This window comes from Pempheris klunzingeri, chromosome 4, assembly GCF_042242105.1.
Source record: "Pempheris klunzingeri isolate RE-2024b chromosome 4, fPemKlu1.hap1, whole genome shotgun sequence".
In the NCBI taxonomy this organism is placed as follows: domain Eukaryota; kingdom Metazoa; phylum Chordata; class Actinopteri; order Acropomatiformes; family Pempheridae; genus Pempheris; species Pempheris klunzingeri.
The window spans coordinates 27,167,618-27,218,700 of NC_092015.1; the positions used below are offsets into that span (position 1 = coordinate 27,167,618).

The 51,083-nt window shown below is 42.7% G+C and overlaps 3 protein-coding genes across 3 annotated transcripts; 2 read left to right on the top strand and 1 right to left on the bottom strand.

Annotated features, from left to right (window-relative positions):
• Positions 1–11,343: 11,343 nt before the first annotated feature.
• Positions 11,344–13,301, top strand: LOC139199947 (retinol-binding protein 2-like). Its single transcript, XM_070829156.1, has 4 exons — positions 11,344–11,478; positions 12,505–12,683; positions 12,834–12,935; positions 13,216–13,301. The coding sequence occupies exons 1-4, from the start codon at positions 11,406–11,408 to the stop codon at positions 13,264–13,266; spliced, it is 405 nt and encodes a 134-aa protein (XP_070685257.1). The 5' UTR covers positions 11,344–11,405; the 3' UTR covers positions 13,267–13,301.
• Positions 13,302–14,889: 1,588 nt separating this feature from the next.
• LOC139199900 (coatomer subunit beta'-like) lies at positions 14,890–26,620 on the top strand. The gene is made up of 22 exons (XM_070829097.1): positions 14,890–14,930; positions 15,630–15,767; positions 15,918–16,004; positions 16,106–16,232; positions 16,355–16,503; positions 17,600–17,746; positions 18,147–18,246; positions 18,367–18,509; positions 19,150–19,349; positions 19,642–19,752; positions 19,904–19,992; positions 20,108–20,214; positions 20,296–20,439; positions 20,670–20,800; positions 21,077–21,284; positions 21,611–21,721; positions 22,192–22,406; positions 22,523–22,615; positions 22,894–23,074; positions 23,324–23,395; positions 24,367–25,419; positions 25,533–26,620. Exons 1-22 carry the CDS (start codon positions 14,928–14,930, stop codon positions 25,620–25,622), a joined length of 3,699 nt encoding a protein of 1,232 aa, XP_070685198.1. The 5' UTR covers positions 14,890–14,927; the 3' UTR covers positions 25,623–26,620.
• A 52-nt stretch (positions 26,621–26,672) lies between these two features.
• Positions 26,673–31,079, bottom strand: mrps22 (mitochondrial ribosomal protein S22). Its single transcript, XM_070829098.1, has 8 exons — positions 30,953–31,079; positions 30,246–30,403; positions 29,980–30,144; positions 28,810–28,953; positions 28,331–28,414; positions 27,930–28,075; positions 27,655–27,763; positions 26,673–27,072 (listed from the first exon to the last, which is right to left on the bottom strand). The coding sequence occupies exons 1-8, from the start codon at positions 31,077–31,079 to the stop codon at positions 26,980–26,982; spliced, it is 1,026 nt and encodes a 341-aa protein (XP_070685199.1). The 3' UTR covers positions 26,673–26,979.
• Positions 31,080–51,083: the final 20,004 nt, after the last annotated feature.

The following is a 51,083-nucleotide window of genomic DNA, read 5'->3' on the forward strand; positions in this document are numbered from 1 at the left end:
TTCAATTATAACATCAGTGTTAGTGAGTCGGATGACAGCATTCACTGCTTTCTTCCTTCTTTTTCAGTTAAACAACAAGATGTGATGTCTGTCTTATAGTGGCCCTGATGGTCCAAACACAGTAACATTTCACAAAACACAACAACATTTCAGATAACGGAAAAGGTGGAACAGCATTCCACTTGTGATTCCAACACAACTCCCTCGCAGTTCATTGTCATTTCCTATTTCTATCATGGACTACTCTCAGCGGTGGACTTGCAGGAATTTCAAAGTGAGTTTGAAAGGATGGAAGAGCAGATTGAAATCACAAGGGAATATTTTAACAGAGGATATTCATATGATGTAAGATGATGAGGGCCTAATTTATGTTTCCTCACTATGTTGATAGTAATGAAACATCATCCAGGGCCATTACATTTCCTCAAAAATGTATTTGCTCTAGCAAATTAGGAATGTAATTTTCAGGAGACAGCGCTGGAATCTTCTTGCCAACAATTTGTCTGACTGCCCTGTAAACACAAGTATACACAAGTTGCTCTTCTTCTGAGTACAAACTCAAGGACTCCTCCGTGATACGCCCTATTTTACATGGAGCTCTGGGACTGCATTAAATAAAATGCACTTGCTGATTACCATTCCACAAATGTTGCCAAATCAACCAGGACTGAAAAAGGTTACAACTTATGAATATGCTCTTTAATGGTTAAACAAGAACAGGCAGTGATAAAGCCAGATGGAGTAGTCTGAGAATGCCTGATTTCAGTCTGGTAGAATTGTCTTGATTTTGAGGGATCTATTTGTCTCACTCATGTTGATTGAATGAAAGAAATTAATTTTAATATTGAAATCCCCATTTCAGAAACAGACTCAAAAGCAGACGATCATTAAACAGTGGACTATTTCCTCTCGCATGCCGTGGACGTGCACAGCTCTCTACATGCTGAGGGTAACTTTGTTTTATACTTATACATGTTAGCAGTTTGAGCTAGTTAACAGTGATGTTGGCCACCATTAGCCATGCTAACATTAGCCCTTAAAGACATTTTAAAACTTTATCTGGTAATGTTCATGTTTCACTAAGTGCCTGTGAGGTTGTGGCCTGTTGACTTTATTTGTTTCATTCTGGATATATTCTGGGTTGCTGTTTTCAGTTGGATGCATTATATTGTCCGTTGTCTGTCATCACCACAAACACGTGTAGTACTACATGAATGTAGTATTTCATTTGCTCAAAGTAACGTCGGCTATGAACATATTTCAGGCAGTAACCACGTATGTCAGCAAAACATGATTAGTCATTTACAGTCATTTAGAGATGGGTTAGGTGTTTGTTTCAGGTTACAGCAGAGGAGAGCAGCTGTCAATACAAAATGTTGTTGCAAAAGATTATACTTTTTCCACTGTTAATATCTGTTTGTTTTCTTTTTGGGAGGGGGGGGGGGGTTACATTGGTATCTTGATGACTTCTTTTTTGCTTTGGATGATGTTCCAAAGTCATCATGGTATTCACAGTGAATTGGAGATGTGTGTGGACAATTTTGTATTTCATTTGATTTACGCTCTAACATCTGCGTGGTTGTGGTGCTTAATAATTGTATTTTTTAACATGTCTGTGTAGATGGTTGAATTAGCACTTGATTTAACCAACGTAACCAACCTCTTGAACTCAGGCACACCTTTAAAACTTGAAACAGGGACTGAAAAAAAGTGTTGTGAGCCTGAAATGTTATCAAGGAGGAAACATGGACTATGTGTTGAATAAAATAGTATATGAATTTAAAACTGTTCTATGCCTAGTGCCTGAGGAATTGAGGAAAGCAACACCCTCTTCAGATTGAGCATCAGGGAGCTGATGCAATATGCTTATTGCCATATTTGCTTTAAGAAATGTACAGTAGTAAATGTTGTGCTCAAAAGAAATTAGAAATCAGATGTTAAAGATGATCAAGTGGAACTGATAAATAAAACATGCCAAGCTTTGTAACTCAGTGGCATGAGAACTACTTGAAGAGATTATTTAATTGAACACGAGAACATTGCATGTATAATACATAAAGAAGTCATGTTAGTTTAACACATCGAATATACTGAACATAATAAAAGTTGACAAATAAGCATTCAGTATATCTTTTTAGTAAACACAATACTAACATGTGCAATCTTTTTTTTTCATGGTGCAGCTACCAGAGGTGGGTAGTAACACGTTACATGAGTTTAAAGTACAACTAAGGAACAAGTACTTTTAATGTTCTTTTTTCAACTCTAGTTCTACTCTTTATTCAAGTATAGTTTTGAGCCAATAATCCACTTTTTCCGTTTATATTTGCCATTTATACCTTTGTCACAGCTAGTCTGCTGTAAATACAGGGATTGATGCTGAGATTGTGAGATGCAGCTTTGTTCCATTGCTATTCAGCATCATATTTAGAAGTGGCCAATTTAGTATAATTGCTTAGATTTTGTGTATGTGGTCTTTTTTTCCTTGATTTTGTGCTTCTAGATAGATAGATACATAGATTAGCCTTTATTTATCCCACAGTGGGGAAATTCACAGTCAGCAGCAGTTCACACATACACAAATATTGGATAAAAGTATAAATATATAGAAATATAACAAATAAGATGTAAAAAAAGGAGGAAATATATATATATATATATATATATATATACAGTATATACAAAAACAGTGTAATTTGTATGATGAATGAGAGGGAAAAAAGGCTATTGCACATGATTAGGTTATAACAATATAAAAAATATATATGAAATATTGCACTTTTTGTTTTTTCTTTATGTTGGTCTGCTGGGAGCAGGCTTGGTTGTAAAGTCTGATAGCAGCAGGGAGGAAGGACCTGCGATGCCTTTCTTTGGCGCATCATGGGTGACGAAGCCTGTCGCTGATGGAACTTTCCAGGGCTCTCACAGTCTCATATAGGGGGTGGGAGACATTGTCCGTGATCGATGACAGCTTCGCACCACCTCCACAGGATCGAGGCTGTAGCCCAGGACAGAGCTGGCTTTTTCCACCAGTTTATTTAGTCTCTTCCTCTCTGCTGCCGTGATGCTGCTGCTCCAGAAGACCACACCGTAGAAGATGGCTGACGCCACCACAGTGTCGTAGAACGTCCTCAGGAGGCCTTCCCCCACTCCGAAAGATCTCAGTCTAGGCAGCAGGTGGAGTCTGCTTTGGCCAGCACCAACACCCAGGTACTTGTAAGAGTCCACAATCTCTATATCTGTTCCCTGGATGTTCACCGGAGAGGGAGGGTCTTTGTGCCGGCGTAAGTCCACTACCAGCTCTTTGGTTTTTCCGGCATTAATCCGGAGGCAGTTCTGCTGGCACTAGTCCACAAAGTTTTGATTCAGCTCTCTGTACTCCCTCTCGTCTCCGTTGTTAATGAGACCGACGATGGCTGAGTCGTCTGAGAATTTTTGAAGGTGGCACTTTGTTGTGTAGTGTGTGAAGTCCGCTGTGTATAGAGTGAAGAGGAGAGGAGCCAAAACAGTCCCCTGTGGTGCCCCCGTACTGCAGACCACCGTATCAGACACACAGCCTTTTGTCCTCACAAACTGTGGCCAGCTGGTCAGGAAGTCCACTAGCCATTCTGTAAGTTGGTGGTACACTCCTGCGTTGTCCAGTTTGTCCCTCAGGAGTTCTGGCTGAATGGTGTTGAAAGCACTGGAGAAATCATAAAACATGATCCTCACAGTGCTTCCGGATCCCTCCAGGTGAGACAGTGATCTCTGCATGAGGAAGATGACAGCGTCCTCAACCCCAATGCTTGGCTGGTACGCAAACTGCAGCGGGTCCGCAGATGAGCTCACCAGGGGGCGCAGGTGGTGGAGGACCAGCCTCTCTAAGGTCTTTGCCAGGTGAGATGTCAGGGCCACTGGACGGCAGTGATTGAAGTTCTACCATGGGTAAGCAGGCTATGACGTCTGTTTGACTGTACTTATTGTTAATCGTACTTTGTTGTGCTGTAGCTTACAGACAAAATGTTTTTCTGTATATATATACACATACACACACACACATACCACTAACTAACTCTGCATGAGTCACAGCTCATCTATTAAATAATGCTATTCTTGCAGTGTATCACCCAGTCTCATGTGTGAGTATGCAGCAGTGATGACAGAATACTAGTTTGATTTTGAAATCTTTACTTAAAACCTCCATAAAAAGTCCCTTGTATATCCATTCTGGCGCACAGACACAAGCCTGAGGCGTGAATTATCACACAGAGGCAGTTCTGGTGATAATTGACTGAAGGAATGCCAGGCACTTACTGATGAACATGGAAACACTCCACTGTGCATCTCCAAATGGCTTTAGCGAGCTAATGGTGGTGTGGGAAAAATGAGCTCACATAAGGCAGGGGAGGTAATGTAGCTTCCAGTTCAGCTCATTTTCTCCAAACGAAAGAGATAATCTGGACCCCCTGAAGGCCTCAGAGATTGAAAGCTTCACAAGCGGAAAGGCCAAATAACTAAGAGAAATTAGATGTGAACCTGGGCCAAAGTTTTCTCATTCCACTCTCACATCAGAGGCAGTGACGATTCTACCAAGCCTTACGATGAGGAATACATGAGAAGTAACACCATCTTTTCCTTTATTTCTCCTTTGATCCCTCCTCTTTCTTTCTCTCTTTCTTACATTGCCTTACATTATGTCTTCGCTTTTCATGAATTCCTGTCTTCTTCCTTTTTTACTTCCCACTTTGTCCGTGCACCAATGACTACATTTACTTTCCAAAAATATACATGTATTCAAGTTTTGGCCCTTATTTCGAGAAAGACAACGTTCCTTCTGAACTGTTAACATGGCAAACGAAAATCAATATTCCACTAATATGTTTACACGCTGCCGTGCAATTAACGTTAAACACCCCATTAAGGTACCTCCTACGGCTTTTGGCCTTTATGGTCTTTCTAAATGTCTAAGATTAGGTGTGTTTCTCCATTCTCCTTTGTGTTGGCTAATTGGTTTGTTTACAATGCACAGAGCTAACCATAATCAGGTAAGATGCCATGTGTCACAAACTGCAGGGTATACATGTTCAAAGCATGTTCCTAAATCCCAAATAATAGCAGCATATCCCACATCTCTTAATTAGACATTGTTACATTATGAACATGACCGTGTTTACTTGATCATCCTCAAACTCAGAACAGTGTCATATTCGGAATGATAGTGAAATATTAGTATGCATGTAAACATAGTCAGCGTTTGTTGTAGAAGGCACAGATAGAAATGCACAATGTTTGTGACACCTGGAGCATTTACCATCCTACCCACACGGACTGGCAACTAACTCTTCTCGCCTCACTGAAACCTACACAACCCATGAAGGCAAGAACAAAGATACCAGTTGATACTAGTTAGTACTAGTAAAATAAATAGAACTGCATTACATCAATTAGCTTTCTCCAAGCTGAGATAACCCTGAAAACATTTCAAGCCTTAAATTCTCAGACACTACACAACTGTTTTCACAGGGTCTCTTGACTGTTAAAGTGATACTACACACTTGTTTAAAGTAGCAAGCCATGCAACCAGCAGCACAGTAAAAGTGGCACAAATTGGTCAAATATAGATAACATATCGGTCTCCAGACTGGGGTGCGTCCTGCAGGGTGGGTCGGCTGTTGCTCCGACTCCTTTTCTGCTTCACACCATCACACAAGGCTGCTTGTGTTGCCAGTGTTGCTTCTGAATGAAACACTACATTATTCTAAAAGTAACTATATCACCTAAAATCTCCTTTAGCGTCCCTGCATGTAGCATTGCTACTAACCAGCATTGACGTTCCAAAAGGTAAGTGGGTCTTTGAGCTTAAATTATTTTGTCACATGATTTGTGGTGGGGAGCCATGAATGTGTTTGTGAAGTCCATGTAAACATAAACACTCCACGTATAAAATCACCCACTCATGACTGGTAAAAATGACTCAATACAACTTCCTTTAATGCACATTTTCAATTTGTGCATCAACAAAACAGAGAGGAAACAATAGAAACTGAAAAAAAAATAAAAGCATAATGCAACAACGTGGAAACAGATACATGAAGCATGTGGTTTAAATATCCACTTAAGAATCTGCTCAAATGGAGAGATGAACAAAAGCATCAGTTCTTTGTGAAGAGATGAGGAAAATGTAACCTTCCTCAAATTAAGCCATGAAAGAAACCAAAATGCCATATTTCCAGAATGATGTCTCTTTGAATATGCTGCAAAAATTAGACAAAATAAGAAATATGGATTCTGTTCTGCACTGTTTGCCTCGTATTCCTAATTCATAAAAATACCAGAACAAGTTACAGGAGCATTACAGCTAGTAAATTCTATGACTAACACAAAAACACAGGAGTGAGTACAGAGCACAGTAATCTTTTTCCTCCATCTCCTGTCTTTGACGTGCCCGGCCCAGAGCAGAATGTGAATCTGGACACCCTTTCCCTGGCTGATCCCTCAGGACCCACAGCCCTTCCAGCTCCACATTGGAAGCCGTATGCATTATGCATCACCATCCAGGCCTATTTCGGAGCAGAGAGGCAAAAAATAGAGAGAAACACAGAGCTTCCCGGGCTCCTGCAATCAGTCCCACAGTTGCTTATGTTTCTGTGGAAAACGAGGTCTCATTCCAACTATACGGAATTACCAAGAGGAAAACATGAAATATTTAACATTGTCATCCCCGTCTTCCCCTCTCTTTTTTCCAGCTCAAACTTCCTGAGGGAAAAAAAGTTATAAAAAAAAAAAAGTAATAAAGGGCAGAGAGCTCACAGTATGTTTTCATCCTCTGGATGCCCCTCTCTCAGGGTGGATGGGTGAGGAAACACCACATGGGATGGTGGAGGTCAGGATCGCACGATTTCCCCCCAGGGGACAGGATGACACACGCAGAGGTGGAACATGGGATTTGATTTATGCTCCTTGGAAGTGGTGAGGAGAAAAGGCTTGGGTGCAGGCCGGTATAGGTCGGATCAAAGCATGCGTGCAGGAGAGTGATGATGGTCCGGCACAGCGAGGCATTTAGCATGCATAAATGGACAAACATCCACAGGCAAGTGCGCACAATACATGCATACATTCATGACAGGGTACAAATTTGCTGGACACAGAGCTCTTTCATCCTGGACATATGTGTGAAGCAGCACACACCTACGCACAGAGTGACCTTGACACACAATATGCCTGCACAGGTACCTTTCTCTGAAAATGTGTCTGTGGCCCATGAAAGGGCTTCATCTATTGACATCAAGGCTGTCCAACCTGCAGGCCTATTATTTTCTGTGCTCCTAAGGGCTGCACACTGTTTGTGAGTGTGTAGACACAATAAAAATGGACTGGCAATCACCCATCTGTTGTCCTCTGTCTGAAATTGAAAAGATTTCTGAGTATGGCTGTCATTTTCCATGTGCGTGTGTGTGTGTCTGTGTGTGTGTCTGTGTGTGTGTGTGTTTGTGCCTGTGACTAAGTATGCATTCCCTCTGCATGTGCAATCTCTTCCAACATGGATACTTTTCATCTTGTACTGACACATGTAACACCACTGCTGAGCTTTTTTTCAGAAAGGCATCCATAAGGAGGATAAAAGCAAAAATCATTCAATTGTGTGGGAACACAGGGGCCCTTTCAATTCTCTCTGGGACATCAAAGCACACAGCAAGACGCTGCACTATTAGGGTCCATGGGTGGGATGGAAATATATTACAAATATATCTACTCTCTGCTGAAATCCATGAGGAGGGTTTCATAACAAAGAGCAGACTTCTCTTAGCCATTTGTCTCCTCTGAGGATTGTGATTAATCTAACCTTTGATGTTCTGAAACAACAGGGAGGAGGAAGAGATGGGAGATATGAGGGGGTCGCTGGGGGAGCTGAGCGGGGATGTAAAGACTTAGTAATATGCTGCTTTGAATGCCGCGCTAATGAAGCAAATTGAATTGAATCACACAGGATATTGGAACTGTATTGCGAAGAGTGACACAGCATGCAAGCACAATGCATCTTACTGTTAAAAGATTAGGCTGGGGTAGAGGGATAAGAAGGAAGAGGAGAGAAATGAACAGTCGTGGGATATATAGAAGCGCTGGATCACTTCACAGCCCGTCAACTGCTACATAAGATGTGTGTTTAGAAAGAGATGCTGTGCATATCAGCATCCACATCTGCTGTACATGTACTGGGAGGTGTGGATCACAGCCAAGTTGTGCACAAGTGTGAAACACACATAAACAGACAAACATCTATGGTCTTACAGACGAAATGTCAGTGCAGAGAGAGTGTGTGTGTGTGTGTGTGTGTGTGTGTGTGTGTGTGTATGGCTCCAAGGTTATAGGGCGCAGGAAGTGCCATTAGGTGTGAATTAGGCAGAATTAAAAATGAATCTGCTGTCATGCATTATTAAAACTACCCTAATTGCATTTGCATAAGTTTATGAGATCCTACGTACGCCTGTGAATGAGCAAGCATGATTTCATGTGCAAGTGGATGCAATCCCTCCTTACAGGAATACTTGTCATTTTCGAAATCGTCAAAGTGCATTTTCAAATTCAGATTCTGTTTTTGTCATCTTGATGTTTGCTGTAAACCCGTTACTGCATCTCTTTAACCTGCTCCTACAACTTACAAATTCCTTCCAATTCACCTGACGAAAGCAACAACAGATTTCCTGCGAGCCGGCCCTTGGCTACCATATGGCTCTGTGTCATCTCAACTTTGATCACAGTGGAACATGTGGTACTATTTTGAACAGAGCACAGGATATTGCGCCTCTTTTCATGAGGAGCCTTGACTCACACTTGTATGTAGCAACATTGCCCCTGTGTGGGGAAGTGAGTAAAATGCTCAACCAACCCTGAAGGTGAATTGAGGTGAATCTTAAGTAAATCAATCAGGATATGAAGATTTATATTTAGAGGTATTAATCAAATCTTATCTAACACCAAAGTATTTCTCTACAACGTGACTGAATAAGCAGCTCTCAAAGTTCAGGAAAAAAGACGACTTGAAGTGTTGATTTTAACTTTTTAAGGCTCAGCTTATCAGCTTCATCAGGACTGGGAGTGTGGTTTGATCAGATCTGATTGGCAGTGGCCTAGCAGCATAAGCAAACAACTCCCCAACTGATTCAATACATGACTGGTCTTTTTCCAAATGAGCCCTGCTTACTTCAAACCAGCGAAAGTGCAAAGAAAAAGACAAATACAGCAATGTGTGAAAGTAATCAACATAATCCCAACTTGAAATAAAATAGCACATTCATTATTATTCCCCCTTCTGCTTAAAGCAGGAAGCTAATGAAGACAAGAAGTGTTCAGAGCCCTTCAGCCCTTTCTCTCTCTGCTGCACAATATGAAAATGCTCCCTGTCTGTATGACCCAGCCCTCACAGTGACATTTAACCAAAATCACTGAGGATCACCTCACTCAGCTTGGAATATTATCAATTGTTGCTTCGACTAATAGGAGAATGTTTATGAATTTTGATGTCAGCATTTCACATTCAACCTTTACACTGCATTATTTGATTTGTTGGCCTGTGACAATTGTTATGGAAGTGTTAGCAAACAGGTACTTATGTACACATCCAGCAGAGGTGCATTAGCATTTAGCTAATTTCTATAAACAGCTATATGTATATGAATGCTGACAAGATTTTTGCATTTGGAAGCATCCTGGTTTCTGTTTGCTGTATTGACCAATCACGTTTGAGCAGGCTTTGTCAGGTAGGTAAACAGTCCGTGTGAAGAGCAGAAGAGGCAGAACACACTGGCTGAAATGCAACCTTGAAACCAATTAGCCATCATCTGGAGACAGTTTAGCATTTTATTGACTTTTTAATTTTAATTAATTCATCTGCATTTATACAGTATGGGTTAAACAATGAAATAGAAATCTTTGCCATATGTTTTATCCAGATATCGGCTGGCAACACGGAAGGTCTAAATTTTGGCCCTTGCCCCCAGAGGCTAAATCATCATCAGATGATAGCTGATGGGTTCCAAGATTGCCAGCTAACGAACTAGCTAATTAACTAGCTGTTTTGGTCTCTAACAACCCCTGAAGGAAATATCCTGCTCTTTATCTGCTTAATGCTCCACTATGTTCACCAACTAGTAACTTCGCCTGTCTTCCGTTCGTTGCTGAGCAGGTCATGCACAGTTGCTTTATCATTGCCTTTTTGCTGAAACCATCAACTTTCTGGTGCTGAAAATTAAATTGATGCAAGAGGAGAGAGTGAACCAAAACAGTAAAGTTGCAGGCTATGAAACCAAAACAATGAGCTGAAGGATGGCAAAAATGCACTGCAGAGCTGAGGGGAACTATATCATGATTGTAGACAATATTTTGATCATTGCCATTCCACAAAGAAAATAAGGTAAAATGAAGTAAAGGTGGATTTGACGCTGCATTCTGGCGATTACCCGTGGATAGATAAGAGATACTGCGCATCCAAGCATTTTATCAGCTCTGATAAACTCTGACACACACTGCCAGCCTCACCTTTGACCCTCCACATACAGCCCCACCATCACAAGCCTGAGTCACTTTCATAGTCAGATAGAGCAATAGAGCACTGTAGTGTTGCAGTTGTGAAACCATATCAGCATCTGCAGCATTATGAAATCACCTCAGCTCCTCTGCCACTGATCCACTGAACAAACTGTATTGATTATGGCAGCTGTTAAGAGACAGTCCCTGTTGATGTCTGAGATAAAGAACAGAAAGAGGTATTAGATGGCAAGTTCAATTTCATATTTGTTAAACATAAATAATGACCTGTGGTACAGTGTTAAAGAGTGCAAACCTCAATATAAACCAGCCAGCAACATTTAACACACAGAAACATTGGCAGGCTCTAAATATGTGCACGCATGCATGCTCTGACGCTCGTGCTGATCCAAGCACAGGTGTGTTATCTTGAGCTGATTCTCAAAGACAGCTTGAAGTCAAAAATCTTGAGAGACATTTCTGCAAAATAGTCGTGAACTTGGGTCTGCTAAAAGATGGAGTAGCATCTGTGTCAACAAAATGTCTTCCCTTGAACTTTGTTCCTTGATGTAAAACCAAAAAGGAATCTTTTAACTGCAGGCCTCAAAAAAGACTCAGGAAATGAACTCAGGACATGGATGTTGAAAAAAAATGCAGAAGACTCTGTAAGTGCATCCAAGTCAGTGTGCACTGTCCTGAGGGAATTATCAGGTGGACCCTGTCCTTTGGTCGACACAGAAACGCAAACACACACACACACACACACACACACACACACACACACACACACACACACACACACACTCTGTTTATAAAAAGGGTTGGGCCCTTCAGCTGGCTCTCTCAGTGTGACAAACAAGCCTCAGGGTAAACTGTAGCCCCCATTCACACACCAGTCAAAAATGCCTGCAGACTACAATGGACGTTGGGAGATGGTGAGCAATGAGAACTTTGAGGATGTCATGAAGGCCCTCGGTAAGTCACCCTCTTCCTGCTACTTAATGCATAATGGCATAGGAAAGGGAGGCTGTGGCTTGTAACCCTCAATTAGAATAGTGCATTTAAAGATGCAGCCAAGTAGGGAGGAGGTCCTGATCAGAAAACCTGGAACGAGTGTGACAGAAAGAGCGAGAGAGCAGCAGTTTTAGGGTAAGAGAGAGAGAGGGGGGAAAAGAGGAATGCTGTGGTGCTGCTTAATTTCCTCATTGAGCTGCTGTCAGGCCAAGTTAACCTCCACTCTGTGAGCGGTTGCCGCCTGTTACCACGCCAAATAAATATTGATTCACTCCTCTCTGCATTTTCATCCTCCTGATCCACAGGAAAGGAAGACAGATTCCAGCCCTGGATCAGGCAACAGGCCAGCTCGTCATGTAAAAGAAAGAGAGAGAGAGAGAGAGAGAGAGAGAGAGAGAGACACAGAGTCCAGCACTGTCTCTCCTCCATTGATCAGGCTCAGAAACATTTCCATTATTCACGACTCTATCTGCAATTCATAAAACAGCCCCAGTACTATCAGCGCTCACAAAATCTGGGAAACCCTGAATACCATCTCCTTATTTCCATCGAGCAAATAGGAAAATTACATCCTTATGGAAATGGGTCAAAAATATTATTTAGATGGGTAAATTTAGAGGCCTCATCTGTAAGAGTGATGGGAAGAAATAGAATTTTCACTTTAAGGCAAATGGGATATGAATATCCAGTGCAGAACGGGGCGGGGAGACTCATTTAGGCCCATTCTGATTTGGAGCAAGGTCATTTTTAAAGGGTAAATGAGTCTGTCAAATTGACCAGCAGGAGAGGAATCATAATAAGCGGCCTGTGGTGTCATGTGTGCTTTTTGTTTGTCTGTGCACATAAGGATTTACTCAGTGAAAAGACTACACACCAAACCAGATGAGAAAGTTCTTTCCCATCTGTAAAACTCTCGACTGGCTGATTCAGAATGCTTCCGCTGACATTAAATCCCACTCGTTCTTATGTGTGTGTTCGCGCCTGCAGACATTGACTTTGCCACCAGAAAGATAGCTTCCCACCTGCATCAGACGAAAGTGATCGTCCAGAATGGGGACAAGTTTGAAACAAAGACCCTGAGCACCTTCAGGAACTATGAGGTCAACTTCACTGTGGGAGAGGAGTTTGAGGAGCATACAAAGGGCCTGGACAACCGAATGGTCAAGGTGGGACTGTTTCCTTGTTGAATTGTACAAGGAATGTGCTCTCAATGGCCATATGTTGGCACAACTATGGTTTAAAGCATTCATGGTTTTTTGAACACTAATCAATAAAATGACGGGGGTTTTTTTTGTGTGTTTGTGTGGTGATATCAGACGCTGGTTACCTGGGATGGGGACAAGCTGGTGTGTGTTCAGAAGGGGGAGAAAGAAAATCGTGGCTGGAAACATTGGATCGAGGGAGACCTGCTACACCTGGTGAGACAAAGTGTGATACATTGCTGAGGTCACGGCTGTAAAACGTGCGGCCAAGTCTCTCACCTTGGCCATATTAAACAACATAAACTTCACTTGAATGATGAAATCAGTCCCAGCCCTCACTTAGATTAAAGTGTCTCATATCTGTATGATACATCGAGAACAAAGTCAAAGATAGTGAACCACTATCTGCCTGATTATGTAACTCGGAGATACATTTGTTGCAACACGATGGACTTGCTATCTAAAGGTCTGACGCTGTCACTGTCTTCTCTTTCAGGAGATCCACGTGCTCGATAAAGTCTGCCACCAAGTGTTTAAGAAGGCCTAGTACGACGGGAACGAGCCGCGTCTGCACTAACACTGTCGGCCGTGTGCGTCACGTTGTTGTATATTTATAATGGGATTGTGAAGACATGTAATAAATTGATTTAATACCACTTTCTTTTCTACTTGTGTTTTCATTATATAGAGGGAGAAGTTGTTTTTCCATCTTAAGGTCCTGCCTCCCTCTGTTCTTGTCTCGTTGTCCACTAATGTCCCTGTAATAATCCATTTTCACTTTAGATTTTTATAGAGTAGTAGAGAGAGGCTCGGAAATACACTGCAAAAAAAGTCCAAATAAAAGTAGTTAAAGGTAAATAACTGTGAGCCATGCATGAGTCAAAGGACAGTTTTAATTCATGCTCATATTTTAGATTTGCTAATTGAACTGTGCAGGTTACAACTCAGAAGTTTGAACGTGTTGGATGTTGAAGCTCGTCCTGCGTGTTTTTACAGTGTGGCACGAGCTCCCAGGTACAACATGTTCTGCTGCTCTGCCGGAAGCGCTTCAGGATCCACGTCGCCAAAAGAAGCAGCTGCGTCAAGTCAGACAGCGGCATAGATGTAGAAACCGGAAAAGAGGCTCATTATCTTCACAATAAAAGCTTCACAACCATAAAAGCGTATTTAGAAATGTCCTAACATCAAAATAAGAACAGAACAGCTAGCACTTATTAATAAGTGGTCGGGACAGAATTACAGACTTGGGAGAGCACTTCCTTCAAAATATGTTTGATATACACATAGTATCAACTCTACATAGAGCACCTACTGCAGTATGTAGAAATGGTAACTTTTTACTTTCCCCATACAACATCTATCCAAGCCTTCCTACCCTGCTGCTTCTTGAATCTCCTTTTACATGAACATCATGATCTTTATGTAGACATTTAACCTCCTAAGACCCGAGCTCTTGTTTGATATGCATTTTTTATTTCTCCTTGCTATTTGGGCTTATTGGACCCTGATAAGTATAAAACCTAAGCATCATCTTTTTACATGGTGTAGTTTTAGAGAAACATTCTGTCCACATATGTGGACAATCGGTCTTAATTTCCAGAAAACACAATAAAGTCACCTTTGTGCAAAACTCTTTATTTCCACCCTGAACATAGCAGTTTTTTTTCCTGACTGCTTTTGCATGTATTTATAACACATACAAAACATATTTTGGACATGTTTTGAAAATCACGGTGCAAAAAACAATATGAAATATCAACAATTTTGCCCACATACATGTCCATACGGCCCCAGCTAAGCAGAATGAACTACTATGGTAATATAACCCAGAATGTGATGTCCATTCATGTGTACGCCAGGTTCTTTAGAGGATAAGGTATGTTGTTGACCATTTGTTGTATTTATAGCTAAACAAATACAAAACATCATAACTTCTATATAACATTGTTCTTATCAAGCTTGCGGAAACTGTAGTCAAAGATCATATCTAGACTTTTATATACTGTGAACAGTTTGATGTCATTTGCTTCAGCCTGGGAGCCCTAACAGCGGGGAGGTTTATTGTGAAAATAAAGACCGGAAGTTGTTTTGTTTTTATTCTCGTGGGCTTGCTTAGTAAACTTTATTCACTCCAGGAGAAGCTGGAAAAGAGCAGCAGGGAGACCGTCGACCTTCCAGCACGGCGCACAGAGACCGACTGACGGAGACATGGTAGGCGGATCAAACCATCCGAATACTCGATCACAGCTGTGTGTCTGCTGATCGTTGTTCGGTGGTTCTTCTGTCTGTCAGGGGGTGGGAGGGGGGGGCACGGCACTGTGAGCCTACAATAACTATCCATAAACTTTCACATCGGGATGGGAAACCTAATGTAAAACACACCGTGTATGTAGTGCATGGAGCAACCAGGTGGAACTGAATCCCATAAAATGCAAATATTCTATCAGCAACAAAGTTAAAAACCAGCACAGAAAACTTTTTCCATGTTGTGACAAAGTTTTTAGATATAGGTAAGATTTAACATCCCATTAATGAGTTCTAGTAGTAGAATGGTGTAGTATTGTAGTTTAGTACAGTAGGAGTAGTTATAAGGAGAGACATGTAAAGTTTTCATTGACATGATGAGACATGAAAGGATCCGGTCATGCATCTAAAATGTGGAATGAGGAGTATCAACAGACCCCCCCCCCACCCCCACCCCACCCCATAACTCTCTCCACAACCAGAAATACTGAAGGATGTAACATTAAATTAAAAACCTTTCTGCCTTACAAGATGAGTGCTGCACACTGAGTGTTTCCAGTCCTGTGTGAGCACACCAGCTCAGTAGTCACTGGGTAGGACTTATAATCTATATATCTTTTAATGGAATTGTCTTTCGTTCTTTCCTGCTGCTATCATTCATCCCAGCCTCTGCGGTTGGACATCAAGCGGAAGCTGACGGCTCGGTCAGACCGGGTGAAGAGCGCAGATCTGCACCCCACTGAGCCGTGGATGGTGGTCAGCCTCTACAGCGGCACTGTGGTGGTCTGGAACCACGAGACGCAGGTTTTTATCAGTCCTCTAATCGCTTCACTGCTTGTCTGATCACTCCACTGATCATGTATTGAGTTATTCCCTCACACACACACACACACACACACACACAGTCACTAAGATCTGTTTAACGTTGGTCTGATTCGAATCTTGTGTATGCAGGTGATGGTGAAAACCTTTGAGCTGTGTGACCTGCCTGTCAGAGTGGCCAAGTTCGTAGCCAGGAAACACTGGGTCATCGCTGGAGCCGTACGTATCGTAGTGCAATCGGAGCATCAGTGCATATATTAAAGCTGCGGTGCTCATAGCCAGATCTATCTGCACTTGTCAAACTCTTTGTCTGCCCCCAGGATGATATGCTGATCCGCGTGTTCAATTACAACACTCTGGAGCGAGTTCACATGTTCGAGGCTCACTCTGACTACATCCGCTGCATCGCTGTCCACCCTACACAGCCCTACATCCTCACCAGCAGCGGTTGGAGCAAACTATGCACCTCTGCAAAATGTTCAGCTTTCCTTACCGCAACTAGAAATGTATAACATATCCAGCACATACTCATCATCAGCGTCTTGTTTTATGTGTGAGTATGTTTTCAGATGACATGTTGATCAAGCTGTGGGACTGGGACAGGAAGTGGTCATGCAGTCAAGTGTTTGAAGGACACACACATTACGTGATGGAGATTGTCATCAACCCCAAAGACAACAACCAGTTTGCCAGTGCCTCTCTGGACAGAACCATTAAGGTATACACTCACACACACACACACACACACCCCTACAGAGATTGACCTGTCCTGCCCAGGCTCCGACTCGTCTTCAGTCTGCATTTGATTCTGCACTTCACAAATCACAATCACAAACCAGTTTTGAATACAGAGAAAACCAAGTACATTGTATTCTCCACCTCCACCAGTGACTCTGACTATCCTACCATTGAAACTTTAAACAGCACTCCTATTACTCTTACTGAGTCATACAGATACTTAGGAGCAGACTATCATTCAAGACTCACAGTCAACATTTGACCCAAAAATTAAAAATCAATCTGTGTTTCCTGTAAAGGATTAACGGCTGTCTGTCTCCATCCCACAGTAAAACTATTGTGCAGTCAGTTCTTGCCTTACGTTTTATTATAAAGGACAGATTCAGGACTCATCACTGTTCTCTGTATCAGAAGGTCGGATGGACTTCCTTACACACAAGAAGAAACAGACACCTCATGTTATTCGTTTACTTCTGTTGAAGCTTCCAGACTTCTTCACATCTTTTCTTTCATTTAGATCCAACTTCAGTACTCGATTCAGTGCCCACTTAACATTAGAGATCCCTTATGCCCGCACTCAAGTTGGTAGAACGTGTTTCCAGGTAGTATGCATGCCTTTTAAATGTGACACACTACAATCTGTCCTCAAACTGGAGTCACTCATCACCCTTGGAGACTTTAAAACCCCGTTTCATGTAACTGCCTCTTTGTCTTGGCTTTGTGTAATTGTGTATTGTGTATATTTCTTGTTCTGTGAGCTTTTTATGAATGTTGATTGTTTTCAGGTCTCTCTTGTAAAACAGATCTGACCTGACTAAATCAAGATTAAATTAAAAGTAATAACTAAAATATCATTTTCTGTTTAACTAAAAACAATCTCTCTTCGAACTCACCAGACTCTATTGACAAAAACAGCAATTTTATGTTACAGATCACAGGAGTCTACCGCTGCCTCCATCAGTTAGTTTGTTAGTGTGAAGTCCTACTACATTAACTGTCTTTAGTTGCTCAATGTTAGACACGCTTGATTACACACCCTCTTTCTGCATGTGTTTACTCTGCCTGTCGGACTGCAGGTGTGGCAGCTGGGCTCCAAGACTGCCAACTTCACTCTGGAGGGCCATGAGAAGGGGGTGAACTGTATTGATTACTACAGTGGAGGAGACAAGCCCTACCTCATATCGGGGGCTGATGATCGCCTGGTCAAGATCTGGGATTATCAGGTACAAAATGAGCTGTACACCAAAAACAACTGCTCCAGACCCGAAGGTCATCCTGATGAAATGCTTTTTTTCCTCATGTCCAACTATCTGATTCAAATGTTTCATGTGTGAACAGCTGACTCAGGTCTCAGCTGTGCATGTGAGCGTATTTGCTTTTTAGATTAATAATATGACATGATTCTCATAATTCTTGTTTCATCATCCTAAACGTACACAGTTTTGGTTTTGTCTATATATCATCAGCCCACTGCTGAGTAAACACAAATGCTAAAAATTCTTTGCATGTACATTCAGTGTTCTATACTGAAGGCATACACACAGGAGCAGTTTGTACGCTGCACAGCGTTGTCAGTGACTTTACGTGATGAGTTCATGTGCCGTGTGTGTCTTCATCTACCAGAACAAAACCTGCGTTCAGACGCTGGAGGGTCACACTCAGAATGTGACTTGTGTCAGTTTCCATCCTGAGCTGCCAATCATCCTCACCGGCTCTGAGGATGGTAGGTTGTGTATTTTTATGAAACACTTTAAAACTGCAAACTGCAAAAACATGGAAAATCTATAGCCCCCAAGTGAGGTCAGCTTCCTGCTTCAATTTGCCCTCTTTGTTGTCTCTTTAGGCACTGTTCGAGTGTGGCACTCCAACACCTACCGACTAGAAAATACACTCAACTACGGCATGGAGAGGGTGTGGTGTATATGTGGCCAGCCTGGCTCCAACAGTGTGGCTTTGGGCTATGATGAAGGCAGCATCATCATCAAGGTATGCCATGTTGTTGATTTATGTAGCTACCAGAAAGCTGGTAAATTTTACGTTTTCATATATTACATGTGAAACACCACGTACTTGGAACCAATTCCAAAGAATCTACAATTAAATGGTCATGGCCTTACCAGATTTAGAGTAAAATAATGACAAGCTGTGAGCACATCTCATCTCAGAGTTTTCAAATTGAATGAATTTTAAGAACAATCGTCATTTATTTCAGTTTTTCCCAGTTTTTGTCTTCAGCCGCTTTCAGCTGCTTATTGAACGAGGTCCAATCAATGGGCTCTTTTGTCAGCGGGGCCCTGAGGACAGCAGATGGGAACCGCTGATGTAGAAAATAAAGCTAGTAATCTCTTGTTAAGAGAAAATTGAACATTAACACTCAAATTTAAACTGAAACCGTTACACACCTCAGGTTATTAAAACCCACACGTCCCCAGAGAAAATAGAGTACATGACCTCCCTATCCTCAATAGCAGCTATGAGCAGATGTCTAATACACCCACAGTTGGAGATAACTGTATATTATATAGCACTCTGCTATTTAAGACACAGTTGGAGTATCTTATATAGCACAGTGCCTCGTGTAAGCCGTAGGAAGCTTACACAATGCACCCCCCCCCCTCTGTCTCAGCTGGGTCGGGAGGAGCCGGCCATGTCCATGGACTCCAGCGGGAAAGTCATGTGGGCTCGCCACTCAGAGGTGCAGCAGGCCAACCTGAAGGCCATGGGGGAGGCTGAGATCAGGGATGGAGAGAGGCTGCCGCTGGGTGTCAAAGACATGGGCAGCTGTGAGATCTACCCCCAGACCATCCAACACAGCCCCAACGGGAGGTGAGACTGTGCGCTGTGGGCGGAGGTGCTGGTGATGGTGAAGTGAGAAATACACAGTAGATCTCTAGGTTTTGGGTTTTTCATTCATTCATGGCAACCCTGATTATTTGGAGCATCCCAGAGCAAATGAAGACACTTTTCAACATACTGATGTGTATTTTGCAAATGTATTTTTCAAAAAGCATATCATCTGTTTGATTCTTTTTAAAATGTATGTCCTGGCTTAATCTATTGAGAGAGAGTTTAACACATTTAAGTTCTGTTAACAACATGGACACCTGTGTATTTGCAGATTTGTCGTGGTGTGTGGAGACGGGGAGTATATCATCTACACCGCCATGGCCCTGAGGAACAAGAGCTTTGGCTCAGCTCAAGAGTTCGTCTGGGCACATGACTCCTCACAGTAAGTCCTGAGCGCCTTAAAGGATTCCCAAAAATGTCAAACTATTCCTTTATCTGCTTCTAGCTCTAATCTATATGGAATACAAATAATTACCTTCACTCTGCGATGTGGTCAGGTACATTATCTTTGAGTGTGTACATTATTTTCGCAGGTATGCCACCAGGGAAGGCAACAGTATGGTCAAAATATTTAAGAACTTTAAACAGAGGAAGGCTTTTAAACCTGACTTTGGGGCTGAAGGTGAGCTTTGCTTCCTGTTTTTCTCATTTGATATGGCAGGCTTTTGTGTGTGTGGACGCAATATGTATATGTGTGTGTTCAGGTGTTTAATGCTTAGCGTCCTGCTGTGCCACAGGCATCTTTGGCGGCTTCTTACTGGGAGTGAGGTCAAACAGCGGTCTGGCCTTCTACGACTGGGAGAGTGCTGAACTGATCCGCCGTATCGAGATCCAACCCAAGCATGTGAGTCGTACCGCTGTGGCTCTTCCATTTCCAGCAGTCTGTCTACTGCCTTCTTATAATATCTTGTCTTTCTATCACTAGATCTTCTGGTCTGACTCTGGGGAGCTTGTGTGCATCGCTACTGATGAGTCTTTCTTCGTACTGCGCTACCTAGCAGAGAGAGCGGCAGCAGCGCTGGAGTCCAGGGAAGAGATGACGGACGATGGGATAGAGGACGCCTTCGAGGTCAGAGAGTAGAAGTGTACCTCCTGAAAGACTGTGCGGGGAACATTTTCAGTAGCTGTATTTTCGGTTTCATGCGTGTTAAATTGGTCTCGCGTCCAATTCACGCCAACATGGAAACATTTTTAAAAGTTTGAAATTAGGAAGACTGTCTGCAGAGGAGTTTATTTATTGTAATAATAATCATTATTTCAAATGATTATTTGTCTTTCTTGCTTCTTCCTGCTCACCAGGTGCTGGGGGAGGTCTCAGAGGTGGTGAAGACAGGGCTTTGGGTGGGAGACTGCTGCATCTACACCAGCTCTCTGAACAGACTAAACTATTATGTTGGAGGAGAGATCATCACCATTGCTCATCTGGACAGGTACGATGCATGTATACATGTAAATGTAAAGAAGAACAAGCAAACTTATCTTGGTTTATTCGTAAAGTATGGCAACAGCAAAAAAACAAATGTGTCTTATTAGCATCACAGCCACGTCCCTGGCATGCTGGGAAAATGTGCTGGCGTGGCTTTGAATCTGCTTAGCGTCTCATGCTGTTCACCTTTCTCTTTTGGATTCATACATTTCTATCCAGTAAATTAGAAATACCATAAATGTTTTTAAAGAAGTGCATTAAAATGTTTTTTCATGTGCAGGACCATGTATCTGCTGGGCTACATCCCCAAGGACAATCGGCTTTACCTTGGAGACAAGGAGCTGAACGTCATCAGCTACAGCCTGCTGCTTTCAGTGTTAGAGTACCAGACAGCTGTCATGAGGAGGGACTTTAGCACAGCTGACAAGGTTCTAGCCATAATCCCCAAGGAGCAGAGGATCAGGGTAGCCCACTTTTTGGAAAAACAGGTATTTTTGTCCTCCAACTTTTGTGTAGCTCTGTGCTTGTCTTTCTGCTTGCACTGACTATTAATTCAGGATTTGGATGAGTGCATAATTTACAGAACATCAGGCAGCCAGATGGAGTAAAACCTCTGGGCAGAATTCTTGTATTTATCATGGGAACAATTTAGCCTCTCACGCAGTCTCCTTTAACCACCTCCGTTTTTCACATTTACATAGTTTCACTCATCTAATCTTCCACTGTGCCAGTGTGCTTTACATGCAAACACATGAAGGAGCAGAATATAAGTAAAATGGTTAACTGTTTGTTGTGTTATCTTGTGTTTGTGTAGGGCTTCAGACAGCAGGCCCTGGCTGTGTCCACTGACCCAGAACACAAGTTTGAACTGGCCCTGCAGCTCGGAGAGGTCAAGATCGCCTACCAATTGGCTTTGGAGGCAGAGGTCAGAGCACACATGCACATACACATACAAACGAGATAAACGCTGTGTCCTCAAGCCATCCTACGTACCGACTCACGCTAATCGTCATGTTACACTGTAGCAGTTAGTATAAGAAGTATCAGCTTACTTCTCCATTCTATACTAACAAAAAATAAAATGACGCAATGTGCATGATATTGTTTTTTTCTATCAAACTGCAACATGGGAAGCTACTACTCATCATATGAAGGAGGATGTATATTAGATATTATATTAAAATCAATTTTTGGTTTTTAGTATTTTTAATTAGTAGCAGTGTAATATGCAGGATCATTTACAAAGAATCTGTGTGAGTCTGAGAGTGAGTCACAACCTTGGCCTCCCATACTTAATAACGGCTTCACAGTGTATTGTCGCCGAGGTTCATGCTTTTCCTCCTGTGATAATCCTCTCTCCTGTCTCTTTGGCACCTTGGCATGTGGCGGCTCCAGTCAGAGCAGAAATGGAAGCAGTTGGCAGAGCTCGCTACTACAAAGTGCCAGTTTAGCTTGGCCCAGGAGTGTTTGCACCAAGCTCAGGATTATGGGGGATTATTGCTGTTGGCCACTGCGTCGGGCAACGCCGACATGGTGGGCAAACTGGCCGAGGGGGCAGAGAGGGATGGGAAGACCAACGTGGCCTTTCTTACTTACTTTCTGCAGGGAAGGTGGGTGGAAGAGGAGGAAGGGAAGGGGATCTAAATTTTAAACAACTTATTAATATTCTTATACTTATTTTATCTTATCTATTTTTGTCATCACCTCCTTTTCTGTGTTTGCCCAGATTGGACAAATGTCTGGACCTTCTCATTAAAACAGATCGATTGCCAGAGGCTGCGTTCCTGGCAAGAACATACCTGCCCAGCCACGTGCCAAGGTAAAGTTGTTTCTATTGAATGTACAGGATATGAGTGTTGTGCTCCAGTATACTGGCTGTGTCTGTGTGCATACAATGATATTATGTAGCCAAACTTGTACCAGTATGTACCAGTTTGCTTGTAATTTGTAATAAAACTGTATTACAGAGTCCAAATCAAAACATGTATGGAAATGATGCTATTCCTGAAAAGTTTTGATAATGGGAATATACTGTGCAAATATCTGTGTGAAACATTATGCATCAGTGATGAGCTACATATGCTTCCCTTCCTCCAGGGTGGTGAAGCTGTGGAAGGAGAGTCTGTCCAAGGTCAACCCGAAGGCAGCAGATGCTCTGGCTGACCCCACCCAGTACAGCAACCTGTTCCCTGGCCTCCAGCAAGCCCTGCTGGCTGAGCAGTACCTGAAGGAGACTCATGTCAGGGCTAGGCCTGCTGCAGAATACCCACTCATCACGGTCAGTGGAAGTCAGAGGAACTATATTTGAAAACTTTAATAGATTGAGGAGGGATTTTATCCTAAATAATGCACAGAACAGAACTTGGTTCATTGCTAGATACATTATAATCCAGTTTTAAATCAGTTGTCAGACTAAACTTTATTCCTTTCAACATTCATCATCATTAAATCATCTGAATTAACTGGTCATACTTCATCATCGTGTTTGAGATTGATAGTACACGTTGAATGTCTCTATATTTTTCAGCCAAATGAGGACCGTGGTGTTCTGGAGGAATCTGCAGGTTTTGTGCCCAATGGAGAGATCACTGAGCCAGGGGTGAGGACCAGAACCTTCCCCTCTACAGGACTGATTATATCAAAATGCTGCTTCCGTAACTGACCCTGCGAACAAAAATTGGGAATTTGGGCAGTTATTGAATGAATATCTGAATCCAAAACAGCTATTTTTTTCTGCCTTTTATAATGGCTCGAAAAAGTCTTGTATCTACGCTGACACAATTCTTTGTCATGGTTATTGTTCCTGCAGTCCATCCCTTCCTGGCATGACTGCCATGTAGAGAGATGGGACACAACATCGACAGTCCTCGTTCCATGACAGAAATAACTCTATAGAGTTCAGTCAAAGCTGACATCAAGCTTCAGCACTCTCCGTTAGACAGATCAAGTGGGAATCTATAGACCAAAGCTGCTGTCTTTTTATTACAAAAGTCCCTCTTTGTTTCACAATCTGCCACAACTCACCAAGGACATACTGTCTGGGACAACACAAAGAAGGAATTTTGCTCCAAAAACGACGGAGACCTTTGATGCTGAGATCTCATATTGGTCAAAGCTGGTCGTAAGAATGAATTCTTGCACAGAAGGACTGTAGATTCTGTCTCACATCACTTAAAGTTACTTTGTACTAGCTTTAGAGAGAAGTCTCTTCACAGCCAGTACAGAACAATTACAATGATCAAAAGCTGTTTCCATTGGTGAACAGTAACTAAGCATATTCACTCAAGTGCTGTGCTTTATTACAACGTTGAGGTACTTTGAGTATTGAGTGTTATGCTACTTTAAACTTTTAGTCCACACAGATTAAGATTTTACATGAAAACATAAGCTGTATTGTAATGGAGCATTTTCACATCCATGTATTCGTACCTCCTCTGAAGTAAAGGAGCCAAATGCGTCTTCCACCACTGATTGTTTGATTGTACAGATGGAGATGTGAGTATTGTCTGAAGATAGACTTGTGAAAAACTATCCTAAACAAAATTGTGACTCTGCTTGTTCTATATACAGGGAGTGGTGAAGAGCGTGGGTGAAACGGTCATGGTAGCAGCAGTGGCAGCGGCTACAGAAACAACAGTGGTGGAGGAAACCATTCCACTAGAACAGATTATTGACCCTGTTTTAACAACAGAAGAAGAATCCATCCCACCCGCAGCATCCCCTCTGCCTGTTACAGTAACAGAGGAGAACGTCGAACCAAAACGAGCAGAATCTGTGTCCTCTGAGGAGGACACCATCACTAAATTAGAGGAGGCTTCAGTCTGTGTAGAGGAAGACCTTTTGGAGTCCACCACAGAGATCACCCCCACAGAGACAGAGATGGCACAATCCAGTCCTGTGGAAGATGTCAGATCTTCCGGGGAGACGGATGTTCAGGACGTTTCTCCAGCAGCTGATGCTGAAACACCTCTAACCAAGACAACATTAGAAACCATTCTGGCAACAGAAGAAAGACCAAGTGAGACAGTGGCAACAGAAACCATAGCAACAGAGGATGTCCTAGTTAGCACCGGTCTGACTGTCGATACTGATGTAGAAATGCCTGTTTGTGAAGAACTGGAAACTGGTATCATCTCCTCAGACGCACCGAGCATCACAGACACAGCACTAGAGGAGGCTCATGTTACTGAGGAACTTATTACAGACACAGCACCATTAGCACCACTACCTGTAGCAGAGGAGGAGCTCATCTCCTTTGAAAACACAGCCAGTCCGGTGCTGGATGTGCCTGTCCAAGTCCAAACTTCTACAGATTTGGCCCTTGATCCACTGTTAGACGCACTCCAAGACACAATGCCAGTATTGAAGCCAGTCCCAGCACAAAAACCAGAACAAGAGGAACAAACTACAACACTCCTAGTAAACCCTGAGGACATCCCAGAGCCTCTTGTGCCTCTGCAGGCTGAGGCAGAGCTTTCATCCACAGCAGCAGCAGCAGCCCCCGCAGAGGGGAGCATAGTGGAGGAGAAGGAGGAGGAGGAGAAGGAGGAGGAGGTGGAGGAGGCAGGTCCCGAGGGATCCGAGGAACCAGCAGAGGACCTTGAGGCAGAGTTGAAAGAGGAGGTAAACATCCTGCGGTAACAACGTACTAATATTGGCATGATTATAGTAGGATAAATAATTGCATATAGCCTTGAATTTCTTGTTTTCCACAAACATGCTGTTTCTGCCTTCAGGCCCTGGATGATCTGGATCTGGACAATTTCGACCTAGAAGATATTGACACCACAGATGTCAACCTGGATGAGGATTTACTGAGTGAATAAGAAGAGAAGACTTTCACAAGCCAAACTTTTCAATATTTTTAGGTGACCAAAGAACAGAAAGGGCTCTTTTCTAACACAACCTGGTGATAAGCTGTCAGCAGACATTACAGCGTCTTGTCCGCTTTTTGTGCTTCTGTGGTACTGTAGAGCCAAATAGTTTGGACGTAGACCTCAAAGAAGATAGAAGCTTTGATTACCCTTCGGATGTGTCCAGCCTGTGTAAACTCTCTCGGAGACCAAACCCACTCAGTGGCCTTCAGCATAAAAGTAATTTAGGGTAGATTAAAAATGTGTTTTAGGGGAAGTTGAGATAACAAATAGAAAGTGAATAAAGTAAAATGTGTGTGTTGTGTTAAATATCAGATATGTTGCAGCCAGCCTAAAATATCCAGGTCAGACTGTTGTTGACCTTTTTTCACACCCAACATTTTCTATTTAAACAAAACTGCAACCATCTTGAGAGTTTATGTTGAAGTGTGCTTTCACATCGCTTACTTACGTTTCATCAGTTTACAGCAGACATCATTAATGATGTCTCTCATGTCTCGGGGCCATCTGCTTCACTAGCCGACTGCAATGTGCACCATCATGCAAAAAAAAAAAACAAAAAACTAAGAATGATTCTCTTACCTCGTCCCTCACACAGTGTAACACCACTGTTGTCCAAGCCATTGAGGAAAGTGAAATATAACCCTTTATTCCAACATTCCTGCTGGACCACAGCAGTATTTTTTCATTTGGCACACGTCCACCTGTTTTTCAAATGCCATGTTTTTTTTAATATGTATTCAAAAATGTAGCCCATGATTCTGAAAAATGCCCCACGTGGTTCAGTGTCTTCATCACCTGTTTATTTACTTTCCAAAGCTTGCAAGACTATAGCACATACTGCTACAGTATGTTTCTGTTACACTTCTGTTTTTTTAAGATTGTTATTCCCCCTCCCCTGTTTCTGTCAGGATGGATGGTGCTGTGTATCCAGACTTTAAAAGTGCATTCAATCATCAAAGTTTTCAGGCCTCAAGTAATTTTCTTCCAACAACACGTCACATTAGTACAAAGATCTTTATTTTGTTTTGACTCACAGCTCCAAATGACAAACACACATAGACAGTAAGAGCGTTTTACTGCAGTTTCTCTGGATAAATGACAAACTTGGTGCATCTTACAAGCAATTTCAGTTCCTCAGGTGTATAGTTCAGTCGAGGAGCGCATATTATTCTCCGACCCAAACAGTGAAAGCCAAAAAGCCACCCAAATGCGCATACGGGAAGCCATTCTCAGTCCATTCCTCTGGTTATGGGTACCATTCCTCATTGTGGGTGAATTCGCATATTTCTATGTAGAAGAGGATCAATCAGGCAGCAGAGCTGTTGGCTGACATCTGTTCGTGCGCCTGCAGGGCCAGCTCGATATAGCCCGACCTCTGGGACTCCGTGTGGGCATAGATCTGCAGAGACGAGGGTCAGAGGTCAGCACAGTGGAGGAGAGGAAGGTCATCCCAATTACTTTGAGGTTGTGCAAGAGAATTGTTGTAAAAGTACAATCACAGTATTAATTGTTATAGTGGCAGAGTAATTGGACACAGCAAAGTATGAGCTTCACACTCAAGCATGACTGAATGAGAGGCCTTGTGTGATACTGACTGTAGCAGAGAGACACACATCCATGTCTCTTGCTGCTAACCTTTCACATTAAATGGCTGTCACTCTCAATGTCCCGCCCCGAAGCCTCAAGGCCAGAGGAATGTGAGCGCTAATAAGACCTGATGTGTCCTGGGTTTGGCCCCGCAGTTCCCACGCTGGAGGCAAACCCAAACCTCTCACACGAGAAACCTTAGATGAGACGGCCTTGACTTAACCTCTCAAGAGCTGCACTGACTCCTGATTTAGTCTATTACCCAAGGGACCCAATTTATAGGGCCTGGGCAAATTCTGGATCAAATGGCAATAGATAATATACACAGAGTGAAATGACATGTAAAACAGAGCTACAAGTCAGCAAGTATTTCCAAATGGTTGTCTGTTCTCACCTTCAGCAGGTCGGTGCCAGTGGCCTGCTGCCTGGAAGCTTCCTGGGCTGATTCACAGTGGGGGTGGACGATGTGGAACAGAGACACTAGGCTCACTGCATCCTGGAGCCTGGACACACACACACACACAGGGGCCTTAGGTCACAGCTCTTTGCTAGCAGGTACAGTGGCTCATGTGACTTAGCTCAGTGGCAGATACTCCAGCCTGAACAACAATCACAAAAACAGTCTCTCACACTTGACCGTGCATGTATTCATCACACACACACACTCACAGCTCTTTCTTCAACATGTCCACTATAAGCCCGTCCACTCTGCGAGCGTTGACAAGGTACCAGGCCATCCCTCCAAAATGTCTGGTGGAGCGCAGCAACTCATATTTGCCGTGTTTGTCCAGGTCCTCGTAGGTGGCTCCGTGTACCTAGACACAAGGCACACAGAGTGAATATGATCCTAACTTCTCTGGATGTTGTAGATACTCAGCACAAAGCTCTTCACATCAAGTTCAACTTCCAATCTACACTCTCGCTCCATTTCACACTCCATATCAAATGACCCAAAGAAAATACTTGAACCGGACTGGAAATGTCACGGTTTAACAGTCTGTATGCAGTCGGCAGGTTTCAGTGCAGTTGGTGATCAGGTCAAAATAACAGGGAAATCAATGTAATCTTACCCTGATGTATTCTGAGGAGTCAGGTTCAAATTGGACCAGACACATGTCCAACACATCTTCATGGCGGTCCTGGGAAAACACCATCTAATGGAGAGACATGTAAAAGGGTTAAAAAATGAAAATTAAAGCCTCTAGACATTCACTGAAGTGGTGGGGGGGTGTTTACATGAACATGAGTGTCCTAGTAATGACTACGTTTTTGGGGGTCTTCTATTTTTCTTTGTGCATTTAAACCCAATTCTTCCTAAAAACCAGAATATTATGGTATGTATACACCTTAACCAGGTGTTTCATCATTTTCTGACACGAGATGAGAATGTAAGAAAAGAACTGTTTTGGCGAAGAGGATCATGTGAAAGAATTCAACAGCACGAACCTGCAACAGCAGATCCAAGGTGTAATTAAATGTACCCTGTGAAGTTTCAGACCTCTTAGAGAGCAGTGTTAAATCTTTAGGAATCAATTTTGCCATTTCCTACCTTGAGGTTCTCCTCCTTGAAGATGAGGGGTGCTGTGAGTTTGCGTCCCTCCTTGGGGAAGTAGGTCTGAATGAGACGGTCTCTCTCCTCCCAGGTCGCCTTCCTAAGAGTCCCGCTGGGCTCCCGTACAACAATGAACCTCTCCTGTGGGAAAAACAAAAGCATATGCTGTATGACCAATGTCAAAGTCAAGAATCCATCAACAATGTACAAAACTGAGTTTAAAACACAGATATTTACACTGGATATATAGATATAATAGAAACTGGGATCAAAGGTAGAAGACCAATTGAGCAGCAGTTTGATTTTGTAATATCGTCCTAAATAATAATAAATAATAAATAACGCACAATGCATGTGTGAGCAGCTACACAGCTACCAGACATTAAATGTTTAAGTGAAAATTTGAAACACTTCATGTGGCTGACCAAGAAAATTGCGTTCTCCTGCTGCAGAATCTGTTTAACTTCCTGGTCACCAGTGACTCAAATGACAGCGCTGGTGACCAGGGAGATTTTGCAGCGGGAGAACTACAAGAACTACAGGCTCTGTCAGCTCCGCTAATCAGCCTGTTCTGCTGCGATGACTTTCAGTGCGGCCAGTTTAGGTTTTGACATTTGCAAGCTGTCTGTGGGCAACGCTAGCAAAGCAGAGTATGGTGTTGGAAGTCAGAAGCTCACATGCAGTGCATCATGGTAAATGTAGGCACTGCTGGCGCGCCTCAGCAAACAGCAACAACTCATCTACCTCGTTCAACATAGCACATACTAAGGTATTTAATGTTTCAATGGACTACATATACCACCAACACTGACTGGATATCCACATAAAAAGTGGAGACGTTTCCCTTTAAGTCTTTGTCAGTCCTTCAATCTGACCTTGGCTTATGTTAATGCTCTAAAACCTACACTGACTCATTGATTATACTGGGGCATACATTCAATTCAATTCAATTTTATTTGTATAGCCCAATATCACAACAGAGTGTCTCACAGTGCTTTACAAAGTTCACTGAAATAAACAAGTGTAAGCGAACAAACAATCTCAGTGGGAAAAGAGAAACCTCCGGGAGCACCACAGTGAAGGAGAGATCCAGCTCCCAAGGACGGACAGGCTGTGAGAAAAAAACTAAAAAAATCACCCATCCGATCCCCAGCTACATGTGCCTACCCTGTGTGGGGTGTTGTAGGTGATATCTGTGAAGACGTATTTGGCGGTGTCCATGCCATCCAGGATCTTGTCCTCAGACAGGACATCGTTGATGGGCTTCCTCTCCGGCAGGACAGGGGGCATCTGCAGCAGCTTCTTGGCCTGCTCCGTGGCTAACTCAGTCGCCTGGGAACACACACACAAGGGGCTGAATGAAACAGATGCTACTGTGACGTGTGTGTAATCGAGACTGGCTATTATGATGGATTTAAAGGGTATGTATTTACCTGCTTCAGTTGCTCATCAGTCATGAGTTTATATGTAGGCGGCCTCAGCTCCTGTTTAATGGGTCTGAATACTTTCTGCAGGTCCAGGCCTGTGATCCTGGTGAGGATGTCCTGCACAGCTGGATCCGTGAACTGGGGCTTTGCCTCGTCTGTTAGGGCTGGAGAAAAGGTCCTCTAGTTAGTCACGTGCACTACAGAACTGTCTCACTTTAGATCGGGCTGTACTGTTTGGTCACAGCAGGAATGTGATTAGAAGAGTTGGGATCGCATGTGATGTGATGAATGAGTTGTGTCCAGACTGCACCAACAGCTACCTCTGGTTTATCATCAGACCATCCAGGTTCACTTCAATATGACACCAGGCAGCAACTCTGGTGATTAAAACTCATCGTTCAGGATTCATTTGACCTTAATTTCCAGAGACTGTCTTTGCTGAGATGACCGTTGTTGTCGATGCTGCAGACAGCTCGGACACCCAAAGCTGCTCACAGTCAGTAACATGCGGTTCAGCCGAATACGTTGAAACACTATAATTATTATTATAAAAGATACTACACGTTCAACAACAATGGGGGCCAGCAAACCTGGAACAGCCACATTAGTTTGACATGGAAAACGTCTCTGCTAACGAAACGCGCTACAAGGTCAGCAGCCTTATAGTTAAGGGACGGGAGGACGTCCATGATGTCTGAGGCTTTAAAACATACCTTTGTCTTGTGCTGCGCCACAAAGCGTCCTCCCGCTTCCTCTGGCCAACATTTGCTTGCTCTTTTGCACATTTTTGACCCGAGAGTAGCTCCGGAATAAACACCGTGCTGTACGGAGCGCCGCCATGTTTGGTGTTACGTCATCCGGGCGACGTGACCTTTCACCGTGCAGCCGCAGCGCCCGAGTGGTGATGGGATATGTAGTTTAGTCCTTGTGCGGTCATCTCATTAGTTTATTTCTATTCATTTATCTCGGCTCATGTTATAAACAGCGTAACAGACGAAACAAAAAGCAAGTTTCTTTTTTAATGTCTTCTATAAACAAAGGTCCTTTAACAACATATTGGCCTACTGAGAAAAGCAAACACTTTCTCATGTTAAAAAAAAACAAACTTTCAGACAAATATGCTTAAGACCAAAAAGAACAGACAGTAACCTTCAATAGAATAACAATAGAAATATGTTTAATAGGCCATTAAAGGTAGATAGTACATTTGTCTGAATATGATTCTGTTATGCACCAGAGTCATGTCGTTGTTTGATATTTAAATATTTGGAACTCACTCATAATGAAATACTACTATAGTATTACAATACACAAGCTTTGGGGGGAAAAGAAATCTATTGAAATGCTGCTTTGGTCACCAGGTGGCACTATGCTACCAAACATCCTGAAAGGCTGCCATGAGGATCACCAGTACAGCATCTCACTCTTGCTCTTAGAGAGCACATTCAGAGATAACGTTCACTTATACATGTTGTATGTTTACATCAGAGTCTCACAGGCTCTTTTGTCTATCCCCTTCATGGCTCAACTCGGCGTAGCCTACACACATTCCTAACTTGTCATTACGTTGTGTTCTCGAAGCGGCTGATAGCTTTAAAATTTGTCTGGATGATAAGAACTGTGCTAAGAAGTTAAACACTCCTCTTATAAAGAGAAACACTCGCACAGGCTTAGAAATGTACACTTTATTTAGCTCTTCTATTTGCTTTAAACTCTCCCGGATTTAATATTGTGTAAAGTGTAACTTGATGATGTAGCTATACGATCACGGCTGTCAGTGGATCATTTCTGTTCTGTAATAATTACAGGAGTCGACCCCGTTCTAAATGTTTGGTTTTTTTTGGCTTTGTCTCATTTTTCTCCCCTTTACTTATAGATTTTAATGATGGATACATTCTGAATTTTAACAGAGGTGCACATATTTCATAGAACATTTGGATAAAGACACAAACATACAGTTTTGTATCTGCACAAAAGCTACAATATCATCATCGTGTGGACGATTTGTGAAGGGTTCGCTTTTTCATGCAAGTGTTTCAGCTTAAAAAATGACAGCTCTATTGCAGTAAAACAGATAAAAATGTCAGGGCTTTGTTGCAGTGCTTTACAAGGTCCTTGAACAGAGGAGCTGCGCACTAGTCTGCATAGCTTTGAGGTCATTTGTGCTCCATAAGGTTGTACAATGATTCAGTCACGACACATAAAGTTAAAACTCTGTGCTCAGCAGTCACAACAAACTTTGACTACAATTTAAATAATGTCCAGCAGAAGCTGTGAGGAGATTAATGAAGGCTGAGGTTGAGTAACTAACTAAAGCAGTGTCACATACTTTTATAAAAATAAACACAAAAACATGTCTTTACATTAACTATAAATTGTTAACATTAAATTACAACAAGCCAGCCAGTAGTGGGTTCGTGTCTCCCTCTAAACTAATTGCTGTAAATTCAAATAGTGGTTGAAAACATGTTTATTTCTGACTTTGAGCATTAAACCAGAAACAAATATCATGACATAACAACCACACCTGGTGGAATGTTGTTTTCAGTACAGTATGATTTTAGTTTAGATTTACTCAACAAATAATTTTCTGTCATCAGTGTTACTGTTTATTTGTACTTCTGGCTGAACTACTATTATTACTCTTTGATGCAAAAATGCACGTTGGCATAGACACCATGACACTCTCCTCTTCCAGTGGAAGTAAATGTATAAAATCAGTGTTAAAAACGATCAACTTCAATCTGATCAAGTTTTATGTATATTCACAGTGGAAGGCACAATGTGTTGTTCTGACGTGAAGCAGTCCTACCAAACAGAAATGTGCCTGAGTGAATGTAAAAGGGATTTTAGAGTGGCTTTGCCTGTAATATATTGGCAGTTACTATAGAATATTTTGTACACTAACGTATTTTAAACAAGTCAAATGAAAAGTTCCTAAAAAACGTTCTACTCTGTCTGTAGCTCTGTGCCACAAGCCCATTTGTTCCCACTTAATATGGAAATAAGGAGTGACAAATTCAATCTTTAAATAATTTCCTAAAACAGGCGGGTGCTGTTGTTGACAGAAGAATTCCTTAAACCCAAGTTTGTATGAGGCTATTTTCAATTGCCACTGGTAAAGGTAATGAAAGAACATGTCACTGCGCAACATTGTGGCTCTGTGATGTTTTTAATAGTTTCTAGGCAGCAATGAAGCTCTGTGGCAGAGAGGGAAAAGGTATATCAGGTTTTGGCTAAACAGATAGCACTCATTTGTAGAATTACTGTTGCTTTTTGTCTTTGGGATTTCCCATCATTAGGGAAAATATGACCACACTTATCCATTAAGGATGAAAGTGTTTGCATGAAGACATGCATTTAAAGGAATAATCCCAAGCAGATGACCTTCACTAACCTTGTAAAGAATGGAAACTTTAGAATAAAGCCTTTTTAGATCATCATGGAGGGATTATGAGATCACATGACGCCATCTCTCTGTGTTTCTGTCTGGCTCGCTCTGTCTCCCTCAGCACATAAATGTACATGTACAGTCGGAGTCACAAACCCCCAACATGGGACAGCACCACTATCCACAAACCCAACAAGCAGCCGCCGCCACACAACCCTGGAGATCATTTATAAAACCTTCTGTGCCACGCATAAACCCTACCTCCAGGATCTTGTTTCCCCTCTCCCCGAACCTCCATCCTCCTCCTCCTCCTCCTTCCCTGACTCCCTTACTAATCTGCGGTAAGATTTGGATATTAGGCAGACAGATGGAGGTGTGGTTCGTTCGGTAATGAGGTGAGCAGTGGCAGTGAGTCCGGAGGCCCAGACACCGGCAAAACGACGTGTGGATTGAGCTGTAAGAGGCCCCTACACAACCAGATGTACACAGCTGTCACACTGCTGACAGAAAGTAATCCTGCGACCCCAGCCCACTGCCAGAGAGAGACACAGAGACAGGATTAGTATCTCTGCTGCGGAGGGTTAAATGACTGCAAGTTTAGTTTCCACATTCAAGAAGAAAAGGTCTATCTATCTATCTATCTATCTATCTATCTATCTATCTATCTATCTATCTATCTATCTATCTATCTATCTATCTATCTATGCAGGAGTGCAGCTCTAAGTGATTCTAATGTGGCACTTAGCTCCAAGGAGCTCAGCTCCAAGGTATGAAATCTGAAATGTTCGCTGTTGAATTGGAATTTCCGTTCACCTCCTGACCTGAGATTGAATTGACCCTGAAATAGAAGGAGTGGATCCACATGAACATGGCTGCTTTTGCACACACACACATACACACACACTGCAAAAAAACATAACTTACTCTATACTCAATTTAGTATATATATATATACTAATATTTAGACAGAAAAATTATATATTTTTCTAAATTTTGCAAGAAGGAGAGACAATGCCAATTTGCAGGGTGGTTTCATGTGTTTTACTGTTTTCTCTGCACTTTTGAAACAAGGTTGTCTGAGTAAGATTAATAAAGTTTTGTGTGAAAACAAAATAAGATTTTAATGGTTTAACTTAACTTGCGTTAACCACACATTAAAAAGTTTCATACAATGAATATCATCATCTTATAATTAATGATGTACTATATATAATATATATATATATATATATATATATATATATATATATATATATATATATATATATATATATATATATATATATATATATATATATATATATATATATATATATATGTAAAGCATATTTTTCAGCCAGCTCTTCTGTACTTTTCTTTTACTTTAATAGTCTTTTTTCAAAGCATAGCTACTTTTTCTCAAGTAAAGAGTAAAACTTCCACCACTGCTCCTACAACAGCCAGTAGGTTGGGTGTAAGAGTGTGTGTCAGCGTGACTGGGAGCAGCAGGAAGCTGAGAGCTGAAACTTGAGTGCAGAAGAGGGGCTGGATGTGGGTGGAGGGAGGGCGTGGGGGGAGATGATCATGGAAAGGGGATGCAGGGGGTGTAAAGGGTGGTGGGCCAGTAGGTGGGTGGGTGGAGGTGGTGGTGCTGGTAGTGGGGCACTCTGGGAATGACTCGCCGCAAATGTTTATTAAGCTTTCTGCACAGTGGACAGAGAACGAGTTCAGTGCAGGGTGAAACGGAAAGGTGTGTGTGTGTGTGTGTGTGTGTGTGTGTGTGTGTGTGTGTGTGTGTGTGTGTGTGTGTCTGCACACATAGAGAAATAGAGAGAAAATGTGAAGAGGATGTCTATCTTCAAACAACTGAAGCGTCAGATATGCAGGACTCTGAGAGGAGATGATGGAACAAATAACTTCATCTGAAATGTGTCATTGTGAATTTGGCACATTGTTTTCATTTCTGATGGGATTTATGAAGTGATGGGAAAATATGTATGTCTTTGTTAAACAGGGTGCAGTCAGTGACTTATTTCAGAACTGAAAAGTGTTCTTGGTCTATATTATTCTTGCTGTATATGTTTTGTTGCCATTGGCTTTATTACCTCTTAAGAACAAACTGTTCCAAGTCTTCAGTAAAATAAATCCAAATAGAAGTGTGTAAAACGTCTATTGTTTAAAGTGTCACTGCTGCAGTCTCTGAGACCTCAGAGCAATGATATGTCATCTGTTTAAAATCATACAGTAAGTCACGGCGGATCTAATGTTAAGTGTGTTTTTTAAAGAGCACAGTGTCCCTTGACCCCAAACAGAACATTAGACTTAAATGCTTTATTGAAATTTATTTAAGTGTTATTTTTTTAGAAACTTTTGTATCTGCTGTAAAATTCTCTCTATTTTGACTGTTTTATGAAGGCCTGTTTTGTCAAAGAGATATTAGTTCTCAGGACATTTCCTGGTTGAATAAAGGACAAACAAAATTAATATGTAAATATTATTACATAATTATCACATATCCATATTAATTATACTTATTCATTGTATATGTGTGTGTGTGTGTGTGTGTGTGTGTGTGTAGGTGGGTGTGTGATGTTGTGCTTGGGAGTGGACATTCAAGGCCAGTCTTATTCTCCTCCTCCTCCTCCTGGTCTTTGAAGAAGAATTAGGATGGGAGCGAGGGCAGATAGAAAGCCAGAGGACGCCCTGTGATAGGAGAAGTCGGGGGAGACAAAAGGGAGGAGAGGAGAGGGGGGGCAGAGGGCACAGTGACATTACCTCCAACAGACTCCACAACCTCTGAAGCTCATTTAATAATTGAAAGACTGAGAGATTCAAATAAAAGGAGCTTCATTTGTAAAACAGGTTCAAATCTAACCCAAACTAACACAGAACTACATTTTATTCTTCTTTAATTCTGTCGCTGTTTCAGAACTAAAACATCTCTCCATTGTGGAACCATAAAGAAAAAGTAAAAATCTGTCACCCTCTGAAATTAAGTAAAGAATACTGCTTCCACCTCATTTCAAGATACATTTGCAGTATTAAGTAAAACCGCATGCTGGAATAAAGTGGCCCTGGCATTTTTTATCTATTTGAAAGTGACAGCAGTAGTAGTAGAGGAACAGGAAAGGATGGGACTGACATGCAGCAAAGGTCCCCTGCTGGAACCAAAGCGGGGACGCTGCGGTCATCTGGTATGTGTCTTCACCACTAATAATTTTACCCAGCTGACTAAATGTTTCTTCTTGTCTTGAAAAAAAAAAAAAGATTTCATGATGGAGCTTCTGCATTTCACTTTTGCTGCCATTCGAAAAAGGGAGAATAAAAGGAGCCAGAGAGAGAAGACATGATGTATGTGTATATGCATATATGCATGTGTGTGAGTGTGTGTGTGCTTGTGTGTGTGTGTCTGTATGTCTGTGTGTCTGTGTGTGTGTTGGGGGGGGGGGCTGTACGTCAGGAAATGCAGAGGGAATGAGTGCTGCAGAGTTCACCTGTACCTAATGACCTTCACCGACCTCCATCCATCTGTTTATATTCACTGATTCCATGCCTCAGAAAACACACACACACACACACACACACACGTTAGACACATCTTATACTGGTTTGTGTTGAATTATTTATTACATATTTTTCTGCAATAAACACAAAAAGGATATACAGATACACGCACAGAAAAACCATGAAGGGAAGAAAACACCAGGTAAATAGTCAGTAGGTTTGCTAACTTGGTTTCCAGGTAGCATCTTTTCCATGTCGGGCCTCGTGAGAGACTATTCAGCCACTGATGAACAGTTGTTCTTACTGGTGAGTTTAACACTGAGCTCACCAAGTTAATTGCTGAGGTCAAGAAAGACAGAGCAAGACAAACTCACAGGTCAGAGAAACACAAAGTGTGCTGTTGTTACGCATGGTTGTGAGGTTATTACAATAAATGTCACTCTGTTTCAGTGGCCCAACTGTTGGATTGTTTTAACCTGTTGGATCATCTGATTGTTGTTGTTGTTGTTGTTTTCGCCATAGAGACGTTGCTGTAGTGATAACACCTCAGTAAGTATGTCACTGAGAAAACTGCAAAAATAACACCAAAGTTGTCATAACCTGTAAATATCTTTCAAGTAGACAGGAATGGCGTGTCACACACATAAAAACATGCACATGCACACACTAACCTGACTCCAGCCTCACCTTCACCCCCACAGCCCCCCACCAGCTCAGGCTGAAAGGCAAACCAACAACGACCCACACACACCTCCATCAGACCTCAGCACTGCATTTGTTTCTAACTAAACCCCCGGCCCGCCGGGTTTACAGGGTTTACATGCAATGCGAGAACCAGCACTCACTCCTGCACCCCCGGCCCCCGTCACTCTCACTTTGTTGTTTTTATAATTCAAGATTGAGGCGGGTAAGAGATGGGGTGACAGGGGGAGCGTGGCACCGATAAGGTAGCTAATACCCAGCTTTTTAAAAGGTCAAAGGTCGCCCCTGCCTGACTGGGTGGTGGGTGGGGTGTTTCATGTGAGGGGATGGGGGGGGGGTTTGGAGAGTCAGTGAATGGGTGTTAGATGAAGGGGGGGTGTTTTTTATCATGTGATACATGATAAACAAGAAACAGAAAGCTACAGGAAGAAAAGGAGAATGATTTTCCTGAGACAGTGAGCAGAATCAGTGTCCCATAGGAGCAGGAAATCCAGCAGGATCAGTCTTCTGATCTGCCCCAGCACTCACACACACACACACACACACACACACACACACACACACACACACACACACAAGCACACTCACACTTGCTACCACTAAATCAGGCTGTTGATTGAGCCGGCCTCTAATTTTAGCCGCAGACCCCCGGCTCCCAACCAGCAGCCCTTTGCGCCCCGGGTCCGGTTGGGAATAGGCGGAAGAAAAGGTGATTAATAACTGTCATGTCTGTCACGGCAGAGCTGCTCACGAGAGGGGAGGGTCTGCTGGAGTTACACGCGAGATTCTAACAGCTGATGTTGTTGTTGTCCAGGGAGGAGAACAACTGCAGTGTGTGCATGCTTGTGCATTTATTGCAGCACAGACTCAAATAGTTCTCTGTTTACGCAGCATACACATACATACTTTACTACTTATTCTATGTCATAATTCTACTTTCACCTTATGACAACAACACTTTCACCTGATGTTTAAGACAAATGTGTTTGAATTTTCCTCCAATATCCTTTCAGATGATATTCAGCCGGAGTCACTATCTCATCCAGACGACAAACCACTAGAGGGCGTCAGGTCAGAGAGTTACATCAGAACCATCCTCACACTGCCTTCCAACGAGTCTTTACTCAGTGACCTTGTATAGGCCACAGATATATTCAACAACAAGAAAAGATTTACATTGTGACGCTAGTGTTGGAAACTGCTGACGGAAATATATCTTAAAAAAATAATGTCCAACTTTTCATGTTTTTAATGTGGATAAAGAGAGAAAGAAATGAGGCGTCCAGTCAAAACCTTCCTGATGACGACCATCAGTGTCTCATGTCTGAAGGTTTTTTATGTGGCAATACTAAATGTTTAACATTTACCACGGCTCAGTGTAAATGTTAAAGAGTAACGTCACGAGATATTTCACACTTGTTCACTTTGATATCTGAATTATACATCTTATATCACCCGTCCACTTTCACACACCCACTCACAGCACACCCTTAAATTATATTGCCTGTCAGTGCGTGTAAAAGGGTTTAATCTTAATTAGCAGCCAGCATTAGAGATGTTTAGACACGTCTGTCAGCACCACTCACTTAGAGCAGAGCAGGTTTCGAACATATCAGCGGCAGTTGACCTTGTTCCTTTGATGGTTACCCAGTTAGCACCTGTTCGGTCGCCACAGGTAAACTTTTGTTATGACTGCATCTCACAGAAAGTGATAGGAGCGTGGAGGAAATGTTGCAATTACAGGGCTGTGAACTCTGAAATGTGTGTATTAGACCAAGTCTAAATCATTTGGGAAGCTGAACCACGCTGCACAGTGTGCATGCACTGAAGCATGTGTGTGGGTGTGTGTGTCCATCTGTGTGAGTGACCTCAGCCTGTCGTACTGTATCTCCGGCCCGGCCGACCGTGTATCCCCTTGTGAGTGGGAGGCTCCAGGCGTTTGATGTGGCTGACGGTCGCCTCCTCTCTCCCTCTGGCCTTAGATCAGTGGCCCGGGCCCGCGTGGGTAGGCCCGGTTGAGATGACCGCAGCGGCGATGGTCAGCTGCCAAACCCACTGGTCAGGTTCTCCTTGGTCACATGACCCAGGTCACATGACCTAAAGGGGGCAGCCAATGGTGTTGCTGCCCTTGCCTCTTCATGCAGTGGGAAAACATTCCAACAGCTGGCCTCGGACGGTTCCAGAAACATCTGCAACGTCCGCCACTGGTGAGAATCTCCCCCCTGCCACTTCAGAACATAACCTTATGATAATAGAGTTGGTGGATTAGGAATGGTATTAAAAGGCTCTTTTTTTCTTCAGTACCCGCTGCTCTTGTATCCCATGGTGCATTTTGAAATGTTGTGGGAGCATGTAGGTTTTAAGAGTCCCCCATTATATCAGGCTGACACACAGAATGGACTTATCTGTAGAAGGTGGTGGGGTTAGGCGTTATCATACAGCCGATCTGAGTGTGTGTGCATGTGTGTGTCGGAGAGCACTCCATAGCCTTTGACATATTGTTAATTTGAAGAATGTTTGAAGTATGATGCAACATCAGCTGCTCTCACTTAGCTTTGAGCTGCTTTCCTCTGAAAAGTCCCCTCCAGTCTCAAATTACCACCAAGACAGCACAAGTACCACACTGTGTGTGTATGTGTGTGTGTGTGTGTGTGTGTTAGTGTGTGTGTGTGTGTGTGTGTGTGTGTGTGTCTGTGAATTATAAAAAGAACAATACCTCAAGTGCTGTGTTAATGTGGTTAATACTCTAATATGTTAATCTGACATTTTTTAAAGCTGTTTTTCTAAACTGACAAAAATTTAAGGGCATTCCAAATTTTCAAATCCAAAATGTGGAATAGATAAGATCCATATCTGTTTTGGAAATTTGTGCTCAGCTAGTGCACCACTGTGCCACTGTCTCCTGTTAAGGACTGTTATGAATAATATTCGGTAGAGTTTTGCACACAGCTTCTTTGTTGTGATGTGATTGTTAGCATAAGTGGGTCGAGTAAAACGGTGTTTTTCTCAATTTTCCGAAATCTGTTGGTGAAAGTGTGTGGCAGAAACGCTATTGTTTATATTGGGTTCCATTTATTTCTGTTCTCAATAACGTGGAGGAAGGTGTTTGACTAAACCTCTTCATCCTCTTGTCATGATGTAATATAAAAGGTTTCTGTTATCTCTCACTGCAGCCAAAGCCCCAAATGCCCCATTGTTAAGATGAAGTTATGACAAGCTGAATATTCAGCGTTAGCCTTTCAAAGACATGTGTGCTCACTCAACCCTTGACATTACTCCTGACTCATGGGAGACATTGCTTCCTCATTCGTACTCTCTTCCTTCAACTTGCTGCTCCATTCGTTCATTGACGTCTTGGGTTGGCTTCCATCCATCCTCATCTTTCCACCAGTTCCCGTTGGTGCTCTTCCAGGTCCCTTACACAAGTCCCAGGGTTCGGTACTTTAGAGCTAGCAGGAATTTCACATGAGCAGCAGGGTTACTACTGATGTTGGAGTTTGATAAACAAGAGAGGGCAGGATTTGCGGCGCCTCTCTAACCTGGCTGCTGCTGCAAGGATAGCGTCAGGTAGAAAAGAGCTGCTGTTATCATAGCAGAAACACATTAGCATAAAACACCATGTCATATCTGTTCTAGTCTCACCAATTTGACTTGAGCTTGTTCACAGAAAAGTCACATTTACTGCATATTGCTAGTGCCTGCATAGTGTTTGTATTAGAATTTTTATTACTAAAGCTTTATGCTGATGTCTTGTCGTCAACTACTGCTACAGCTACTACTACGAAGACTACAACTACTACTGCTACTACCACTAATGATAATAATAATAATAATAATAATAAATCCTGTATTATCATTATTATTATTATTATTATCACCATTATTATTAGTGTTATTATTATTATCATCATCATTATTATTATTATTATTATTATTATTAGTAGTAGTAGTAGTAGTAGTACTAACAAGCCAATAAATTGGTGGGTTCAAGTTAGATTGTTTTTATGAGGATGTGATGACAAAAAGATATTTTTGCTAATGGTACACTTTAAATGAGAACAATTACACATAGATTAAGCATACTTTTCTTTTTTATTCATTTGCAATGAGATAACGGCTAGTATCAGATAACTGATGTAACCTAAATAATTAAACTTTGCTTTGATGACAAAACTGTAGTAACTTGTATTGCTAAAATAGAAAAGAATCTCTCTTGAGCATTAGCAGATATGCTGCTTGACAGATATGTATGATGGCCAATGCATTACCAACCCTTCTGTGTGTAATATCAAGCAAAGTCTAAAGTAATTATAATTTGCACTCACTGGCATCATGTATGACCTCTCACCTACATGTAGTAACCTCAGGGTCTGCTCTTGTCTTTCAACTCTGAGAACAGGCCCTGCCAAACCCTCTAGCTGCTAGCCTCTCGGTCAGTGTGGATTAAAGCCCTCCACTATAGGAAAAGGAAGCAGCACATGTTGAGTTTGTTTTAAATGGGGCTTAATGGATTCCCGCTTATGCATGCATGTGTGAACGTCCGCTTCCCCTCACCGCTGGCCCAGCGGCATAGACACGTGTGACCATGCACACGCATCACGCCTAGGGACAGGATAGCACCCACACATGTGCCCACGTCGCCGGGGCTCAAGAGGCACAATGCAGGGGCAGACATTTGCCAAGGCGGGTACATTGGGCACAATGGAAGGATGTGGAGTATTGTTTTAGCCAATGGGGCAACGGGGCGAGGGCTGCTGGAGGCGAACGTCATGGTTTGACACATGTGACGAGGCCGATGACTGATGTTGGTAAGAGCTGAACCAGTGCACGTGGAAATAGACCCGAACCGTGGATTTGAACTTTTCACCGTGGTCAATATAATGGGATGTTATCAGTGACATAATAAGGTCAGGAAGGAAAGGAGAGAAGGTTATGAAAATGACTAATATTCAGCAGGTGCTGCCAAACTATGTTTAACCAGGGTGCTTTTTTGCCAATTTTATGGCAAAACAGCCACAGCGTATAAGCTAGAGTGTTAGGATTTGGTGTTTCAACAAATTTAGCACATTTCAACTGTCTTTAGCAGCCATGTATAATTTGATAGGGAGACATCAATGGGAATGTAAGTTGAAGTGGGTTAGAGTGTGGAATGTGCCACAGCCAATCAGGCGCCTCAATCTCAGGCTGACAGCCAATCAGGTCATAGCACTTCAGGTCCCCGAGAGACCACTGAACTCCACACAGAGGACATTTCTGAAGAGATCATGAACTTTTCGCTCCAGGAGATCTCTGCTTCCTTTTCTCCATCCACAAATTGCTTTTTTTTCTGTCTTAGAGAACTATGTCTCTCTCGTAATTGTATTTTGCCTCATGCCAAAGAAATGTTTCCTCTCTCACCGCCCTGATCCCTCTCTCTCTCTCTCTCTCAGTCTGTCTCTCTGTCCATCTCCCCTAGCCCCCCTCCCGTCTCACTCAAATGATGGGAAAGGAGCCTGAGCAGGAATTTTTGTGTCTATGAGTGCTGTTTGGTTAGACAGAGTCATATAACACGTCTATGGCGCGTTCACATGTGCCTCAGCGTTGGGGCAGCGACGGCTTTTTACATTAAAGAGCCCAGAGCGGGCAGCACTGGGGCTCCCAGCTCTCCATGGTTACATTAAGTGAAATAGAATCAGCCTAACCCTCACCACTCAGCGCCCTCTGCCTCTGCCTTCTGTTCTGTCTCAATACTTTGTCTCTGACTCTCACGCTCTTTCCATGACCAGGCCTCATCACGCTCTCCAAATCCTCTGCCGTATCTTGGTCACTTTAGCACCATTTCACTTTCCTCTTTCATGCTCCCTACGCCCCTCTTTCGAGGGCAAACGCTGGTAAAGTCATCGCCCTCGTGCCCGGGCAGCCCAGCAGCATCAGGCTGCTGTACAAACTTGTGAGTCCTTGTGGAGAGAGCTTTCAGAACAACAGAAGTGTTTCATGCGCTGTCACATCTGTCATTGGTAAAATTGGTGGCCTTTCTCTGGCTCGCTGCCACCTTCCCCTGCAGTTTAACCCTTTCAGGAATGGAGATGTACCTCACCTCTACCTTTACCTCTTCACCTCTGCTATGCAGTTATGGTGGAACAGAAATCAGTATGTTCACTTTCCAACTTGGATACACTGAAATATTCTGTCATTTGACTGAGAGCAGGGGGCGACAGGTAGCCTGGCTCTGTCCAAGACTAGAGACTAGACCAAAGCTCTCATCGTGAGGTTGCCAGGCAACCACCGAAGTCCCCAGGAAGTCACTGCGCCCGACCAAGAAATAATCAGACACAAAGAATATGTTCTGACACTCCCCCACTGACACACACTGTACAGCACGGCACAGCTACCCACACATTGACTTTTCCAGGGTAAGGCACATGCAAGTGGTATTGATATATTCATCCAGCTCCACACAGTTGGCCTTCTCCCTTTCACATGTTTCTCAGAGTTTGTCTGCTAATTTGGTTTCTGTGTGTTTACACCTCCACTCATTCCCATGATCTGGAGAATCAGACAGGTATTGGCTTTGGCTGCTGTTGAAGGAGGCTCAGACGCAGCCAAATATCTCTCTTGCACACACACACACACACACACACACACAGAGTTAGCATGACTAATACCCTACCTCTTGGCAGGCACAGGCTGGGTTCACAGGTCAGCTCTGTGTCAATAAACAGGGGACCATGTGATTGGCTCCGCAGTGACTCAAAGCATTACTGCAGCCTTCTGTGACAGGTAAAAACCATGGCTACCATCTCTGGAATGAAATTTCACTGAGTGATATTTACAAAAAAGTTTCTTGTCAAATTCTCTGTGTACATCACCAAGACACACATACACATGAGTGATCAGAGGAATAAACAGATAAAAGTAAATCAAACCTGAAGCAGTTAACTCTAGTGTGTCAGACACTTTTAGACTTAATAGAGCTCTTAATATTTTCCAGTGTTATTTGGATTTGTCCCCTGATGTGAGTGGAGTCCTGACTTTGACCCTCCTGAGATCAATTCCTTTCCTTTTCAACCTGTCGGTGGCTCTACCTCCAGCCTGCTCCAAAAGACAGGTATAGTGTTTCTCCCTGAGCTTTACACTCAGCTTGACCTCGGCACATAGAAAACATGTTAGATAATGGGTCCAGAACGGCTGGTGGGGCTGAGTCGCAGTGTTTGATCAGGAAATCCTACATACGGCTGTACTGGATGGAAATCTGATTAGTAACCTTGGTGACGAAGCGATGGGATCCATGAGGCTTTGCTTCAATCAGATGTGACAGGTCAGGGTTTATGTGCTCCAGTGCAGCAGGATCACCTCGTCCATTAGGGTTGAGTTAGAGCATTAGATAAAGTACCTCACTGAATGCATCAGTCGAGGGTGGTCACCGGGCCTCTGATTGTGCACTGATAATCTGTACCATTACCTGATTTTACTGTTGCCAGTGACCTACATGCCGTGTAACACCTTATTTTTACCAAAGTGCTGGATGGTGGGATATCTGTGGCTCCAAATATCAAACACTTTCACAGAGTCCTTTGGATGTTTATGTGCCTTTTCAAGTGTGTAGTGGGGCCAAGATGATGCAGTGGCCAGGAAAAATCAGTAACCTGAAGGGTGAAAGTAGATTCCAGTAGTCAGGAATTTCTAAGCATAACAAACATGTCAGACTTATTTAGCAGGCAACGGCAGGTCGCTAGCCAGAGCTGCGAGGTGTATATTGTTTCTGATTAAGTTTTTCTACGCTCATGTTGCTGCACTTTGTAACAATTTACTTTAAATTCATTAGAGCTTCAAACATTTTGCTTTGCCATCCCCATAAAAAATAAATCAGCCTTGAGGAAGGAATGAGGCAGAATGCTGATTAGCAGCAGCATTCTCTGACCCAGTCTGCATTTTCTGCACCAGACGTACATTTCCCTGGATTTTGAAAGCATGCAGATACAATTAATTTGTGTTCTTTTTACCTCTGCCAAAATTATACTCTCTCTGTAAGGCATCCAATGTACTATTTCCTTTATTATCTATACATTGATCCAGCACAGATTCCTATCACTGTTTCCTAACACTCAAAATAAATCATCTCCTGCAGTATTTTTTTTCCTTAAGGTCATGGATATTGATATCAAACGGGAACATTTCACACCAAAACACCTCATCCACTCTCTGCGTGTCTCCTCTGGGGATACTGAACAAAAGGGATGAACGCGGTGACCATAAAAAGCCAACGCGTTAATAATTTCCCAGACATCAGCGAAAAATGTAACCTTTCCGTCGCTCTCATGATGTCAGCGGGCTGTTGTGTTCAGTGGGGGATTGGGCTAAAACGCTTGTGACGGAGCCAAGGTAAACCGTTCCAAATGGAGCGCGGCGCGGGAAAAGGGACACCATTGCAACAAAAGGAGTTAGATATGGATCGTTGGGTCTGCGCACCGGCCCCAGCTTGAGCCAATTATTGGTGTCATCTTGATCCAATTTAATCAATCTGAAGGGGGACTCAGCGAGGGGAGAGTGGGGGTGTGGAGTGGCGGCCGGGTGCAAACGTTGGTCAAATATCTTGAGCTGACTGAGGAGGTGTTCAACTTCCCCCCCCCTCCATCACCACCCACCCAGCAAATAGCATACACACAACCTTCAAAACCTCCTCATGCCTCCTTATCCCCATTTTAACACAGATATTTCCCCGACATTCACTGAACTGAACTGATATTTGATTCCATGTAGCTATCAATTTACTTTGATCACAGTCTCCAAACACGGCTTTTAGAGTAGCCCAGGGAGCGTATGAGGGAGGATTTCATAATATACAAATTTTAGGTAAATGTGTCCACCCTGATTTTTTTTGGTCGGCGCCAGTAAAATCTACTTACACTATTTCTTCCTCTGAAAATGTAACAGGAGATACAACCGAGCGCACATTGCCTGAAGGCATTGGATGCCTCTGCTTAGCACGGATATGTGTTGGGACTTCAACAATGTTTTTTTCCCTGTGTTCTAAGGTGGTCCAGCTACACTGCTGTTTCAACGCTTTTTTTTTTAATCATCTTTCTTTTCCTTTTATTTACCCTCAGTAAAGCACAAACGCTGAGCATGCCTCCTCTTATGCAGACATGTCCTCATACTCACACTGTTATACACATTCACATCTTGAAGCTGCCCAATATAAACAAATAGTCTTAGAAACCTTACCTGTGTTTCATCCAAAGCAGCCAAAGTTTAAATTTAGCTCCTCAGCCATAGGTCCTGGTGCCAAAACAGTCCCTGGTCTGAGGTTAGTATTTTCCAAAGGTCCAAGAACTAATGGGGCAGACCTCATGTGTACACCTTCATTAACACAGTGAGCAGTATTATGTAGTTGGCTTATGGATGACTCTAAAGAGCGACATAAGGAGAGAGATTGTGTACAAGTGAGCCCAAAGCATGAGAGGCAATAGAGACAAGAGACACTCAAAGCTGCCCTCAATCAAACCACAGTTTACAGTTTACTTTGTTGACCCATGGATCCACTGCTACCTCCTCTCAACAGACTTTGTCGCTCTACAACACAGTCACCTTACGTTCTCCTTTACCCCCATCACGATTACAATGGCTGCTAGAGGCCTTTGTCACTTCAATGTGAACATGTCTTTTTGCAAGAAGCTGCCAGTTGTCTTTGGTGGACAGTCTCTTGTTGTTACGTTTCCGAGCACTTTGCCATCATCAACTGTTGATCAGCGAAGCATCAAGAAACAAACAGCAGGAATGTTTTTACAAGTAGGACCCACTGGTAAAAACATTGCTCCATAGCGCTACTAGTGGTTAAACACTCCACGGGGCTCCTTTAATGTGCTGACAGTTTCATAAACCCGAAATAAATAACCATGAAACCCTAAGCAGATCGTCACTACTTTGGAGACAAGCTGTCTCCTCTGCGTCCTCTGCATGTCGCCTGCGTGTCCATTCATTACGTCTGTTCAAACATCAGGGACGCGTCACAGTTAATACAAACAGGATGACCGTGTTGCTGTTTCCTCTTGTATAGAGACAGCATGGCAAATGCTGCAATTATTTTTTCAAACTGTCTTCGGTCTAATTTACCTAATCTTCATGGTCCCTCAGATGCAGGGGAAGTACAAACAGGACTAGAATATTTAGTTCCTGTAACTCCGCTGTTCCTAAACTGTTTGGTCATAAAGAAGCTCTAGTGTGATGAGTTTGGCCACTGAGCAGCTCCACTGCGGCAGTTAAGGGCTAAATGTCTTTCTCAAGAGCATCTCACGCACTAATGATTACCAACCAACCAACACACACACACACACACACACACACACACATACACACGTTGGCTTGCAATGTGTAACAACTCTCATCTAATCAGTGTCTGCATCTCCAGAAGTCTGTTGAAATAATTAAGGCTTGAGTAAAACAATACACATGACTGGCTATTATTTTTCATCTAAAGCCAGGTCACGTTCCCAATTACTCTAAAATGTTGTGATGACATGCTCTCTGTTTTCATTGATAATATTGATATTATTCCAGGTAATATGTCTTGGCATGGGAAGTGAATAAGACGGTGACTCTTAACAGCAGTTGAGATTAGTGAAAAACTGTTTTGATTTGCTTAGTTCCCTTAATACTTTTTCTCAACATACAAAATCCATACAGCTCAAACTAGATACTTTACTGAGTCGTTTTTTTCAGTCTATAATTCCTTTCTATTCTGTAAATTTCTCACATTTTGCACCATCGTTTAGGTCTCCTGATTAATACTATATTCTATTTGTGTATTTCTACAGATGTCAGTCTTTAGATCACCTTAAGATCATTGTAGTAATGTCCCATCAGCCCTGTGATGTTGTGGCAACCCTGGAAGCCAATGTGTGCATCCACAGGATGGTAGCCAATTATTTGGAGCCCGGACCAGTTTTCCAAATTAAAAATGGCCTCCTTCCACTGTTGACCTTGGATCAGCTTTCCATTTCTTATTATTATTGGGTTATTAACACAAACCCCTGAAAGTATCTTTTTAAAGTCTAAAACAAATTCGATTAGGCCTCTTTACTCGCACCGGTGCAGACGTATCGCTGTCTAACTCCTGTCTGCTCTCTATTACCTTCGACACTGAAGTCAGTGAGAGAGCCTGGACCTGAAAGCCTATATCCCCCTGCTCACTGGTCAAGGCAGGGGGGTGCCGGGTTTGCAGCACATTACCGCTTTATTGAATTAATTACGATAAGGATCATAACTTTAAACGCAGGGTGAGGCACGGGGCGTTTTTTCGGCGCAGATCGCTCGGAGCAATTTCTCCCCTGAACGACGGTGGAGGGGTTATTGGATCTGTCAGGCTGAACTCTGTGGCATCGTAACGAGCTCCATAAGGTAAGCTGAGGTTGGGCACAGTTCGCCGCACTGATCCCTATATGCCTGCAACACAGGGAAATTTGTACTACATACTGAACAAATAACAAGAAAAGAGAGAGAGGAGAGCGGCGAGTGGTGAGGCCTTGTTTTGATGGCGCCTCAGTCCGAAGGCCCAGAGGGTCATGTGGGGTTATCCTGAGGTCTTGCACCACATACAGTTCCAGTAGATGCAATGAACTGTATCATTACATTATGATTCTGCTTGGATGTTGCAAAGACTCTTTTTTCCTGCTTACTGAGCACTCACCGCTGTGTGCTTGAGGCTTATGCAAGATTTGTACAAATCTTTTTATTTTTCTGTGGGGTCCAAGCTGCCCCACAAACCAGAAAGTGGTCAATTATGGTGAATTTTGGTGGAACCACATCAGTAAGTGAGTTATTTTTAGGGTATGCAGTTGAATTTAGGTCAAAATAAGGTAAAGTAAAGGCTTATGGTCAGCCAGCATGCTGCCATGTCAAATCTAGGGGCTAAAGAGACATTAAAAGTCAACGGACTGTCCACACATGTCCAACAGTTCAGGGATGCGTGTGTGTTTGTGTGCGTGCGTATGTGTGTGTTTGTAGAAACCCCCTATCCAGTGCACTTCAAAGAATTCCTGGCCAATTGAGAGTCCTTTCTTATTCCCACCATGCATACCCGCCAGCAACATTGAAAGTGGTATTGGACATTTTAGTGAGAAACATTTGTTGGTTTGTTTTAGGATTTAAAAAAAAAAGGCTTTAATGCACATGGTTGAGAAGAAAAAAGGCTGAGTTGAAGAAGGAAGGAAATCGCCACGGGTTAGTCAGTTTCAGATTAGCGGCCATATTGATTATAGGCCTCCCCAGTGGGCTGATGGGCTGCTGATGACGTGCAGATAGCATTTTTATTGCTTTGAGCGCCCACCAACATTTAAGGATGTCCGACAGCACTCCAGGGCTCCTCTCAGACATGTGAGGTGTGTTTTTGATGTGAGAATGCGTGCGTACTTCTATGTCTGTACCGGTTTGTGTCTGTGGGAGTGTGTGTATGGCTGGGAGCTAAATATGTGCAGATGTATCATAATATTTTCACTGTAAGAAGGCGTCTTTGAGGGACAATAACCTGCAGCTGAATCAGCGTGCTGCCCCACCACGCGAGTGCCTTTCATATGAGCAACCCAACTATCTACAGAATGTGTAGGGTGAAAGTTGGAGCTCTCTTTTTTCCTCTGAGCTCTTTTCAGGCACTGTCATTGTCCATGTATATATAGAGGGAACCACTCTGATATCAGCTGAAATCTCACTTGCTGTTTTGCCTTTTTCATTTTTTTTCTGCACACCTTTCATAAATGAATATGGCTTTTGGCACACATATACAAGCACTACTGATATTATGCACTTGACTGCATTTCATGTATGAAAGGTGCTATACAAATGAAGTCTTGTTACTATTATCGTTATCATTACTCACACCTTTTCACGTCCAGAAAACAATCCTGCTTGACACCTCTGTTTGACTGCAAACAGCCCTGATCATATTTTCTGATGTGGTGGTCTTAGCCGCAAACAGTCGGGGGATGAGATGTAATCATGGGCTTGTACAGCTGGATCGTGTTTAGCTGGTTGACACTGTCGAAGGGGGAGGAAAACTAATTCCCAATCAAAATACATCAGCATCAAAGAGCCTCCAATAGAGAGTAAAGGCTGCTAGATCATTTAAGTCTGGGTGATCTCTTAGTGACTAAATACTGAGCTGAACCTTAAGTTTAGTGGAGTCTGGGAAGTTTCGATATTGCCTGCTTGTGGCCATGATTGACAGTGTGTAACACAACAGTGCATGAAATGAATGGTAAGATTTTGGGGGTGGTGTATTGAAAACACGGCAGCAG

Coding starts and splice junctions, on each gene's coding strand:
- mrps22 (XM_070829098.1), bottom strand. CDS start 31,079: ATGGCGGCGCTCCGTACAGCACGGTGTTTATTCCGGAGCTACTCTCGG. Junction 27,764..27,929: donor GACATGTTGAAGAAAGAGCT/GTGAGTGTGTGT, acceptor GTGTGTGTCCAG/GCTCCAGGATGCAGTGAGCC. Junction 27,073..27,654: donor CTGGCACCGACCTGCTGAAG/GTGAGAACAGAC, acceptor TCGTCTCTGCAG/ATCTATGCCCACACGGAGTC.
- LOC139199900 (XM_070829097.1), top strand. Junction 16,233..16,354: donor CTACATCCTCACCAGCAGCG/GTTGGAGCAAAC, acceptor GTATGTTTTCAG/ATGACATGTTGATCAAGCTG. Junction 21,285..21,610: donor CCCACTTTTTGGAAAAACAG/GTATTTTTGTCC, acceptor GTGTTTGTGTAG/GGCTTCAGACAGCAGGCCCT.
- LOC139199947 (XM_070829156.1), top strand. CDS start 11,406: ATGCCTGCAGACTACAATGGACGTTGGGAGATGGTGAGCAATGAGAAC. Junction 11,479..12,504: donor GGATGTCATGAAGGCCCTCG/GTAAGTCACCCT, acceptor TCGCGCCTGCAG/ACATTGACTTTGCCACCAGA. Junction 12,936..13,215: donor AGGGAGACCTGCTACACCTG/GTGAGACAAAGT, acceptor CTTCTCTTTCAG/GAGATCCACGTGCTCGATAA.